This window comes from Capricornis sumatraensis, chromosome 22 (genome assembly GCF_032405125.1).
Source record: "Capricornis sumatraensis isolate serow.1 chromosome 22, serow.2, whole genome shotgun sequence".
NCBI classification, from domain to species: domain Eukaryota; kingdom Metazoa; phylum Chordata; class Mammalia; order Artiodactyla; family Bovidae; genus Capricornis; species Capricornis sumatraensis.
Window position 1 is genome coordinate 53786173 of NC_091090.1, and position 69852 is coordinate 53856024.

The 69852-nt window shown below is 50.3% G+C and overlaps 3 protein-coding genes across 11 annotated transcripts; 1 reads left to right on the forward strand and 2 right to left on the reverse strand.

Moving 5' to 3' along the window:
* Positions 1-1660: 1660 nt before the first annotated feature.
* TUBB2A (tubulin beta 2A class IIa) lies at positions 1661-5623 on the forward strand. 6 transcript variants are annotated; one of them, XM_068960911.1, is made up of 5 exons: positions 1661-1767; positions 3210-3318; positions 3635-3745; positions 4428-5036; positions 5382-5623. In XM_068960911.1, exons 1-5 carry the CDS (start codon positions 1711-1713, stop codon positions 5486-5488), a joined length of 993 nt encoding a protein of 330 aa, XP_068817012.1. In that variant the 5' UTR covers positions 1661-1710; the 3' UTR covers positions 5489-5623. The 6 variants fall into 6 exon arrangements, with proteins under 6 accessions (XP_068817012.1, XP_068817013.1, XP_068817014.1 ...); XM_068960912.1 differs by having other exon boundaries at positions 4428-4550; positions 5277-5623; XM_068960913.1 differs by having other exon boundaries at positions 4428-4507; positions 5366-5623.
* Positions 5624-5781: 158 nt separating this feature from the next.
* BPHL (biphenyl hydrolase like) lies at positions 5782-26164 on the reverse strand. The gene is made up of 7 exons (XM_068994316.1): positions 26056-26164; positions 20656-20759; positions 17789-17955; positions 16297-16450; positions 12416-12547; positions 10287-10410; positions 5782-6669 (listed from the first exon to the last, which is right to left on the reverse strand). Exons 1-7 carry the CDS (start codon positions 26160-26162, stop codon positions 6582-6584), a joined length of 876 nt encoding a protein of 291 aa, XP_068850417.1. The 5' UTR covers positions 26163-26164; the 3' UTR covers positions 5782-6581.
* A 2077-nt stretch (positions 26165-28241) lies between these two features.
* Positions 28242-56306, reverse strand: RIPK1 (receptor interacting serine/threonine kinase 1). Of its 4 annotated transcripts, XM_068994268.1 has the most exons (11): positions 56236-56306; positions 48421-48619; positions 47585-47741; positions 46834-46971; positions 45354-45582; positions 43257-43406; positions 40082-40158; positions 35612-35702; positions 33400-33969; positions 31920-32072; positions 28243-29773 (listed from the first exon to the last, which is right to left on the reverse strand). In XM_068994268.1, the coding sequence occupies exons 2-11, from the start codon at positions 48570-48572 to the stop codon at positions 29487-29489; spliced, it is 2004 nt and encodes a 667-aa protein (XP_068850369.1). In that variant the 5' UTR covers positions 48573-48619; positions 56236-56306; the 3' UTR covers positions 28243-29486. The 4 variants fall into 4 exon arrangements, with proteins under 4 accessions (XP_068850370.1, XP_068850369.1, XP_068850368.1 ...); XM_068994267.1 differs by lacking the exon at positions 56236-56306 and having other exon boundaries at positions 48421-48733; XM_068994270.1 differs by lacking the exon at positions 56236-56306 and having other exon boundaries at positions 28244-29773; positions 48495-48545.
* Between the last annotated feature and the right edge of the window lie 13546 nt (positions 56307-69852).

Sequence of the window (69852 nt, forward strand, 5' to 3'; positions counted from 1 at the left end):
CTTTCTGAAGCTGTTAACTTGGGATGGTAATCATGTTTACTACTCCAGAACTGTAGAATTATGCTGTGAGCCACGTAGGTAATTTAAAATTTTCCAGTAGTAACTATGAGCGTAGCAGTCATTAAAAAAAAAACAGAAACAAGTGAAATTAATTTCAAAAATGTATCCAAGATATTATATTGATCAGTAATCAATATACAAAATTAGTGATGGAATCTTTTCCATTCTTTTAACTTCCTGAGTCCATGGAACCGGATGAGCACATCAAAGCACATCTCAACGCAGACTCCCCTGGCTCAGCGGTCACATGTGGCTGCTGACCTGGAGCAGGACGCCCACCTCCATAAGGGTGGCACGGGGACGAGGGGACGTAACGCGCAGGAGGCACACGCGCCTCCCCCCACACACAGACACACACACACAGAGACACAGACAGACAGACAGACAGACACACACACACACAGACACACACACACAGACACACACACACAGACACACACACACAGAGACACAGACAGACACACACACAGACAAAGACACACAGACACAGACACACACACACAGACACAGACACAGACACACACACACACACAGACACACATACAGAGACACACACACAGAGACAGACACACAGACACAGACACACACACAGACACACAGACACAGACACACAGACACAGACACACACACACACAGACACAGACAGACAGACACACACACAGACACAGACAGACACACACACAGACACAGACAGACACACACACACAGACACACACAGACACACACACAGACACACACACACACAGACAGACACACAGACACACACAGACACACACACACAGAGACACAGATAGACACACACACAGACACAGACACAGACAGACACACAGACACACACAGACACACACACACAGAGACACAGATAGACACACACACAGACACAGACACAGACAGACACACACACAGACACACAGACACAGACACACACACACAGACACAGACAGACAGACAGACAGACACACAGACACAGACACACACACCCAGAGACACAGATAGACAGACACACACACACAGACACACACACAGACACACAGACAGACAGACACACACAGAGACAGACAGACACAGACAGACACACAGACAGACAGACACACAGACAGATACACACACACGTCAAGCTCCGTAAGGAGGCCGTGGGGACACACACATGGAATTTTCCACATTAAGCGGCCTTGACAGGACAGCCAGCGCCCGGCGACTTTCCCTAGCTCCTCCCCAACTGAGCACCTTCCCAACGTGGGCGGGGGCGAAAGGGCCCCCCCAGCAGCCCCGCGCCGAGACGGCCATCCTCAGCCCCGGCCGGGGACCCCGACTCCCCCCGCCCTGCACCCCCTCCCGGCGTTTACAGCCGCCGTGATCCCCACCGCGGGAAGGAAGAGCCGGAGGCCGACGGCCGGGACAGGCCCCGGGGACGGGAACGCGCCCCACCGGGACCCCGCGCGCGCGGCGGCCGGCCGCCCGCACCTCGCGCCGCGCCCCGGCTCCCCCTCGCGGTGCCGCAGTCCCCGCGCCGCCCCCGCCGTGACGTCACAGGGGCGGGGCCCCCGCCTTAAAAGGCGCGGCCCGGGCGGCGGCGGCGGGGTCTGCGCCGAGTCCGCCGGTCCGCTCTCCGTCCAGGCCCGCGCCTCCACCCGCTCCGCAGCCGGCACCATGCGCGAGATCGTGCACATCCAGGCGGGCCAGTGCGGCAACCAGATCGGCGCCAAGGTGGGCGCGGGGCCGAGGGGCGGCGGGGCCCGAGGGCGGGGGCCCTGGAGCGACAGAGAGGGGGCGGCGGGTCCCCAGGCTGTGCTTGGGGCCAGAGAGGGGCCGGGGAGGGAGCTGACCCCCGGGGAGGGGGCGGCGGGTCCCTAGAGAGAAGACCAAGGAGGGGGCGGGGAGGGGACCGCGGGTCCCCAGGGTGTGGGACCAAGGGGGGACGGGGAGGGGACAGCGGGGCCCGAAGTCGGGGGTCCCGGGGGGCCGGGGAGGGGGCCGCGGGTGGGAACCCCGGAGGGACAGAGAGGGGGCGGCGGGTCCCCAGGGTGTGGGACCAGGGGGGGGCGGGGAGGGTCGGCAGGGCCCGAGGGCGGGGACCCTGGAGGAACAGAGAGGGGGCGGCGGGTCCCCAGGGTGCGCGCCGGGGCCGCAGCGGGACCGGGTAGGGAGCTGACCCCCGGGGGGAGCGCGGGCGCAGGGCGGGGCGGGGCCGGGCGCCTCACAGCCCGCACTGATGCTCAGGGCTACGCAGCTGTGGGTCTTTAATTACGGCCCCGGCCCAAGCCCTTGTGAGGGACGCGGTTGGTACCTCCCCGGTAGATTAGCCTCTGAGATTTGGGTGGGGGCTTTGGTCGTGAAAATCCCGTGGCCTCCTGCGGAATTTATTTTGCGGATATTGTCTGCGGTGCGAATGGAAAAACTGCAGTGTCATTGGGTGACAGATGCTCTGGAGGGTTCTCGTGGGTCCGACAGACGCGGTGCACCATCCAGACGGGGTGGCGGGTGACGCCAGAGTCTGATTGCCGTGGGCGCGGCGGCAGGTGGCCGCCCCGGGCCGAGCCGCCGCAGTGGGCGAGGCCCCGCGGGCCGGGTGCCCGGGTGTGGGCGGGCGCCCGCCCAAGGACGTGGTCTCTTTCACAACCGCCATATTGCCCACCCGCCCCCCGCCTTTCCTACTGCAGACGCACGCTGCACCCTGCCCCTCACCAGCCCCCCCATCCCGCCTCTGCAGTCAGTGACCCAGGAGGCCGGCGGATGCCCGCGCCGAACGCGGCGCTGCTTGGAGGGCCGGTCAGGTTTGCACCAGGACACGGCGATCTCTGCAGGCAGCCGCAGGGCGGGGTCCACCTGTCCTGGGTCCTGCCAGGACCCGTCCATCCGCTGGGATGCTGACGCCCAGCCCTGCCTGGGCGCCCAGCCTCCGGAGCATCCGCAGCCGTGCCCCCCTCCTCCTCCAGGGCCCCTCCCTGCTTCCCAGGCTATCTCCCTGACATAACTGATGCTCTGCGCACCCCCGAGCCCCTCCGCAGAAGCTGCTGGAGGAGCAGGGCGGCAGCTGCTGGCCTGTCTGACCACAGTGCCACTGTTCCAAGGACGGGAGAGGAAGGGAAGGGCCATCGTGCTGACACCTAGGATGCCAGACCATCACGTGCTTCTTTCTCCATCTCCAGTTTTGGGAAGTCATCAGCGATGAGCATGGCATCGACCCCACTGGCAGTTACCATGGAGACAGTGACTTGCAGCTGGAGAGAATCAACGTGTACTACAACGAGGCTGCTGGTGAGGACTGCCGCGGGCTCGGGCCCTCTCCTGTTCTGCTCTCTGGCAGCCCCAGTGTAGCAGGCACACACACAACCAAGAAAGGCTTCCTGCGTGCATTTAAATGTCAGCTGCTCAGAATACCCTCAGAGCCCCCGAAGTCCCCTGTATTCGGGTCATGACCGGGCAGGCCCTCACCTCCCTTGTAGAGCAGAAACCTCCTCTAATCTCTTGCTGGAATTTTCTGGGATGAGCTCTGCCTGGAGAGGCACAGAGAGCAGGGCGTTGCCTGATTGCTCTGCGAGCGCCAGGCCTGAGTCCTGCTCTGTCCCCGCAGGTAACAAGTATGTGCCTCGGGCCATCCTGGTGGACCTGGAGCCGGGCACCATGGACTCCGTCAGGTCTGGACCCTTCGGCCAGATCTTCAGGCCCGACAACTTCGTGTTTGGTATGTAGGGGTGATGTGTGGGCCCTGGCTCAGTGGGCCCCTTTCCTCCTGATCCCATGGGGGTCACTGCTGGGTGCCTGGGGGAGCTGTGTGTCCACAGAGGCCCCGAGTCCCAGCCTCACTGTCCCTGGTCCATGGGCTGTCAGCTCTCTGGCCCCTGTCCACACAGCTCAAAGGCCAGGGTCAGCCTGCAGAGGCTGCCGCAGCCCTCCCACTGCAGAACAGAACAAAGAGTGAAGGGAAGCTTCCAGCAGCAGTTCACAGGCCACTGGTCATTTCAGAGGACCCGTGACAACAGGCAACCTCTTCAAGAAGCCGAAGCCAAAGGCACAGGTTGTGAGCAGAAGCTGAGCCGGCCCTCTGACCCCGGGTGCTTCCGCCCTGCCAGCTCACAGCAGTTGATTTATCAATAAGAATTTACAGAAGGTTCTAGTTTTAAACCAGTTGGGTTTTGTTAAACTATCTTCTTAATTAATAACGTCTTATGAACTAAATCTTCTGTTGTATTAGATCTTCAGTGTTTCTGAGGATCACTGATATATAGAAAACTTTTCTGTAGGTAGACAGTCTTTCTGAAAAAGAAGGATCTTTCATCTCTAAAGTTAGTCCAGAGCCAGGAAGACAGAGTTTGGAATTCCTTACTGAAGTGTTGGCGTCTGATACTGTCCTTTCCCTCTGGCAGGCCAGAGCGGTGCCGGGAACAACTGGGCCAAGGGCCACTACACAGAGGGCGCCGAGCTGGTGGACTCGGTCCTGGACGTGGTCAGGAAGGAGTCCGAGAGCTGTGACTGTCTGCAGGGATTCCAGCTGACCCACTCGCTGGGGGGTGGCACGGGGTCTGGGATGGGGACCCTTCTCATTAGTAAGATCCGCGAGGAGTACCCCGACCGCATCATGAACACGTTCAGCGTCATGCCCTCGCCCAAGGTGTCGGACACGGTGGTCGAGCCCTACAACGCCACCCTGTCCGTGCACCAGCTGGTGGAGAACACGGACGAGACCTACTCGATTGACAACGAGGCGCTGTACGACATCTGCTTCCGCACCCTGAAACTGACCACCCCCACCTACGGGGACCTGAACCACCTGGTGTCGGCCACCATGAGCGGGGTCACCACGTGCCTGCGCTTCCCGGGCCAGCTCAACGCCGACCTGCGCAAGCTGGCCGTGAACATGGTGCCCTTCCCGCGCCTGCACTTCTTCATGCCCGGCTTCGCGCCGCTCACCAGCCGGGGCAGCCAGCAGTACCGGGCGCTGACGGTGCCCGAGCTCACCCAGCAGATGTTCGACTCCAAGAACATGATGGCCGCCTGCGACCCGCGCCACGGCCGCTACCTGACCGTGGCCGCCATCTTCCGGGGCCGCATGTCCATGAAGGAGGTGGACGAGCAGATGCTCAACGTGCAGAACAAGAACAGCAGCTACTTCGTGGAGTGGATCCCCAACAACGTGAAGACGGCCGTGTGTGACATCCCGCCCCGCGGCCTGAAGATGTCGGCCACCTTCATCGGCAACAGCACGGCCATCCAGGAGCTGTTCAAGCGCATCTCGGAGCAGTTCACGGCCATGTTCCGGCGCAAGGCCTTCCTGCACTGGTACACGGGCGAGGGCATGGACGAGATGGAGTTCACCGAGGCCGAGAGCAACATGAACGACCTGGTGTCCGAGTACCAGCAGTACCAGGACGCCACGGCCGACGAGCAGGGCGAGTTCGAGGAGGAGGAGGGCGAGGACGAGGCCTGAGAACTTGTCAGATAAATCGTGCATCCTTAGCGACTTCTGTCGCCCTCAGTCAAGCATGGTCTTTCTGTTCGTATACTATGGTGCTCAGTTTTGCCTCTGTCAGAAATTCACTGTTGATGTCATAGTGTGGAACTCCTCTGGAAATTGCAGTATTGTCTAAGATATCTAAAGTAATAAAAAAGCATGTGTCCAAAACCTGCGGTCTCTCTTTATTGCAAATAATTTTTATTCTTTCACTGAATGGTTCCTTTCCAAGTATGTTTCTGGGTTTAGTAACTTTTAATGGGATTTTTATTTTCATATTTTTAATGAATAGCCTTTCTGCTCTTTTAGTAGAGAGAGGCAAGTACTCAAAGTGTTAAGTCACTCGGTCATGTCTGACTCTCTGCGACCCCATGGACTGTAGCCCACCAGGCTCCTCTGTTCTCGGGATTTCCCAGGCAAGAATACTGGAGTAGTGGGTTCCCATTCCCTTCTCCAGGGGATCTTCCCAAACCAGAGATTTAACCTGGGTCTCTCCTGCATTGAAGGTGAATTCTTTACCATCTGAGACACCAGGGAGAGAGGCAAGCAGGCAAATTTATCTCCACTGGCCCAAAGCATCCAGGGACTAGCAGCCAGGAGTGTGTAGGGAGAGAGCAGGGCACCATGCTGGCCTTCCTCCCCAGTTTGCTCTGATCCCAGCAGCCCCGTGAACACACGGAATCCAGGGCCCTGGGCGGGGGCCGCTTTCAGCTGCCCCACCTCTCTGGACAATGTGATGACCGCAGAGGCCAGTGCACGCCTGCAGCCCTCCGACAGAAGGCAGCACGTGCATTCGGGCGTCTTAAGAGCAGCAGTCACGAACACGACACATGCTTACCCTTACCTGAAAGTAAAAGTAAATCACGACGGGATTTATTTAAGGCAATGGAAGAAAACCCCAGTATGAAAAGGTCAGATTCAAGCTCTGCAGCTATGAAAGAGGACGCTACGTCCTCAGCGGCACTGCATGAGGAGCAGTCGGGGGAAGCACAGGGAGCCTGGCAGGCAGCTGAGCGGAGGGCGGGCCCGCGCGCCCAGACCTCACCAGACCACGCGCCCTGGGGCACGGTCACTGGAGGAAGTCTTCCGCCAGCTTGTTGAATTCGTCTGCGAAGCGTAGGTGCAGGTTGTGCTTGCCTTCCGGCATCAGATGTAACCTGGAGGAAACGCTGGTGGTTAGTGGCGATCGTCAGAAAAGCCGGCCCCCTCCCTGACGTCTCAGGGAAACCTCACTGAGCAACTGCCCTGTCTTCTCTCCCCTGCGACCTCCATCAGGAGAAAGGGTGAGTCCATCTTAAGGGGAGGCCCCAGAACGAGACTCGGGAGCGAGAGCCCGAGGCTGCCCCAACAGCCAAGGAGTGCACGCGCTGTACTTGCGGCTGAGTCAGGTAAGGGGCGGTTTGACTGGAAACCTGACCGAGAGGAGGACGTGCAATCTGGTGGTTACCTAGGGGAAAAAGCATTTTAGTAAGACTGGTTTTAAGAGAGGATTAGAAAGATGGTCCAGAATCCACCGGACTGGAGCTTCCTGGAATATCTGCGTAGTGGGAAAACCCGTCAGAAGGCACCGCCTGAGCAGGCCTGCTGCTGAAGCCCCCAGGCTGCCCTGGGTGCTGGAGAACTGGGTAAGTCTGCACACGGCCAGCCCCACTCAGGGCAGTGCCTCCCTGAGGCTAGGGGTGCCGGCCCCCCCGCCTGGATCTGCGGCCCTCAGGATACCCCGGCCCCTTCAAGAGGCGCTTCCTTTCAACGGGGCTCCTCAGATGTGGATGGTCTGCAATTTCTTTAATAAAGGCAGGCTTCTCTGAGTTCTAAACTGCGTTACTTACTGCCTAAAACAGTGCAGACATAAAGAGTTTTAAACAAAGGTTCCAGGATATACACGCAGGTCTGACTCGCTCTGTCCACTGTCACCGGATGTTAAAAGGACCATATTCAGGCAGAATGCCAGTTACATCGCCTGCTTCTCTGCTTTCCACAGCAGGGGGCTGGGAGCTCCAGGACCTCGGTGAATGGGCAGGGGGGAAGCTCGGAACAGAGCTGTCCCTAGGCGATGCTGGGTCTCTGGCAACTGACCACGTGGGGCGGGGGGGGTGAGGGGGTATCCAGGCTGTCAAGATCACCAGCTTGACAGAGGAGGATCTGTGGTTGGTATCTTTCTGAGCCCCTGGGGAAGGTTAGTAATGCCATCAGCAGTAGCCTAGGCCTTCCCCAGTCAAGGTCAGTGCTGCTCAGAAGAGAAGGGCGAGCGGCCCTCTAGAGGGACAGGGCTCGCAGGACACTCACAGCCTCTATCCTCAAGGGACAGAAAGAGCCAGCCGCCGAGGATGCTGGCAGGCAAGGGGGCACTGGGCTGCGCCACGCCTCCCAGCGTGGACTGAGCCAGACCTTGACGTGGAGCCCCACTTTGAGGGGGCCAGCCCTCTTCCGTGCTTTGTGGAGATCCCCAAGCAGAAAGCAGCGACACCAGCTACGAATCCGTCCACTCAGCTGCGGTGTGGTCTGTGCTCCTCCGGTAGCGAGCTCGGTCTCAGCAAAGAGCACCAGGAAGCCCGAGGGCGCCGCTGACCGACCACCGTGCTCCCCTCGGCTGCCTCGGGCCCTGACCCCCTGCGCCTACACCAGCATCCCGTCCGCAGAAGCAGCTACTCTGTGCTGAGTCTCTGTTCATCTCAGATGTGCACATACGTCCCCCTTCATTCCGCAAGAAGACAGCAGGGAGGGATGGCAGCCACCACCGAGCCCACTGGGAAACGGATACAGAAATACACACGACTGTTTCTGGGTGCAGTTCCAGGAGACAAAGGCATTCGTTTTGTACCTGATATCTATTTGCAGGTAAAATCTTTGAGGGGACAGACTGTGTCTTTAATTGTTTCTGGCAAGGAAATGAAGCCCCAAGTTCATGGGAAGCACCCTGCACTTAAGTGGCTCGCTAGTGGTCAGAAGGCCTGTGAGCACAGTTGGAGGAGGACCTTGGAGCTCAAGGAATCAACCTTCCTTCTGTGGGTCCAAAATTAACCACCGTGTTTTAGCTTCTTGCCCAACCTACAGGGCGCTCCTGGCAGCAGAAGGGTGCAAGCCTAACATGCCAGCCAGTTTCAGACGATCATCGCAGCAACCCTTTCCTCTCGACTCAATTGTTCCACAGAATCCTGCTCTGAGAAAACGGCCTTCCATAAACGAAGGTACTGGAACCGTTAACATCTGAGCGGTGAGGGAATATTTTCCTCCCATATTGATGTATTCAGTTGCTAGGAGATGGGTCTGGAACAGAATTCCTAAATTAAACTTTCTTGCAGACTTTCATTGAACCTGACTCTCTAAGAGAACACACGTCGTTTATTATGAGCGTCAGTGTGCAAAAACTTGTCATTTCGGAAGACAGAAGACACTTAACCAGGTCAGAAAGTACGTGATTCAGGCCTCTCACCATCATATTAAAATAAGAGTGTGAGAGGCAGCTGTGTTGGGGGAGGGGAAAAAAAAGATCCAGGACTTGTCATTTACTAGCTATGCAACCTTGGAAGATGACCTAACATGTCTCAGCCTTGATTTTACCCCATCTGTAAAATGGGGACAATATTTTTTTCCATGATTTTGCTGTAAAGTATAATTAGACATCATAGTAAAATAAGATGCCTTCTGAAATATGAAATGCTGTTTGGAAACAGAAATTATACAAGCTTATACTAGTGATATTTTATTGCAGGAGAAGCAGCATATTTCCCACATTTATAAACTGTCCAAGAAATCTGCCTGTTAAAATCTCTTGTGGATAAACAGCACAATTAGGAAGTGGAGGGACTGTGAGTCTACTCGCAGGCTCAGGGGCGCTCCCGGCGGGCTGGCCTGCGGTGGGCACTGGAAGTGGCTCACGTTGGGCGGGGAGGAGCATGTTCTTAGGTCACTGAGAATGAGGCCAATTTCAAAAGAATTCTATACAATTCCAAAGACATCCCGGGCAATGACAGCATCTCTGGAGTGAATGCGCAGGCTCTCAACGGGTCAAGGCTCCCTGGGTGTTTACTGTGGACCCGACCTCCTGGCCAGACACTACTTTCTCCTTCACGGTGTGTGTCGCTGCGTTAGCAGGGAGACGCCAGGTTTATTCGATGTGGAATTTTCATCCTGAAGTAAGTGCCAGCAGAAGCTGGCTCTCCCGTCAGCCCGAGTATTTAAACGATAAACTTCTGCTCCAAACAGAAACGGGTGAGACTGGAGGCCAGACTCCGCTGACACATCTCGTTAGGCCCTGCAGCGTGCCTGGGGCCGGCGGGCAGGCCCTGCTCTCCTGTGGTTCTGAGGAACAGGTTCTTCTCTGAGGTGTACATGTTTAAGGCTTAACGTGAAAAGTGTACACCATCATTTTAGGCAGGAAAAAAGCAGGACTCAAAGTTGCAGACAGAATAGGACTGCGTCCATGTTGAAAAACACCAGGACAGGAGGGGCACACAACAGGGCCCAGAGCGGAAGCGTTTACGTGGACGGCAAGGGGCAGGCGACCTGCTCCCTTGTCTTGATTCTACAGACTTGCTGGGCTGGCGGCGCTTCTACAGTGGGAGCTCCCGAGGGACGGACGGCTGTTCGGCTTGATGCCACCAGGGCGGGAGCCCCTGATCCCGCTGCCAAAACCCAGGGCCCCTGGGCCCCTCTGTTCCCAAATGGGGCAGGGTGCACCCTGAAAGCCCAGCCCTCAGCCCTCGCCTCCTGCAGCGCCTCCCGCTTGCGTCCCAAGGCACTGGGGCAGAGCTCTGGCTGCAGCTGGACTCACCGTGACCCTCTCACATGTCTGTGTAAGAAGTCGGCATGGAAACGTGGGACCAGGGGATCCTTCTCGCCGTGTACGATTAAGGTGGGGCACTGGACCAGGGGGAGCAGGTCCCGACAGATGCTCCCTGCAAGACATGAGACAGCTCTCCTGAGGCCCTCCTGGGGCGGGGGGCGGACCCCCGGCCCCGCCAGCGCCTGGCCTGGGTCAGACGGCTTGAGTGCTTCCAGCTCCGGCAATCTCCAGGTTTCCTTTTCTTTGTCTCTCCTGGCCTTTTTCCTTTAAGCTCTACTAGTGAACACGGAGTCCTGGCTGATTAAGATTCATAATTCATATAAAACAGCAGTTGAACAAAAAACCTGCAAGTCTTCATATTACTTGGGGCATCTGAAAAGCTTCCCCCTTGAAATACAGGGGCCCCCGCTGGCCTTCCAATTCTGTGTTCCTCACAGCGAAGCCACAGCTTCAGCAGGACGGAAGCTGCCTTCCCACCCGCCCTGCCCCGAGGGACGAAAGCATTCCTGGGCTGCAAGGCACAGGCCGGGCTCCTCCGGGTCCCGACCTGCCGTTTCCCTGAATCCGCTCAGATGGCAGCCACGTGGCAAAGCCAGAGCACACACCGGTCCTGTCTGACACCAAACCTGCGACACGTCCCCACGCTACGCTGAGCTGAGCGGCTACAACCCTGAGGACGGGACAAGGGGCCCGATGCATGGAGCCGGCCCTGTGTGGGGAGAGGCCGTCTACTGACAGCCTTGCTGGAAGATGACTCACGCGATGCTGGACTCCCCGGGACACTTTCTCTCTCCCTTTCTCTTTGGCAGTAGACCTCATTTTTTAGAGTTTCAGGTTTACGGCAGAATTGCAAGGCAGGCACGGGCACACAGCCTGTCTCCTCGCCTCCCCCGTCACCAACACCCCCATCAGACGTCTGCTACAGCAGACACGTCACCACCCCGCGTCCGCGGTTCTCACGCTGTGGGTCTGGACAAACTCGGGATGACACGGACACGGCACCATGATATCACACAGAGTGCTTTCACTGCCCTACAATTCCTCTGAGCAGCTGTTCTAAGAGGTGCGCAGCGGGATCTCACTGTTTGGTCTGCATTTTAATTAGGCTGTTTTCTTACTGTTCACTTTTAAGACTGTTTTGCAGGGACTTCCCTGACAGTCCAGAGGTTAGGACTCCGCGCCTCCACTGCAGGGGAGTTCCATCCCAGGTCAGGGAACGAAGACCCCACAAGCCCCGGGCCCCCGTCCTTCGGGAAACAGTCACTCCTGCCTGTGGCTTGTCTTTCCAGCCTCCTGAAACATATTTCAAGGGCCTGTTTCTATGGGTGGATACTGCGTTTGAACAGGATATACTTGTTTTGAACTTACAACAAAAAAGAAACATTTGCAAACGTCCTTCTCATTATGAAAGTTCTGACAGATGACTCATTCTGGAAGTGGCTACTGAGGAGATGAAACTGGGCCCTGAATCATAACTGTTTGGTAACTGATGTGTTTCAAGGTCAGAGCCCACCTACTTTCTATTCTTTTGCCAATTAGAAAAATGAGAGATTACAAATGAAAACAGCTCTAAGAACAGACTTTAATTCAGAGCTTCTCTCAGGGGTGCCAGTTTTTGTTACTGGAACACACCTGTCACGGCCAAAGTGACACAACGTTGCTCTGAAGATGGGAAAGGGCTGAATACCCTTTTCCTTGTCCTGACTCCACTGGGGCCGAAGGTCATGACAGAGAGCCCCCTCCTCTCCTGTCGGTAACAGAGGTGGCAGTGGGCTGATGCCTTTAGATGTGAAAAGGGGGATGTCTATGTGGCCACTGTTTGTTTTTGAGTGACCATCCTGGAGTTAGAAGAGAATGTGAGACTTCTGGAGACAAAGGGGAAAAGACCAGCGTGCTACGAGACTCAACAACGTGAACTCTGTACACGTCTGTCTCTGATGCCAGGAGGGTGTGCAGCCCAAGAGCTTGCCTTTGTACACCATCACCCTCTGCTCACGCGTCAGTGTGGAAGGATGGTGGGCGAGCGTGTCAATCCCTGAGGAACTCTCAAGCATCAGGGGAACTCACTTGGCCTCTCTAACCAGCAAAAGGACCGTTAAGTGGCTTGTGTGACCTACCGTCTGGAAGATGCTTAAATTGCTCTATGCCATCCACCCACTTTTCACAGGTCCTGGCAAAGTAGTCGAACCCATAGAGGGCTTCCAGAGGCTTTCTCGTCCTCTCACTCCACTTAGAAACATCCCGGATGCCTGGAAGACAGACAGACGTGTGGGCAAGGATGGGTTTAGTTTCAGACCAGAACTCGTCTGTGAAAACCCCAAGCGCAGCGCGCCTGGAGCCGTGGCGCTGGCTGCTCTGTTGGTGGGCAAGCTGCCCCTTCTCCATGTGGCTCGCCAGGCCCCACCCCGGCCGGCCAGGCCTTCCCCAGCTCCCCGTGCCGCTGCCCAGCACGGTCACGGCTTCTGCATCCAGGGTGAATGCTGAGCGCTGTGGCAGGGTTCCGCCGCGTTCTGTCCCCCACAGCGGCCCTTGGGCACCAGCAAATTCTGACCGAGGGAACGAAATCAGATCTAAAGTAATGGCTTCCATTAAAGGTATAAGACAGAAGCGGGTATTCCCCTAACTGGGGTCAGCAGAGTAAAAATGAGATTACTTATAAGGGTTTTTTCTGAATTGCATTTACATACACTGAGAAATGCATGAAATCATTTGCTCCAAGTTCTAACGCTGGAGAAATTCTAACTACTAACTGTCTCACAGAGGACTCTGATCAGAAAGGAAATGGCTTCAGAATGGATAAGCGAATTCAATCCCTTAGCCCAGTTTTTCCATTTGTCTTTAAAACACGGCGACTCTGTGGAGAGTCTGATGCTCCTGAGCACAGTGAACAGTGCTCACGGCGCCCCTCAGGTAGAGCTGCGTCTGCATGACCCGGGACCGCAGGGCTCGCGTGGCGCGCCGCCCCTGTGGCGGCTGGGACAGGGCCAGGCACCTGGAAGCCCAGCACGCGCGGCGTGAGTGGGCTGCTCGAACTGCTGCCCGGGGCAGGCGGCCCGGCAGAGAGTGCCTGCCGTTCTCCTCCTGCTCCCCTACCCTGCAGATGGGTGCTGGGGTTGACTCCAGAGGCTGAGGACGCTGAACTGCTCTGGGCGGAACTGAGGAGACTTCGGATGGGAGGGGGGATGCAGAGAAGCAGCCTGAAAAGTAGAGGGGGAAGGAGCGAGCGGTGCAGGAGGGAGAGCCAGAGAAAGACCGGGAGGGGAAGAGGGGGGAGGGGAGGAGGGGGGAGGGGAGCGCGGGAGGGTGGGGGGGACTGGGAGGGGAGCGCGGGGGAGGGGGGTGCGGGGGAGGGGAGCGCGGGGGGGGGAAGTGCGGGGGACTGGAGCACGGAGGAGGAGGGAGAGGGGAGCGCTGAGGGGGAGGGGGAGCAGAGGGGGGAGAGGGAAGCGGAGAGGGGGACTGGGGACTGGGAGGGGAGCGCGGAGGGCGGGGGAGGGGAGCGCGGAGGGCGGGGGAGGGGAGCGCGGGGGGCGGGACTGGGAGGGGAGAACAGGCGGCACGGGAGGACGGAGAGGGGAGAGCGGGCATGCGGACAGCTGGCGCGGGACCCGTGGCTCTGCCCTTGGCCATGGAGCGGACCACACCCGCCGCACGCCCTCCTGCCATGAACAAGGCGCTCTTTCATAACATATAATTTCCGCTGCATCGCTGAAGTCTGCAGTGGTTGATGAAAAGGAGTATGAGTGCGTGTGTGTGTGCGCATAAAAGGCAGGAACCCTGAAAACACAGCAGACTGGTATGACCGCTAGAATGCAGGGCTGCCTTGAGGAAGAGTGGCTGCTGGGGGAGGGCGGACACGGCTGAACTGGGGATGAAACTGGGCCTCCCCTGGCACCATCAGTGGTTCCCAGGGGCAGCAAGTGGACAGCTCTTTAGGAAAGCATTCTCAGTTTATGCTCACCATTTATTTTGTTTGTTTTCAGTTTTCAGTTCAGTTCAGTCACTCAGTCGTCAACTCTTTGCGACTCCATGAATCGCAGCTCGCCAAGCCTCCCTGTCCATCACCAACTCCCGGAGTTCACTCAAACTCACGTCCATTGAGTCGGTGATGCCATCCAGCCATCTCATCCTCTGTCGTCCCCTTCTCCTCCTGCCCCCAATCCCTCCCAGAATCAGTCTTTTCCAATGAGTCAACTCTTTGCATGAGGTGGAGTTTCAGCTTTAGCATCATTCCTTCCAAAGAATATCCAGGGCTGATCTCCTTTAGAATGGACTGGTTGGATCTCGTTGCAATCCAACGGACTCTCAAGAGTCTTCTCCAACACCACAGTTCAAAAGCATCTATTTTTCGGCACTCAGCTTTCTTCACCGTCCAACTCTCACATCCATACACGACCACTGGAAAAACTATAGCCTTGACTAGACAGACCTTAGTCGGCGAAGTAATGTCTCTGCTTTTGAATATGCTATCTAGGTTGGTCATAACTTTTCTTCCAAGGAGTAAGCGTCTTTTAATTTCATGGCTGCAATCAACATCTGCAGTGATTTTGGAGCCCAAAATTTTTTCAGATTAAGGGTAAGCAATTATTTGCTGCTAATCAAAAATCCATCTAGTCAAAGCTATGGTTTTTCCAGTGGTCATGTATGGATGTGAGAGTTGGACTACAAAAGCTGAGCGCAGAAGAATTGATGCTTTTGAACTGTGGTGTTGGAGAAGACTCTTGAGAGTCCCTTGGATTGCAAGGAGATCCAACCAGTCCATCCTAAAGGAGATCGGTCCTGGGTGTTCATTGGTAGGACTGATGCTAAAGCTGAAACTTCAACACTTTGGCCACTTGATGCGATGAGCTGACTCACTGGAAAAGACCCTGATGCTGGGAAAGATTGAGGGCAGGAGGAGAAGGGGACAACAGAGGATGAGATGGTTGGATGGCATCACCGACTGAATGGGCATGGGTTTGGGTAGACTCCAGGAGTTGGTGAGGGACAGGGAGGCCTGGCCGGCTGCGGTTCATGGGGCCGCAGAGAGTCACACAGGACTGAGCAACTGAACTGGACTTACCCGAATCAAAAAACCACACAGCGATCAGAATCTTTATAAAGCTAGTGAAACAACTAGAAAATTGGAAGAAAAAGGTTAAGAAATTATGCAGAACCCTACACACAGCAACGCTGAGATGGAGATGAATAAAAACAGGGAAGTGGAGACTCAGTCTACAAAGTTCAATCAGTCCCTGAAAGGGTAGGGAGGGGAGAGGAGGGGGAGGGGAGGGGAGGAGGGGAGGAGGAGAAGCAGAAGTAAGTGGGTGGGTGGACACCCACTCAGTGAGGAGAACCCCCCAAGGAGGGCTTTTTGTGTTTTGTTAAACTGACAAACTGGGGAAATGGTTCGGGAGAGGAGGGACAGCCACGGGGCGGGGCTGGGGTCACCGGGGCAGGTGCGGCTGCTGAGGGCCGAGCAGCTCCTGAGCTGGCAGCTGGATGCCCTGACTGGGGGCCTGGTGGGCAAGCCAGCCGCCTGCACGGGGCCTGGGCAGGGACCCCAGCCAGTGCCCAGCACCCACAGTGCCGGCTGCGTGCACTGGAGCCTCAGCGGGACGCAGGCCGTGGCCGGGCCCGCGGGCTGCATCTGCCAGCCCCTGCTCTGTGTCTCTAAGAGTCCTCACAGTAAGCCTGAAGGACAACCTTAGAAAGTGTGAGCAGCACGAGAGTTTTTCATCAAAACTAAGGTTTCCCACCGGAGCACACTGTTCCCTTCCACACTCAGGGTACCTGAATGAGGCTGCAGCTTACACTTCATGTCAACCCCCCTCCTTCCCAGACGGTCACCAGCACAGCAGGAAATGTAAATACTGACTTCTCAGCCTTTTCCTGAGCGTCACCTCTGGAAACAGGAAACTTTAAAATGCAGCCTGAAGTGGACGACTTTGCTGAGAACGCTTCATATTTCCATCACCTGTGAACACACATCCAAGCAGGGCCGGGCAGAGGGACCTACCCTGGTAAATCTCTGCGTCCTGCTCAGTCACGTAGGCGTTGGCCCCCCAGATCACCATCTTGCTGACATACGAGGGGTACCGTGCGGCCGCGATGAGGGCTGTTATCCCCCCGTCGCTCCACCCCAGCAAAGAGACCTTCTTAAACTTCAGCGTCTGGACAAACACAGCAAAACGCACAGCACAGTTAGGGCTCCTAGCTGCGGAGAGAACCCGAGATCAATGATGCCTGAATCGACACAGCTGTGGCGTGTCCTTGGGTCATCAGAGACACACCCTGGAGCCCACGATCTGTGACATAAACGTCTCCGCTCGGTCTGCTGCGGTGAGAAGGCCGCTGCCACAGACGCCTAGGCGTGCGTACAGCATCCAGTACTGTTCTGAATCGGGAGGGAGCTGCACCTTCAGGGTGCACATCTCCCGGAGAAGGACACAGCGGAAATCAGCTCTACTTGGTCTTGACAACGTGTGTGCGTCCACACAGGCCTGAGTGAAGACGCTAAGGACAGGTCTGCAGATCAGAGAGGGCCTCCTGAGAGCTGCTGGAGGGCTGGAGCCACTGCCTCTGGCCAAGTCACTGACTGCAGCTTTGGGAAGAACCGGCGCCAGGAGGAAGCCTGGGACAGAGGAGACACCGCGGTGAGGGTGGGGGGTGCTACTGAACCTCTGGGTGAGTCGGCCAGGCTCCAAGAATGTGCTTGACGGGTAAACGGACAGAGGTTACACCTGAGAGACGCTCCCGAGCAGTTACAAACTGGATGGCTGGGAAAGTAAGTTAACTGTGTGTCCGAGACAACTGTCGACGGGACTGTAAACTGGTGCGCCTCCTGCGGGGCGTGCGCTGGCCCCATCCTGCACCCCCCATCACGCAGCAAGTCATCTCCTAATGTGCACGGACTCAAACACACGCACCAGGGCAGCCCCACAAGTCTACACCAGCACTATTTACAGCGGTAGATAAGGGCCACAGTGTCCACGCACACGTGTTCACTGCACTTCCCGTATAATCACACACACACACACAGCAGCAGCAGCAGCAGCTTAGAAATAATGTATCTACCATCAGAAGACAGGGGAGTTAAGACACAGTGTGTCCACACAATGGAATGAATACTGCCTATTAGAAACTGAAGTATCTCTGTATTTATTAACATGGAAGTATCTCTGTGATAAACTGTCCAATGAAACAGTAAGCTGGAAAACCTTTAGGTATAGAAGGATGCCACCAGTACAAACTGTGTATTTATATATGTAACAAGGCCACCCAGAAAAGAAGGGCCTCAAAGCCTGGAAACTGAGTATTTATATATGCAATAAGACCGCCCAGAAAAGAAGGGCCTCAAAGCCTGGTAGCAGTGTCTCTAAGCACTTTCCGCTTTGCATCTCTCTGAACCCTTTGAATGTCCACAGGAGGCACCCTTGAAGAAACAGGAGGCAGAAGCAAAATGAGGACAGCAGCCTCCTTCCTCCCCTGAGCTCCTCCCTGAGGCCCACCTTCATCAGATCAACAGCATCTTTTGCATCCCGCTCAAAGAAGTCCACTGGGAAGTCCCGATCGGGGGGGCGGGAGTGTCCGTATCCTCGGGGGTCCCAGGCAACCACCGTGAAGAGCTTCTTATTCAGCTTCTCAATCTGAGGTCCAAAATCCGTCTCTCCACTGCCTATCAATAAAAGTGGCCATCTGGTTACACTCCAAGAAACGCTGTCATTGCTTCAAACACACTACAGCAAAAAGAAACAGGGGACAATGTAACTGGTTTCTAGTCAAATTAGCAGCAAATCTGTAACCAGCAAAGCAGCCTGGCAGAGAGGGAACCCGGAGCTTCCTCTCCCGCGGGAGCTCAGACCTGCCCCCGCCTCTCCCTAGTGGCTGCTCAGAGGAGGACGCAGTTCTTCCCTTGGTCCTGTGTCATTAATATTCCAGCACGCTTGATATCTTTTCAGTTTAACCATCCTATTTAAAAAAAAAAAAAAAGGACTCATGAAACTGCCTAGAAACAAACCTACTGATACAACGTACTTCTGGGTTACTCTTTCTTTTTTTAAAATGACTGTTACAGATTAGAGATATCTTAATAGTATCTGTAGACACATTAATGAGATTTGATCCAAATTATTCAAAGCCAAATTCTAAAATCCCAGACGTCTTTTACAAAGCTAATGAGAATAGCCCTGGAGATTTTATTTTCTGGTCATAACTAGAAACCAGAAAATTAAACTAAAACTCGGAAATGATGGAGGGCAGGATACGGAGGGAATAAATCGGTGTGTTTCACGACAACAGTGTGTGAATATTAGCAAGTAGAACTGTTCTCAAGCCAGTGGTGGACTCGACTGGCAGGCAGAGGTGCCCAGTGAGGTCCACACAGTGTAGGAGGCCAGACTCCCAAGAAGCCCAGTTCGGGGGCAAGTCAGCATCGCATTTCTAAGCTCTGCTGGGTTTCTAAGGACTCACAGCTCTGGCCACACCTTGCTTCACAAACTGGTGATTATTAGAAAACTTCTTTCAAGATTCTGTAGGATCATTTAACATCATCAAGGGCCGTCACTCTCCCCGACAAAAGGTACCTTCTCAACACCAGGTAAACCATCCAGAAAACCCAAGCCAAGAACAATCTGGATTTCAGTGCACGCCTACTGCTCTGACATCTGAGGCTGCTCTCATGACCCCTGAACTGGAAGGACTTCCAGGGAACCGCCCTGCAGGAGGCGCAGAAGGTGGGAAAAGGCAGCAGTGGAGCTCAACACCACTTTCGGAAACAAGGCACACGCTTTCTGGCACACATCTGAAGACCAGTGCAAAGAACACGAAAGCCTTAAAAAATCACTTTACAGAGCAGTTACCGATATATGATACCCGAGAAGGAAACACATCAACACCGGCTGCCCGTGGGGAGGGGAACTGAGTGCTGGGGGACAGCAGTTCAGGGGAGAAACTTGCTGTTTGATTTTTGAATCAGGTTACTTTTTACACAAGCAAAAATTAAAATTGCCAAAAGCTTTTTTACCAGGATAATGACAGCAATATTGAACCAATGGCCATCTACGCTGGCAAACTTCACCGCTTTAGCGCGGATCAACCACTGGAGTAAAGGTCCTCTTCCATTACACTAGCTCGAGGGAAAGATACTAAACAGTCTGGACACAGACGCCTCCATAGCGGCAACAATCAGCTGAGGCTACATCAGCTGGAACCATCACGTGGCTGAAAAATGTTAGCACTTTACTTTTAGGATAAAGCAGCGAACCATAAGGAAATAAGTGTATGATGGGATCACTTAACTAAATAAAAAATAAAAGTCACAAAAACCTTAAAATCAAATTTGAGATGCTCTGCGATCACTGGAAACTCCCCTCCTGAACTTTCTACACCGAAACTTCTTACCTGCAGGAGGCGATGGTGATCCATCTGGCTTTACCACGCTCCGATTCAAGCCAAAACTAATTCTGACCTTCAGAAAGGCTGTGAAAGCCCAGCTTTGCTCTTTGCTCTTACCTTAGCTGAATACACAGTCACACACAGCAGGGAGATCAGTCCAACTTTTAGCAGCAGAAGTCTCACATCCTGGAACCCCTCAATTCCGGGCAAACTGGGCCAGCTGGTCACCTACTCATTGCCTGCCTTCCCCGACCCCTTCCTTGACTTGTCATCCCCAGGCTGTAGGAAGGGGTTTCCCTGGTGGCTCAGCCGGTAAAAAATCCACCTGCAATGCGGGAGGCCTGGGTTTGATCCCTGGGTTGGGAAGGTCCCCTGGAGAAGGGAAAGGCTACTCACTCCAGTACTCTGGCCTGGAGAATTCCATGGACTGTATAGTGCATGGGGTCGCAGAGTCAGACACGACTGAGCGACGTTCACTTTCAGGCTGCAGGAAACTACACTGGACTTCCGTGGAGAAAAGTGAGTATTTAAAGGGATGAAAATCGCGTAAAGCAGAAAGGTATCTTCGGGGCTTCCCTGCTGGCTCAGTGGTAAGGGGCCTACCTGCTAACGCAGAAGACACGGGTTCGGTCCCTGAGCCGGGAAGATCCCACATGCTGACCGGCAGCTAAGCCTGTGAACCCTGACTCCAGCCTGTGCTCGGCAAGAGAAGCCGCCACAAGGGGGAGCCCAAGCACAACTAGAGAGCAGCCGTCGCTCACTGCATTCGAGAAGAGCCCCACGGCAGTGAAGACCCAGAGCAGCCAGAAACAGGTAAGATTTTAAAGAAAGGCAGCTTTCTGGGTCACCTAAAGTTGACTGCACAAAGGTTACAGAAAGCACCTCAGCAAAGCACGAAGGCTGCCTATCAAGACCGGGCATCTGGGACTGGGGGCCGAGCACAGAGGGCAGCGCGCCGGGCACGCCACGGAAGCCCACGCACCCAGCATCCCCGGGAGCAGCAGGACGGCATGCTCTCCGTCTCCGGTCCGCAGGTAGTGCAGGTGGACGCCGTTCACCTCGGTCTTGGCGGAGGTCACGGAGGAGCTGCAAGAGAGAAGCCCCGACCCCAGAGGGCGACTGAGCTTGCGCGCCAGCCAGCCCCAGCACCCTCCCCGGCCCCCGGTCATCTGGCTCTGCGCTTCAGTTTCCCGAACCCAGCAAGGGCGGGTCACTGCAGCACCGGCTCCGGGCCCACCCACGGGAGCGCTGGCAGGCCTGCTGACGTCAACAGGCCCACAGCCCCGCAGCTGGAGGCAGGGCCCCCTCGGGGGGAGGCGAGGTGGGCGGGGCGCCGGCACAGAGCCTGGAGCGCCTCTTCGAAGCCCTGGCAGGTCCGGAGGAGCCACCCGGACCCTCAGCTGCACAGGCAGTGATCCCAAGGGTGACGCCAGTCTTGGGATCCACAGGCTGACCTTCTGGCCCCTGGCCTCTCTGTTCTCTAGGCAGCCGCCCTGGTCAAGAATGCCTGTCTGCTCGGATGTGACCAGACCGGTTTGTAAGACGCGGAGATGTCTCTGCACTGACTGTTAAGTAGCCGGTCTGTGTCTAGAGTACGGCACCCCGCCCTCTCCTTGGCCCAAGACTGCCCAGGCTGCAGCACCTAACCATGTGTTGTCCTGGGGGCTCTGCGCTGGACAACCCCTCAGTGACTGTCCCAGAAGCTCCAGGACCACTGCACCGGGACACCCAGGAACAGCGCACACACGGCCTGGCCTCAGGCTCTAAGAGCCTCCCAGCAGCTCCCCAGACGGCCGGTGACAAGCGGGAGGGCCATGAAGGCACACCAGGACAGATGCTGGCAGGCGCAGTGAGTCAGAGAACACACAGGCCTGGGTGGTAGTGAGACTGACCTAACTGCAGGCTCACGATTCAGAGAGATGCCGCAGGACCCCTGGGCCGGGTTGAGCCTCACGGACCCTGCAGTCACTTGTTATCAACATCCTGCTCCTTGGACAGCTCCAGGACCAGATAAAACCGCATAAGACTCTACTCCTAGAGTCATCTCGGGAAACAATGGTTTATTGGTGTTTCCTTTGCCCCTGGCCATCTGCAGAGCTCTGTCTGCACACCCTCAGGGAGGGGAGGGTCTTGAAGGAAGAGAAGCAGTCACTCTGTCCAGCACAGGAACGAGGTGGCTCCCCAGACAAGACACTCGGCGCTTGCGCAGCTCAGGGACTGCTTCTGCTACTGCTCGAGCCCGCAAGGTTCTCCAGGGCCCCTGCCTTGCAGCATGAAGGACGTCTCCTAAAGGCGTTCTGCGTAGGGAAGGTGTCACATGACGCGCCCCCCGGCCGTCTCTCGCCATCTCCAAGCCCCGGGGCTTTCACGACCTGGAGTTGCAGGCTCTCAGGCCTGGGAGCCGCCTGGGGCCCAGCTCACACCGACTTCCCTTTTGTGGTCTGTCCGACATCTCTGCTGCCAAAAGCCTCTCACTTCCCTGTGCTTTGCCCTATCCATGTAGATTCCCCAATGCCTAAGCACACGGAGATACAACCAGGCCATCCAGACCAGGGTGGATGGGTGCTCAGCAAAAGGGGAGGGTTGCTAAGGCAGAGGAATTTGAAGGTGGCTTCAGAGATGAGAGGCCCCGTAGGGGCTGGAGAGAGGCACCTGGAGAAGGGTGGAGAAGTGGCTTCTGAGATGAACTTCCAAGATGGGCAAAATGCTGGAGAGAAAATGGGGTGGGGAGGGTGCTTCTAGGAGAACGGGTACGCTCGGGGCCCAGGAGTCAGGGATACACGTGGAGTGAGGCAGGGCCAGCAGGAGTGTGAGCACGGAGGAGCAACGGTCAGGCTAGAGGGTGACGGGTGTGCCCCCGGGGCAGCGGAGGCTCCGGGAACCTTGCCTCCATCTCCAGGCTGGAGACACAGAGGACAGAAAACTGGACAAAAGCTGATCAACTTAAATGTAAGAAAAAGGTTTCCTTTTAAAAAACATTGATTGAATGACTTTCCACATCGATACACTTGCAATGAGTGTTGCATTCTCCCTCCAGCAAATCAAAAGGCTCTTGGATGGCGGTCAGGCCCCAGAAAAAGTTAGAAAACTTAAAAGAACAAAACTGAACCTCTTTCTCTGGGGCTTTACTCCCCCACCACTTTCTCCCCCCTATTACTCGCTTCTCTAACCTAGGTGCTCTTCAGCAGCGGTGTTCATTAGAGCCACCTGAGGAGTTAAAAGCTACAGCTGCCCAGGACGATCCCGGGAGGCCCGCTGCCCGCTGGTGTCTGTGGGGCAGGGCCTGGCACGCGCTTTCTGAAACGCTGCTGCCTCACTCACCCATCCATGTACATCCAAGAGCCCCTACTTTATGCTGGGCACCCATGCTGCCTAGGGGTTGGCAGAGAAGACCAGTCTGCCAACTACTGATATTCTGATAGAAGCTGCGGAGACAGGAGGCCTGGGGCACACACAGCAGACACAGGTTCGTGCTTTCCACACCGTAACACGCCTGCCCACGCAGCCCCCTCGTACCTGAGACCACTTCCTGCCCCCACGATACCCGGCGCGGGGGTCGCAAGCTTAATTTTAACCTTCTGGCAAACCTTTAAATCTCCAGATGCCCAGGCTGCACTAAATGAAAACCTCTGGGATGGGATCAAGGCATCTGCATTTTTTAAATTCCCCAAGAGAATCCAATAGACAACCAAGGATAAGAAAGTTTATACTGAATTCATTTCGGAGGAGAGAAAAATTCAGCCTCCTTTTTAAACACAGTCTGGAAAGCCATCCGTCTCACGTCTGTCCTGCCCCTCCTCCTGGGAGGCTGGACAGACAAGTCTGTGTGTGAGCGAGGGTTGGGGGCGGGGCAACAGAGCAGCAAACCCCCCCAATGAGGGAGAGGTGACCCCAGGGCCGGCAAGGAGAGCCGTTTGCGGCAGGCAACTCCAGCAGAACTAGCTGGTCAGTTTAGTTATTAAACTAGATAATGTCCTCTGATGATGCACGTTACCAGCGAGGAAGCTGAGTGTTAGGAGTTTAGGTAACGGGCCCCAGTCACCCTGCTTGCTGAGTGTTCAGAGTTTAGGTCACGGGCCCCAGTCACCCTGCTTGCTGAGTGTTAGGAGTTTAGGTCATGGGCCCCAGTCACCCTGCTTGCAATTTGCAAAGTCGAAGCAAGCACCGGCATGTCACACTCAGCTCAGAAATAAAAACGGGAGCCGCCTCGTCAGATATGTCCTCATTTTGAAAGTCCAACATATCCTCTCTACCTTGTATGTTCAGCTATTTCCTTTGTATATTTTTTCTATTTATTTTTAAAAATGAATTTATTTTAATTGCAAGCTAATTACAAAATCGTAGTGGTTTCTGCCATACACTGAAATGAATCAGCCATGGGTTGTAAATTTTTTTCTAAAGGGACTGTTAGCCACAGTGAAGTATTAGCAACATCAAAGTATTAGCTTGCATAAACATGAATTTTGATGACTTATTTTTACATCTTTCATACATTGTATTATCTAGATAGTCATATTTGTATTATTAATTGTAACTGCTAATTACTTAGTATGGGGGCTTCCCAGGTGGCACAGAGGTAAAGAATCTGCCTGCCAATGGAGGAGACGAAAGAGACGCAGGTTCGATCCCTGGGCTGGGAAGATTCCCTGGAGCAGGAAATGTCAACCCACTCCAGGATTCTTGCCTGGGGAATTCCAAGGACAGAGGAGCCTGGCGGGCTACAGTCCATGGGTCGCAAAGAGTTGGAAATGACAGGCCTGTAAAATTCACTGTCTCAAATCCTGAGGACAATTTTGCAGGGCATGAGGCTCAGAAAGGTCACATAACTTGATTGTGTACATGCTTTTTCTTTAACCGCACTGCCAAATGGAGTCCCCTACAGGGCTGGACACTAGGCCAGCACTCACCCTGACTGCTGGACAGAGGCAGGGGCAGGTGCGTCTCTTCCCCTCAGGCAGAGTATCCCCAGGTTGAACCGGAAGACATCTGTCTTCAGGTGGGCTGTTAGGCTTCCTTATTAATACCGTAACTGCACATAACATACAACTTCAGGTAGAAAAGGCTTGGTGTGGAAGAGGGCAGATGTACACAGAAGCTTCTGGAACACAACTCAATTGTGGGTTGGGGCACCCACTGTTCTGAAGCCACGGTCTTACAGGAGTGCTCTCACCTACTTACACAAGCGGCACTCTTGTTTCAGGATTAATCAACACAAATCAACACACTGCTTGTTTGGCCCATCACAGTGAAAGTGAAAGTGAAGTCGCTCAGTCCTGTCTGACTCTTTGCAACCCCACGGACCAGGCTTCTGGGTCCACGGGATTCTCCAGGCAAGAATACTGGAGTGGGTTGCCATTTCCTTGGTCAGATCAATTTCAACTGCATTAACAAAACGGCAGTTCAAAATCCAGAGAAACCTGTTTCCCAGGGATATTTTAGGGCAAATGATCTGCACTGCTAAGTGGATGAGGCCTTCTTGCAACCATTAACCAACAGTAACAGATACTGGTGCAATCACAGTAACCTCATTTCAATCCCTTTCTGTAAACAGGAAACCGGATAGATAGGCATTTTCCAGCGGACTTACAGACTGCAGACACTGACATTATTTTCCCATCTGTAGGAAAACAGTTCTGAAAATCTAGTAGATCGAAAATGGTAACAACATCAAATCCTAAATTCAAGACCCAATAAATCACAGTGTGAAAGCGTAAAGCTGGTCAGACCTCCTCTTATGCCTTCGGAATGGACGCTTCCCCATCAAGCACAGTGAAGTTCTGAAGGCCAGGTACCCGCCAAGCTTGTGCGCAGACACCTTCCTCGTCAAGAGCGGAACCGACCCGCCGGCAGTGAGCAGCGACCACCCCGCGCGCGCCCCCATGACAGGCCACTATCACTTGGACCAGGGGCGCCCACTCTGGGACTGGGGCTCAGAGGTTCACCCAGGGGCTGTCTTTCCTCAGGTGTGTGGCGGTGGTAAGAGGAGAGAAAGGCAGACTCTCGGGCGTCTCCACGGCCTGCACCCCTCGGGGAGCCGGGCCCAGGAGCCCGCATCTCCCGGTCCCCCGGGGGGGTCTCCCGCACGTCCCAGCTCGAGGTCCAGCCCGCGGCTCCGAGGGCGGACGCGGCGCGGACACCGCAGGCTGGCCCCGGAGCCAGGGTCCGGGGTTCAAGCGCGCCTCCTCCCTGGCCTCCGTCCGCACGGACGCCCCATCGAGGCCGAGCGCAGCGCCCCCGCGGCCGCGCCCGGGTCACGGCTTGACGGGCAAGGCGCACTCGCGGCCCCGGCCCGGTCGCTGGCCCCTGGCCCCTGCCCCCTTCCCGCCGCCCCGAGCGCGCGGACGAGGCTATGGGGGCCCCTGGAGGGGAGCGGCGCCGTTACCCGAACGCGGCCGCGGGTCCGGCCCGGGGGACTTGGATCCCGGGCTTCAACGCTGAGAGCAGGAGCCTCAGCCGCCGCGCGGCCCGACCGCCCAGCGTTGCCGCCATGGTGGGTGCAAATGACGGCCGGGGAGGGCGCATGCGCCGCGTCTCCCGGAGCCCGTGAGCGCGCACCGCCGCGAGCACGCATGCGCCCGGCCATCGGCCGCCCCGAGTTCGCCCCGTTCCGCCCCGAGCACGCATGCGCGGGGCGGTCTGGGCGCTGAGCTGGGGACGCCGGGTTTCTAGGCGATCCCTCGCCGCACCTGGGTGCGCGGTTCCCGGGGACACCGGCACAGAGCGTCTCCCCTGAGTGTCAGCCCTAGCCTAACGGGGACCGGCGTCTCGCCCTCGCGGAGGGGTGGGCTCGGGGCCGCCAGCCTGACAGCTGGAGGGGACTGGGGTTTGCTGTGTGCGTTCTTACACCGGCCCAGACCGGTGAGGGCCCCTGCTCTCGGGGATCCCGGAGATCAGGGCGGGCCAGCGGCGGCTGGAGAGCGGTGCGGGCGGGGGCCCGGGTCTCGAGAGCTAAGCCGCAGGGAGCCTCCGATGAATCCCGCAGACAGGCCGGGGCTCCCGCTTCTCGGCCCTGTGGCGGGAGCAGAGGGGGGCGCCGGGTGCGGAGGATGGGGGCTGTGTCCGCGTGGGGTCCCTGGCCGCCCCCGGGGCGCGGGAGCGGCGAGGACCGCAGGCTCGGTCGTAAATGGAGCCGCGTGTGAGTCCAGATCAGTGAGGCCCGTACGGCCCAGGTGGGAAGCAGGTAGGTGTCGGGCTGGGCCGGAGGCAGGGTTAGTGTCTAATGGGGGCAGAGCCTCAGTTTTGCAGGAACGTGGCAGAAACCATGTGAATGTGTTTAGGGCTGTACACTTAAAGACGGTTAAGATGGCAAATTTTATGTGTATTTCACCACTGTTGAGTGTGTGTGCTTCTTACGACCAGTTCAGTCTTTGAAGATTATAAACAGTATTTGCAGCTGAAGGTTCCACAGGGAAAATGAAAAACAATACCCTTTGATTGTGGCTGCTCTCTCCCTTAACAGAAAACAACCGCACATCGGTGGCTGCTGTTTAGCCTTGTCTTGATTTGGAGATTCCAGCAGCTTCCTTGCATTTTATATTACTTCTCCTGGAGACCCTTTCATTGTAACAATCCTCTATGCACAGTGCTTGCTGGTGTTACAGCCATGGGAAGCTGTATTACCAGCAGTGTCCTCCCTGACCCATGGGAGTTTCTTGGCAGTAAAGAGAGGTTTGATTTAAATACCGACTATGATAAAATGTCTTTTCAACATAAAGCTGTCACATCAGTTTCCTACACAGAAGGAAAGAGAAATATGTAATGTTCCAGCTACTGTTTTTTGACTATCAGAATCTTAGGTGGGGTCAACATTTCCTTATTTTTTTTATGAAATGTTGATTGGGATTTCTTGTCAGAGATGATGAGGGTTAAAAATAATTGTACAATTTTAATACCAGTTATCCTACTGGTCAGCAAAAATGGTAGTGCTGAGGTCTTAGGCTACTGGTGTCAACTAATAAAAACCTACTGTATAACACAGGGAACTCAACAGTCTATAATGACCTAAAGAATCTATAAAGGAATATAAAAAAGAGTGGATATATGTTTAACATCCACTTTGCTGTACACCTGAAACTAACGAAGCATTATAAAGCAACTAGACTCCAATAAAAGCTAATTTTAAAAATACTATTTTTAGGGACTTCCCTGGTAGTCCAGTGGTTAAGACTTTGGCTTCCAACGCAAAGGGGTTCAACCCGTGATTGCAGACATAGGATCCCACATGCGTCTACACCGAAACATAATAACAGAAGCAATATTGTAACAAATTCAATAAAGACTTTAAACATGGTCTACATCAAAAAACATCTTAAATAACTTTTTTGCGCCAGGCACCTAAAATGAGATGCATCATCTTCTTTTAATCCTCACACCTACCTTATGTCCTAGCACCCTATTTATAGATGAGGAAACTGAGGCCGGGAAAGGTCAGGAAGCAGGCCCCAGGTGCACGGCCAGAGTGGAACTTGTGCCTGCTTGATTTCAGAGGCCTGAGTCTGGATTATACCATAGAACTGGTCCTTCAGTGATGTCTTTGTAATCAGATGCTTCTAACACCTTGACCGTATACAGACCTATTCTATTTACATGATTACTGTAACTAGAAAAGCTTCTTAAACTATTTAAAACGTGTTGTGAGAAATAACTCCTTTTCGTGTTGCTGAAGGTCTAACTTCATTGTCTGGACCCACAGCAAAGGTTATCGCGACAGCGACAAGCAGGGACTCTGCTAGAGCAGGGTCTGCGGTCTGGGAGTGGGTCTCACTTAGGAGTATCAACCTTAGGGTCTGGATACCTTTCTCAGAGCCAAGAACAGGTTGCCTTCTTTCTCGTATTGTAGTCTGTGTCGTCCCAATTCGTTGATTCCTGCCCAGGACGAGTGTTTTTGTGGCGTTTGGGCCTAATATCAAAACTCCTCAGATGTAAACTTGGCCCTCTTCGTCCAGTAGTTAGACGGTGGGGGCTGAAGGAAAGGCCCCTGAGCTGGGTGTGCGAGACAGCAGTGCTTACTCTCAGGCCCGTGGGTTTCATCTCGAAAGTCAAAATGCAACGTCAGGAAAGCTCTTTTCTCCCTAGCTCCCCGAACTCTCCTGCCAGTAGCCGGGGGTCACCATGGAGAATCTCACACTGTTTCGTTTATACAAACATAATTTCAGTGGTTTCCATTTGAGGTACAAAATTTTATTTTAATTAGTCCATTAAAATATTGTCTGCTTTTTGTCTCTGACACTGATTAGTTAACCTGTTTGGAATTTAGAGAACAGTGGTCACGAGGGATGCATCTGGGAAAGGAATCACCCCGCCCCCTCCTGCAGCTGGGGACCATCTCCCCCTCCAGTTTTCCGATATCCGACTGGATGAGAACTTTTATTTTTCACTTTGGATATAACAGGCGCTTATGTGGAGAAGACAGTGTAAAATTAGAAAGCTGATTTAGATTATAGTCTCCAAATTTTTCTTTTTTTTCCTTGCTCAATCAAAACTCCCAGAAACCAGAATGAGTAGCATGAAGATTATGGGATAATATGAAAGAAAAAAATGATCTTTCTCAACTCTCTCTTCTCTCCTTTTCGAAGCCCGATTAGGCTTCTTGTTGGGTTGGGCCTTGGCCACAAATAGGGGGTCCTGCGTCCGGCGCCGTGGGTGGTTTGCTGGAGATTCCCTTTCCCATCCTCCAGCTGTGAAAGGCAGGAAGTGACTTTGACGCAGACACAGCACCCCCTGTATCCGGGAGAAGAGAAGTCCGAGTCTCCGCAGGCAGCAGGCTTTCGCCAGGGGAGGAGGTGGCCCCCTGCCGCAGGAGCGCCTGTGGGCTTAGTTCTGGCTGATGCGGATCAAGCAGTTGACCAGGTCTATCCGCGAGCACAAGTAGAGCGCAAAGGCCAGCTTCCCCACGGTGGCCCCCTTGCTGCCTTCCCGCATCAGCCACTTTTGGAGCATCTGGTAAACCTTTTCTTTCAGTCCATCTCGCTCGTAGTCGTGGTCAATTTCATCGATCTGAGATTCAGAGAAGCCCAGCTTACGGGCGCAGTTTTTCCAGTGTCTCCCCAGATTCTCCCTGACCGGGTCCAGGTGTTTGTCAGTCAGACTAGTAGTAGTATCTGCCGAACAGAAAAGAGGAGAAGGCATTGAGCTGTGGCCACGTGAACACTCTGGCTTCAAACACCTGCATCAAGTACCCAGTACCAGGAGTCAGTAAAAGAGGTTAACTCCCCCATGCTCTGGCTGTCGGCTGCCTGGACGCTCCTCACCTGTCTACCAGCCCACGCAAGGACCTGCTGCCTCCTGGGAGCTGCCCCCTTGGCTGCTAGGCTGCTCCGCACCAGCTGAGCCACAGCCCGTCACACTGCACCTTCCTGGCGTCAAGGGGGAAGGCGCCATTCTGTTCCTTCTGGGCCTTGTTCTGCTTCCATCTGGCCAGAGTTAAGGTCACTCAGCTCAGGAAACCTTCAGCCAGCAGTGCGCGTTCCTCTCACTTGGTCCGGGACACGGAGGCCACCGGTGGGAACTCCTTGATTGCACTGTCTTTTCACCGGTGCAGCATTTCTGGGCTCATCCCTCCCCTGCCCCACTCAGTCCTCCTTCCTCCTAGAGCCGTAACCTCTCTCTCCCTACTGGTTCCTTCCTCTCAGGCCTTCGTAAAAATAATAAAATGAAGCAAACAGAAGTATAAAATCACCACAAACAAGCCATATTCCGTGATGTTCAGTAAGCGGAATAATAGAGACACCTCATCCCCCCCGGCAGAACGCCCATCTTTCCTCGGCTCCCACAGTGCAGCTCTGACCATCACCACCAGATGTCAGCCTCCCGGCCAGAGTCTGCCAATGCTTCACCAGGAGAGGGGCCCTGGGCTCCAGCAGGTTCTCAAAGGCACCCTGTCAGCCCAGACCTTAGGAACCTCTGCTCTAGTGCATTAAAGACTGGCTTTGAGAGGGTTAGATGGGGCAACCCACTCCAGTATTCTTGCCTGGGAAATCCCATGGACGGAGGAGCCTGGTAGGCTGCAGTCCATGGGGTCGCAGAGTCTCACACGACTGAGCGACTTCACTTTCACTTTGACCACCTATGGCCTGTGAGCCACACGTGGCCCGCTGCTTGTTTTGTAAAGTGAAAGAAAGTGAAAGTGAAGTCGCTCAGTCGTGTCCGACTCTTTGCGACCCGGTGGACTGTAGCCTGGCTCCGTCTAGACTCCTCCATCCATGAGATTCTCCAGGCAAGAATATTGGAGTGGGTTGCCATTTCCTTCTCCAGGGGATCTTCCCGACCCAGGGATCAGACCCAGGTCTCCCGCATTGCAGGCAGACGCTTTAACCTCTCAGCCACCACAAAGTTCTATTAGAACGTGGCCACACCCATCCGTGCACCTACTGCCTGGGGCTGCTGGCGTGCTGGGGGTCAGCTGCGCCACGTGCTCTGCTCAGTCGAGTCCGACTCTGCGGCCCCAGGACTGCAGCCCACCAGGCTCCCCTGTCCATGGGGATTCTCCAGGGAAGAAGACTGGAGTGGGCTGCCATGCCTCCTCCAGGGGATCTCCCCACCCCAGGGCTCCAGCCCAGGTCTCCCACTGTGGGCGGATTCTGTACCATCTGAGCGACCAGGGAAGCCCATATGGAGGCGGTGTCAGCTGAGCGGCTGCAACAGAGACAGCAGGGCCAGCGGAGCCGGAAACGCTCACGCTCTCACCCTTTATTAAAGAGGCAGGGCCAGCGGAGCTGGAAATGCTTGCTCTCTGGCCCTTGATGAAAAAAAGAGAATGCCAGTCCTGGGGTGGATTAGAAAGCTGGGTTCTTAAATCGCACTGTTTTCCCCAGGTTGTGTTTTGGGATTAATGTTATGAGGCTGTATAGGGGAATCCCATAAGAGAAAGCCCTCTAATTTTTATTATGCAAGTGCAGCTGAGGGCATAGTCTTCTGTCTTTTACGGAATCCTTCTGACGAGGACCTGATGGGCTCCTGGGTCTGGGTGGCCATACTGATGATGATGGTGTGTTTAACACTTTTCTATCTTACGATGCGCCAGACAGTGTATAAGCCCTTTGTTTGTATTGACTCATTTCACTTTCATAGCAAACCCATGAATTAGATATTCTAATTATGGCCTCAGCACACATAAAGAAGTTACAAAGCACGTCCACGGAAATTACATGAGGAGCAATAGGGCATCTTCAGGGAGGGCCATCAGAGAAATAATCAGGTGAGAAAGTTCAAGGTTGCTGTAGGATGAGTCCTTCAAGGGCAGCTTACCAAAGATGGCTTGGTACTTAGAAGCCGGCTCTTCTTTCAAGCTCATGTACATGCTATCGAGTACTGATGAACTCATTCCACCAATCTCCATGTAATTGCTGTCGCCAATCTGAATGCCAGAACTGTTTTGTATGGTATATTTCGCAGACTCATCTAATTAGAAAGAAACACAGAGATAAGTAGTATATCTAGACTGCAAGGAAGAGAAAAAAGGACAGCCTGGTAAAGGGGCAGGACTGCTGAAGTTAAATAATTCATCCTACGCCACCACTTGAAATTTTCTTCTTTAAAAGTTGGCTGAATCATCTCACATCCATTAGGTTGGAAACTATCAAAAATACAGAAAACAACCAGTGTCAGCAAGGATGTGGAGAAACGAACCTCTGTGCGCTGCTAGTGGGAATATAAAAAGATGCAGCCACTGTGGTAACCAGTGGTGGTTCCTCAAAAAGTTAAAAAAAAAAAACCTGCCATACGATGCAGGAACTCTACTTGTATATGCCCCAAAGAACTGAAAGCAGGGTCTTAATCCGATATCTATACACGCATGTTTGTAGCATTATTCCTAACAGCCAAAAAGTGGAACCTACCCAAGGGTCTGTCAGCAGATGAACAGATAAACAAAATGTGGTCCATTCTGGATGGGCCACATAATGGTAATGCATTCTCTTTAGCCTTACAATAAGGGAGTTCTGGCCCATGACCTAGCATGCATGACCCTTGAGGACACTGTCTCCAGTGAAGTAAAGGGAAGTTGGCCAGTCGTGTCCGACTCTGTGCGACCACATGGACTGTAGCCAACCAGGCTCTTCCATCCATGGGATTTCCAGGCAAGAGTACTGGAGTGGGCTGCCATTTCCTTCTCCAGTGAAGTAAGCCCATCACAACAGGACAAATGCCGTATAACTCTACTTATATGAGGTCCCTAGAGTCACAAATTCGTAGAGACAGAAAGCAGAAGGCTGACTGCCGGGGGCTGGGAAGGAGGGAGAAAGGGGAGTTAGTGTCTGACGGGGACAGGTTTGGGTTGGGAAGAAGAAAGAGTTCTGGAGGGGATGGGTGCCCAACAATGTGGTTTACATCACAAATGGTAGTCTCTGGCCTAGACAAGATAAAGGATGAACGTGTCTGAGACTGACTTCTTACCTTCAGAAAACAGCAAGGGCAAATGAAAGAATACATACTTCCCCTTACATCAGAGCCTGGACACAGTGGGCTACTGAGATTCGGCTTAGAGCCAAGGGTGCCTCCTGGAGGCCAGGCTCTGTCACCCCGCGTGTGGGCAGCTGCCTGAAGCCCACCTGAACGGACAGCCTAGGCTGAGGGGTCTGATGACACTATCCCGGGGGGCAAGGTGCGTCTGGTGGCCGAAGACTCCAAATGGCTTGACCTTTGTTACCTTCTAGTTTGTGACAGAGCAGTGGCTGGCTTTATTTTCAGGAAAATTTAAAAGAACAGTGTGACTCCAAGGCCCGTTTACCTCTTGATGGCACAGAGGTGAATGGAATGGTGGGTGTGTTTCCCAGGAGGTTGGTCTCAGGCACCGGAGTTTTATATAGGCTTGGCATGTGGCCTGGGTTTGGTGCATACCAAACTCGTGAACTCGTGGTCCCCAGGTCCAGCGGTCTCACTCCAAGCCCAGGTAGAGGAAATGATGGATCTCTCCAGTATGGTGACTGGGGTTGGCTGCTTAGCCCTGCTGGCTGCTGGGCTGCACTGGTGTGACTCATCACACCAGGGTAAGCGAAGCCTTTTATCCCTGGGCTCTGAGCATTCTCATAAGGTCTCTGCTGTGCAAAAGGGTCGTGGGAGACCCTGCGCCTCCTTTCTTCCTCACTGCTGTGAGTCATGTTCGGTCTGGGCTGCTCTTTTGTACGCCTGTCCATGCGGCTGCCGTACAGGTGGTAGTTGGCCTCCTCCTGGAGTTTACTGTTTAGCAGGAAGTCATTCTCCTCCGGCTGGTGATCTGGGGCGGGAGCAAACCAGGACTCCTCCACGGGACCCATCCCGAAGCCCTGTGAGCTGTGCAGTGAACTGGGCTGTTCTGTGGCTGGAAAGAAATGACCAGCATCGGAAAGAGCATCACGGAACACTCGGAAGTAACACAGACCCCGAGCACCATCGGGACTCTGCACCCCGGATAACAGACTGAAAACTCTGAGAGCAGATCGAAAGCAGTTACTAGTTGGTGTAAAACAGACCCCGAGCACCATCGGGACTCTGCACCCCGGATAACAGACTGAAAACTCTGAGAGCAGATCGAAAGCAGTTACTAGTTGGTGTAAAACAGACCCCGAGCACCATCGGGACTCTGCACCCCGGATAACAGACTGAAAACTCTGAGAGCAGATGAAAAGCAGTTACTAGTTGGTCTCCCTCCTGTGAGCTGTACAGGCAGTGAGTAGCTGTCCCTGCTGGGGGTGAGAGAGCACAAGGAAGTTATGAGCAAGCAGCAGAAAAGCGGGTGTTGTGGGAGTGACTAAGGAAGAAAGGGACTCGTGCTGGAGCAGAGAAAGTGTCTCCTTGGTGTGATGAGGGCTGGAAAATGAGAACGGCAGCGGCTCTGGGCTAAGCATTTCCGTGGGTTCTTTTATTCTTTAAAAGCCCTGTAAGACTAGGAGTGGGCTTCCCGGGTGGTGCTGGTGGTAAAGAACCCGCCTGCCAGTGCAGGAGATGCAGGATACAGGGGTTTGATCCCTGGGTCAGGAAGAGTCCCTGGAGGAGGAAATGGCAACCTACTCCAGGACACTTGCCTGGAGAATCCCATGGACAGAGGAGCCTGGCAGGCTACAGTCCACAGGGTTGCAAAGAGTCAGGCACGACTGAAGTGACTTAGCACAACAGACCAGGAGCAGTTATTACCGTAACGGTGGATGAGGCTCACAACAAGTTGAGTGATTTGCCCCAGAACAGACAACTGACGAGCGGCTTTGATTTCTGAGACTCTGCCCTCCCTTCTGTCATAACGAGAGAAGTACCCCTGCTTGACTCCGAGGCCAGCCTCTCTGCACGTGCCCTGGGTAGGCTCGTCCCTGACCTTCTCGAGGACTTTGCTCCTACCCGTTCCTCTCTTTTTCATGAACTGTCACCTCCTCCCTATCAGATATATTATGTGTCCTTATCGGATTATGTGTTCAGGGTACTTGATGATTTTGGTGAACCTGTTGTTACCTAGTATTTCAAATATATGTATCTTGAAAGTGAATGTTGCTCAGTCGTGTCCAACTCTTTGCGACCCCACAGACTATACAGTCCGTGGAATTCTCCAGGCCAGAATACTGCAGTGGGTAGCCCTTCCTTTCTCCAGGGGATCTTCCCAACCCAGGGATCGAACCCAAGTCTCCTGCATTGCAGGCAGATTCTCTACCAGCTGAGCCACAAGGGAAGCCCAAGAATCCTGGAGTGGGTAGCCTATCCCTTCTCCAGGGGATCTTCCTGACCCAGGAATCGAACCAGGGTCTCCTGCACTGCAGGCGGATTCTTTACCAGCTGAGTTATCAGGGAAGTCCATATGTATCTTATGTACATAAGGTTTGTATATTAACTACAAATATGCTATAAATTCCTTTAAGACAGGCGTTAAATTTTACAGCTGCTTTTTCTCATACAATTGTAAATAACATTTTACGCAGTTGTGTGAGTGAACGAGCGAACACATAAATAAATAGATTTTCAATCACAATGTAAGTTACCTGAATTTGACCTGCTTGGAGCTATTGCCACACAGTCAATTTGGAGAGACTTCATTCTCTTTACAATTTCATTTTGGCCTGGAAACTCTTTCTAAAATTAAGAGGATAACAACATACTTTAGGTAAACAGTAGAAAATAGTTCCAAAAAATTGTTACAAGAATGAATTTTTCAGAAGGTAGAAATATCACATAGTTCTTACAAGCAGTGAATATTAAAAAAAATGAATGAACTTTTTTTCCTAAATAGCCAAAACAATCTTAAAAAAGATTCCTGATTTCAAAACTTACTACATGGCTACAGTAATCAAAACTGTGGTATTGGACTAAGGAAAGACACACAGAACAATGAATATAATGAAACCAAAATAAACCCTTGCATATAAAGCCAACTGATTTAAAATTTTTTTTATTATCATTTATCATGACTGAGCAACCGAGCACTCACATGCAGAGTCATGCTCTGTGGTTTTGGGATTTATTTTTTCACTTACAATAAGTCTTGAAGATCTTTCCATGTCATTTGTTAGTTTCCACCACTCCTAAATGATTATATAGTTACTAACCATAACTTCATGCAAATATGGGCTCAATAAAGGACAGAAATAGCATGGACCTAACAGAAGCAGAAGATATTAAGAAGAGGTGGCAAGAATACACAGAAGAACTGTACAAAAAAGATCTTCACGACCCAGATAATCACGAAGGTGTGATCACTCACATTCACCTAAGCTGGACATCCTGGAATGTGAAGTCGTGGGCCTTAAGAAGCATCATTAAGAACAAAGCTAGTGAAGGTGATGGAATTCCGGGTGAGCTGTTTCAAATTCTAAAAGATGATGCTATGAAAGTGCTGCACTCAATATGTCACCAAATTTGGAAAATTCAGCAGTGGCCACAGGACTGGAAAAGATCAGTTTTCATTCCAATCCCAAAGAAAGGTAAGGCCAAAGAATGCTCAAACTACTACACAACTGCACTCATCTCACATGCTAGCAAAGTAATGCTCAAAATTCTCCAAGCCAGGCTTCAGCAATATGTGAACCGTGAACTTCCAGATGTTCAAGACGGTTTTAGAAAAGGCAGCGGAACCAGAGATTAAATTGCCAACATCCGCTGGATCATCCTAAAAGCAGGAGAGTTCCAGAAAAACATATATTTCTGCTTTATTGACTATGCCAAAGCCTTTGACTGTGTGGATCACAATAAACTGTGGAAAATTCTGAAAGAGATGGGAATACCAGACCACCTGACCTGCCTCTTGAGAAACTTATATGCAGGTCAGGAAGCAACAGTTAGAACTGGACATGGAACCACAGACTGGCTCCAAATAGGAAAAGGAGTACGTCAAGGCTGTATATTGTCACCCTGCTTATTTAACTTCTATGCAGAGTACATCACGAGAAATACTGCGCTGGAGGAAGCACAAGCTGGAATCAAGATTGCCGGGAGAAATATCAATCACCTCAGATATGCAGATGACACCACCCTTATGGCAGAAAGAAGAACTAAAGAGCCTCTTGATGAAAGTGAAAGAGGAGAGTGCAAAAGTTGGCTTAAAGCTCAACATTCAGAAAACGAAGATCATGGCATCCAGTCCCATCACTTCATGGCAGATAGATAGGGAAACAGTGGAAATAGTGGCTGACTATTTTTCTGGGCTCCAAAATCACTGCAGATGGTGACTGTAGTCATGAAATTAAATGACACTTGCTCTTTGTAAGGAAAGTTATGACCAACCTAGACAGCATATTCCAAAGCAGAGACATTACTTTGCCAACAAAGGTCCGTCTAGTCAAGGCTATGGTTTTTCCAGTAGTCATGTATGGATGTAAGAAAGCTGAGTGCAGAATTGATGCTTTTGAACTGTGATGTTGGAGAAGACTCTTGAGAGTCCCTTGGACTGCAAGGAGATCCAACCAGTCCATCCTAAAGGAGATTAGTCCTGGGTGTTCACTGGAGGGGCTGATGTTGAAGCTGAAACTCCAATACTTTGGCCACCTAACGCGGAGAGCTGACTCCTTTGAAAAGACCGTGATGCTGGGAAAGATTGAGGGCAGGAGGAGAAGGGGACGACAGAGGATGACATAGTTGGATGGCATCACCGACATCGGTTTGGGTGGACTCTGGGAGTTGGTGATGGACAGGGAGGCCTGGCGTGCTGTGGTTCATGGGGTCGCAAAGAGTCAGACATGACTGAGTGACTGAACTGAACCATAACTTAGTACATCTACTTAGAAACATTTGGGTGATTTCCAAATTTATATATTTCCAAATTGTAAGTCTCACAAAGGTGCAAACATCTGAAGCTAAATCTTTGAGCTACACGTGAACAGGATAGATTACTATGTAGAGCTGCAGGAAAAGTTCATGCTTAAAAGTCTGATAGATGCTTCACATTTCAATAAACTTCACCAACTTACACTGTTACTAACACTGCATGAAAGTGTCTGTTACTTTGCATTTTCACCAACACTTGATATATCAGTCTTTCAAAACTGTTGTTGTTCTAATGGATGAAAAATTATAATGAATTCACTTTGCTTTTGTGTTAGTGAAACCACATATCTTTTCAATCTTTATCATCCACTGGTGGATTCAACTGTCTGTATTTTATTCAGGATTTTCAAAACCATATTGGTAAGTGAAATCATTGCATAGTTTTCCTTTCTTGTATCTGCCGTTCAGGTCTGGGAATCAAGGTTATGCTCATCTCATAAAATGAGCTCAGGAGAGTTCCCTCTTCTCTTATCCAGACAAGTTGTACGACATCAGGGTGACTTCTTCACTGAATATCTGATAGAAATTGCTGATTAAGTTATGTGGTTGTGGAATTTGCTTGTAAGACTGCTTAACTCTTTTAATAGTTACAGGAATATTCAGGTTTTCTGTCTCTAGTTGAGCTGGTTTCTCTAAATTACACAGCTGATCCCTGAAGAACAGAGGAGTCGGGGCAGTCATCTCTCTCACAGCCGAAAACTCAAATACATCTTTACAGCCGGGCCTCCGTATTTGTGGCTCCATATCACACATTCGACCAAGTGACAATCATGTAGTACGTATTTACTGAGAAAAATCTGAGTATAAGTGGACCTGTGCAGTTCAAATCTGTGTTGTTCAAAGGCTGACAGACTTCAGGCTATTATCTTTCTGGTGAAATGAAGCTTTTATCATTGTGAGATTTCCCTGAGCACTGCACTCATGCTTTTCTGCTTTAGCGACTGTCTTCCTCGATGTCCTTGTGATTCCTTCCTTGGTTTGCACTGGGCACCTCTCTGTTACAGTGTAGGTGTCCCTCCAAAGTCTGGCAGTTCTTGACTGACTGTGTGTGTGTGTGTCTGTATGTATTTTAAAACCTCTGTTTCCTGCCTGTTTTATTTACCGCAGTCTCTCTCTCTCATGATTAGAGCAATATGTTAAAACTTAGGAGAAGGCAATGGCACCCCACTCCAGTACTCTTGCCTGGAAAATCCCATGGACAGAGGAGCCTGGTGGGCTGCAGTCCCTGGGGTCACGAAGAGTCGGACACGACTGAGCGACTTCACTTTCACTTTTCACTTTTATGCATTGGAGAAGGAAATGGCAGCCCACTCCAGTGTTCTTGCCTGGAGAATCCCAGGGACGGGGGAGCCTGGGGGGCTGCCATCTCTGGGGTTGCACAGAGTTGGACACGACTGAAGCGACTTAGCAGCAGCAGGACTGTAGCTTGCTTCCCGAGCGTGTGAGTGGGAAGGTCTCTGCTCCTCTTGGCTGGTTAGCTGGCTCCGGCCTCTGACAAACCTCTGTGGTCCCGGGCAGGGTCTGCTCCCATCTGCTGCGCAGCACGGAGGAGTCGGGGGGAAGAGCCAACTTCTAAAACAAACGCAAGCATGGCTCCCGGGTGACAATGCCCGCCAACGTGCCAGGTGACATCTGTTCTTCTACACGCTGACCCAAGACTTCCTCCTCTAGCGCTTCTTGAGTATTATGTTTGGGTTGGCCTTTTAAAACTTTTTTTCCTGTTATATGTCTCAAAAGATAATCCTGTTGACTTTTTAATCTTTCAAGAATTGTTCAACATGACTGCTCCACCGATGGTTTCCTTCCATCCTACTCCAGTAACGCTGTGCTTACCTTTTTCCATATTGCTAGATAGGTTTTCCTCTCACTTCATTTGTTTTGACAGAGGAATGGGTCCAGTAATGCTACCTTGATGACCTCTGCATAAAACTGCTAATTTTGGTTTTTTTGTGTGGTTACCAAGCTGTGCTGCGTGTTTTTCTTAGTCACTCAGTCGTGTGCGACTCTGGAACCACCAGGCACCTCTGTCCCTGAGGATTCTCCAGGCAGGAGCACTGAAGCGGGTTGCCATGCCCTCCTCCAAGGGATCTCCCCAGTTCCCCAGCTGCTTAGCTTGAATCTCAGTTGAATCTTAGCTTTGGTTTTCATGACTGATACTGTATTTGCTTTAATGCACCTGGTATGTCACCCACCTTTAAACTCTTCACATCCTCTTCTACATAATTTTCCAATTGATTTGAATAAAAAGGCCTAAATTTTTCTTCAATGCCTATACGAAAAAAAGGAAAACACTTTAAAATTTCTTAAATATTTTCTAAAAATTTAAATATTAACAGTCTATTATCTCTGAATTATGTGCCTTAATCTGTGGGCAAAGCAACAGAATAAAACTTTAAATCACTTTCATAAATAGACAGACAAGACTAATTTCTATGTAGACAGAAGGAAGGCAGGGATACCACTGGAAAGAAACCAAGGGCTCCTGCCTAACAGAAGGCAGCTTTAGGCAGTTGCTCTGCTGCAGCACAAGGCCCTGCCTAAGAGGGCTAATACCCAGATGGAAAAGGAAGGGTGGGCTCCTTGTTTCTGTCCCTCTGGTACCAGAGGTGATCCAGGATGGAACACGTGGGGTAGGGATCTGGTATAAAGAGTCAGAGAGACAAAGTAACGGGGAGAGACAGCCGCTCAGCAAATGGAGGTGGAGCAGGGCAAGAAGGAAAAAACAAAATGCAGCCTAAATCTCACACAAAAATACAAAAATTAACTCGGCGTGGAACATGGTATTTTCCCAATAAGACATAAACAAAATAAATGGCAAAGAAAGACAAGCAAATATTTAGTTCTGTGCTATCATTCTTTTGCTGGCAATAATGAATTTTCCTTGACAAACATTAAAAAAAAAAAAGAACTTAACACAGACTTAAGTGTAAAACTCTAAGATTTTCAGAAAAAAAAGGGAAGGAAGTATTTTGGATCAAATCCTGACAGTGTCCTCAGACTTGACACCAAAATTATCATCCACAACAGGAGAGATTAATGAATAAGACTTCATCAAAATAAAAACTTTCAGTCTGTGAAAGATCCTGAGAAGAGAATGGAAAAAAAAAACCAAAACCCAAGCTCCAGAGTGGAAGAAGCTAAGTGAAAATCACATGCCCGAGAAAGGAACACTATATGGCATATACAGAGAGTACTCTACCTTCAACAGTGAAAAGACAAAATCCAATTAGAAAGTGGGTAAAAGACACAGAGCAACACTGCACCGTGGAAGAGACACAGATGGCAAAGACACCTGCAAGTAGGTGCCCACCATCATCAGCCACTGGGGAGATGAAGCCAGCGCCACACTGACCCATCACTACATGCCTATCAGAGTGGCTAAACTAAAAAGCAGCAACACCACCAGGTGCTGGTAAGGGTGCAGAGAAACGGGATCACTTGTGCGTAGCTGGTGAGAAGATAAAATGGTACAGCCACTCTGGAAAACAGTTCGGCAGGGTTTTTTTTTTTCTTTGGCCACGCTGCACAGCTTTTGGGATCTTACTTAGTTCCCCAGCCAGGGATTGAACCTAGGTCTCCTCTGGCAGTGACGGCAGACAGCCCTAACCACTGGACAGCCGGGGAATACCCAGACTGGTAGTTTCTTTAAAAAAAAAACTGAACTAAACATGAAACCACCTATGACTCACTTATTTAACTCCTGGGCACTTACTCTAGAGAAATGTTTACATTCACACAAAAACCTGAAACGTGAGTGTCCACAGCAGCTTCACTCCTGTGAATGGCAGCAGGAGGGCCCTTGTGGAGATGGTGTGTGTGGAATCTGACTGTGTCAGGGTCAGTGTTCCATGTGGTGTGCACTGAGTCTGGCCAGGTGTGGTCCTTGGAGGAAGCTAGGTAAAGGGTACACGGGATGTCTGCATTATTTCTTACAACTGCGTACAGGTCTACAATGATCTCAGAAGTAGAATCTTAGTTTAAAAAGGTGGAAAAGGCATGAGAAGAAACCAAGCCAGAACAAGATTCAGGCTGACTGAGCAAGAAGGCAGGCAACTGAATCAGTCACCCCTATAGCCTCTCATGGGAGCGGCTGGTGGGGTTTCAGTTCTGCTTCCTCAAAGCAGAAATACGAGCGCAGAGCCCCCTGCAGCCTCCTAAGTCCCCTCCTGCTCCTTATTTCCTCCTGGCCCGGTTTCCTCTTTCCCGCTGCCTCCAGGGCCTTGGCAAGGTCCTCGGTGACGCAGGGCATGAGAAGAGGCACACGGGTGTGGCGGACTCCAGTCCCTTCCCTCCTCCTCTGCTCTCAGCCCGATGCAGAAGGCAAATAACGCTTCCAGAGACGCCAGCTACACAGGGAGGAACCGAGACCAAAGAAGCTAAGAAGTCCGACGGCCGCGAAGCACCCCCGCCTCCGGCAGCGGGTGACTGGACAGACACGGTGCGGTCCTCACGCTGTGGAACACCGCTCAGCGGGAAATAGGGAGGAGATCCTGACGGGATGTGACCTGGAGGAACCCTGGACGCCGTGCTCAGTGAACCAGGCCAGTCATGACGGGACGACACTGTAGGATTCCACCTACACGGGGGACCCTGCGAAGCCAAGTTCACAGAGACACACAGGAGGGTGGCGGCTGCCAGGGGCTGGGAGGGGTGGGGAGCCAGTGCTGAACGAGCACGCTTTCAGGTGGGGACGGTGAAGATGCTGTGAATGCGCTAAATGCCGCTGGACTGGTGCTGGAGGAGACTCCTGAGAGCCCCTGGGACTGCAAGGAGATCCAACCAGTCCTAAAGGAAATCAGTCCTGAATATTCACTGGAAGGACGGATGCTGAAGCTGAAGCTCCAGTACTATGGCCACCTGACGCGAAGAACGAACTCACTGGAAAAGACCTTGATGCAGGGAAAGACTGAAGGCGGGAGGAGAAGGGGACGACTGAGGGTGAGATGGTTGGATGGCATCACCGACTCGATGGACGTGAGTTTGAGCAGGCTCCGGGAGCTGGTGATGGACAGTGAAGCCTGGCGAGCTGCAGTCTGTGGGGCTGCAGACAGTGGAACAGAACTGAACTGAACTGAACACCTAAACATGGTTACAGTGGTGAATTATGTGTCACGAATATTCTAATGCAATTTAAAAACTTTACCTATGGGGAAAAATACCACCAAGAAACAAAAGGACCTTGTATGCCTTCATGCTTGGGAGAGGGATGGCAACTTTTCTTCGAACAAAGCCTTTGGAATCTAGGAAATCAATTTGAAATCAGGAGTGGAACTCGGTTTCTTAAAAACCCCAAGTACCGCCCGTCAGCCTCTCACTAGGAAGACGGCCACGTGGGAGGGAGGCGGTGGCCGCACGGAGGGGACTCACCCGCGAACGTGGGCCGGTCGTCCGGGTTCACCTCCCAGCACTGCCTCATGAGGTCGATGACCTCCCGCGGGCAGAACTCAATGATGTCCTCCACGTCCGGCCTGTTCCCAGACTTGATGCACAGTATCAGCTGCTGCTCACAGATGGCGTCTACAGAGCAAACGGGAAGGAGAGCTGAGACGCTCAGGGCCCACTCCTCTCGGGCAGGGAGGTGAAAGAACCTGGACCAGGCCACTGATCTCTCCCGGTTGTACCAGGGAGGGGCAGAATGCCCTGGGACGATGAGCGGACCTGTTCCTCTGCAGAGACGATCAAACAGAGGAAAGACGGATTACTGGCAAAGCTGCCTCTTGGCAGATGACTGAATATGTAAACAAAGCCAGTGCCACACTCCAGATTTGAATACAGAGACAAATAGCAGACAGCGGTTGCGCTGAAGGAGCTCAGTTGAATAAGAGTGACTTAAAATTCAGAGTGATACTGGCTATTCAAGAAGTAAGCACAAAGGGTTCTGGTGACAGGACCACTACTGGAAAGTCAGAAAAGGCTTTGTTGAGTCCAAAAGAATAAACAGGAGTTATCTGGGTAAAGAACTGGGAAGGAAGATTCAGAGAGGAAGATTCTAGGCCAAGAAAGCAGGATCTGAATAGATTGGGAGTTGCAGAAATCAAGATGTGTCTGGAAATTATGACCAGCTCAGTGTAACTGGGCATGTTGGCTGAGGTGAGGGAGGGAAGGAACAGCTTAGCCAAATCAGAGAGGGCCCTGTGCTCCACACTGAGGGGTTTGAACTTGATCCTGAATGTCAATGGTGTCTTGGAAGGATTTTAAACAGATGACTGAGAGGCCTGATCGGCCTGTTTGACGGCAGTGTGAGCGGTGGCAGCATGAGGAACCCGCCACAGAGGGTGTGAACTGGACAGGGTCCTCTGGAGACAGAGAGACGCAGGCGCATCTTGGATCTGATATACCCAGAGGCCACAGTTTCCGGCCATCCTGCGCAGCCTGTAGGATCTTAGTTCCCTGACCAGGGACTGAACCCCAGCCCTCGGCAATGGAAGTGTGAGTTCCAACCAGTGGACTGCCAGGGATTCCCAAATTCACAGGTTTCGATGTCTGATTGGATGTGGGAGGGCAAGGCTGAGTCTGGAAACTGAGGTTCTTGGTTGGGCAGCTTGGTTGGTGGACGGTAACACCATTTTCTGGATGTAAGAGCAGAGCTGAGTGAGCCACTTGGGCAGCATAGAGAACATGGATTTGTTTTGGGGGATACTGCTTTGGGGGGTCCTCTGGTACATGGACTGGATCTAACAGATAGGAGGATGTCCAGGCCTCCACTGGAGGTTTGAGCAGCATCAGCAAAGAGGGGATTGAACCCTGGGAGCTGACAATCACCCAGGAAGAGCAGGCAGGAGAAGGGCCATTAGTTCAGGTTCTTAACACACTGACCCGGAGAATGAAATGGCAACCCACTCCAGTATCGCCTGGAAAACCCCATGGACGGAGGAGCCTGGCAGGCTACAGACCATGGGGTAGCAAAGAGTTGGACATGACTGAGAGGCTTCACTTTAACACACTGAAGAACAGCTACTCATGTACCTGTTCTCCTGCGCAAACCCTTTCTCATCTTTATAGACTCAGTTCCAAGTAAAGAGCCCACAGTAAGTACTGAAAAGAAACAATTCCTGAACGAAGGAGTGAGTGGATGGATGAAAGTATGGAGTGTATGCCCTGAAAGGCCTCATAAGGAGAACCAAGCAAGCCTTCCTGGCCGGGAGGAAGCCTGGATCGTCGAGCACCCTGCAAGCTGAGATGCACTATCCAAGCTCCGATCTGTCCTATGACCCCCGATTCCTAAATCGAGATTACTATCCATTCCACAAACACTTGCTGAGTACCCACTACGTTCTATGTGTAGATACCAGGGGAAGAGCAGTGAATGGATGAGATGTGGTCCCGGCCTCCGTGGAGCTCACAGTCCCGTGGGTGAGACAGACATTGAACAAATAGTGATAAACCTCCACGACCTCACTGCACAGTTACCCCACCGAACAACTCCCACTGACCCCCAGCCTCCCTCCTCTATCGACGCCTTACTCTCGTAAGGCTCCTTGTTGGCGAAGATCGCCCAGAGCACGATGGCAAAGCTGAACACGTCGGACTTCTCAGAGGGCCTGGAGTTGACGTCGTTCAGGTGCTCGGGGGCCATGTAGTGCAGCGTGCCGCCGCTCTTCCCGGCGCTGCCGCCCGCCTTCCTCTGCTGGTTGTGCTCCTCCTTCGTCAGCTTGCTCCATGTCTTGAAGGAAGCGACGCCGAGGTCAGCTATCTGCAGGAGAGCAAACCCACAGGACGCTTCTGTGACGGCAGCAAGCAAGTCAGAGCTGTCTTTAAATCGGGGGCTTATCCAGTAGGTGAAGGGACTCTAACATTTGCAGCGACAGCTGTACTGGACAGGTCTAAAACAGCTACCTCTGAACAAACTAGTAGAAAACACCTGTCCTCAGCCGTCTGGAAAATCTCCCCTAAGAAAAGTCTGTGTGAAATTCTGGCGTCTCGATTCTTACGCAGTGTCTGGGGGTGGGGGGGGAGGTTGATGGGGAGAAAAGCAGAAGGTCTTCCCGAGAAGAACAGCTAGCCACGTCTGCTCTAGCTCGTCGTTTACTCTGCGCGTTTTCTGTTGGCTCTGAGGCTGGGGACAGGCACTCTCTTTCCAGCAGGTCGCACAGCACATGGTACTGCACCTTCTGTTTTCCCAAAAGGTGCCCAGAAGCCCGTGGACGTGAGTCTCCAAGGATCCCAAAGACACACTGAGGATAAGGACTGCAGCGCCACTGGTGCTGAGTTGGGAGCCTGAACCTGAGAGAAGATGGGATGTGGAAGAGGGGAAAGACAGACAAAAGGGCAAAGAAAAAAACGCCAAATTCAGACACAGAACAGAAGGAGGAGGCAGGGCAGAGTGACAGAGCTATACAGTGGAGACACCAGAGGCGGCAGCTCCACGTTTGCTTCAGGGAACCCACGCTTTTGGGGATGTGATTGTCTAAAATCCTCAAATTCTAACCCAGATCATAAAAGGTAAGTTATTAACGTAAAGAACATTCTTTTAAAGACACAGGAAAAAAGAAAAACCCTGTCCAGGGCTGGAATAGAGCGCTAGAAGCAGAATCTTCTGGTAAAGGGACGCCTGGGTAAGCAGTTCCTGCGTCCTCCCCGCAATGTTGCTTCCCCTTTCAGACCCTTGTGCTCGGCTGGGATTCCTGCTGCCAAAGCCGACTTGACATGATGGTCCACCTAGAGGAGAAAAGAAAACCCTCCCTCTTTTTCCTTTGACTACAGTGCACAGAGTTTTCAAAAGGAAACAGATTTTTTAAAAGGAGATGTAAGTAAAGGAATAAATAAAGATAACTACCTCCACCAAGTCTCTCTCTTTTGATTCCTTGGTAGAGCTTCCTGGCACCACCGTCACCAGGGAGGAGTTGGGCTAGCTCTGCACTGGGCACACATCATGTCCGGAAAAAGGACTTACGCTGAGAATCAGAATCACGCTGATCCCCCAGAAGCCCTGACTGCGGTTTACCTTGATGTGGAAGTCACTGTCAACGAGGATGTTTTCTGGCTTGAGGTCCTTGTGTATCACCCCTTCTCCATGCAGGTAGCGCATTCCTTCGATGGTCTCCATAATGACCCTCCCTTTCACGGACAGGGGGATGCTGACCTGGAACAAGGGACAGTCAGTCCGGGAGACGGAAAGGGACTCAAAGGGGCCAGAGCACCAGCTTCCTTCAAGAGCAGCGGATCCGGACCTGAGGACAGAGATAGCAGCTTCCCTTCCGGCGGGCCCCGAAGATGCGTCCTGACCACCTCGCAGGGTGAGGGCCCTCAGCTGTGTTCCCACAGCTCGCTGAGGGCGTACCTGTCAACACACCCCCACACCAGACACTCACATCCCGACCTGCGCCCCGTTACCTGTCTCTGTCATACTTGCTACTGCTTCCTGAGCAAACAGCACAGGCCTTGCTCTTAACAGGTACATAGACTTGTTTTTTGACCGCCCCACAGGGCAAGCAGGGATCTTAGTTCCCCGAACGGGGATCAAGCCCGTGCTCCCGGAAGTGGAAGCAGGGAGTCTCAACCACTGGACCACCGGGAAAGTCCAGGTACCTACACTTTTAACAAATGCATGAAAATTATTTGGCTTTGGTAAACAGGATGAATCTTGCTGTTGGAAACCTTCCTCATTCCGTGTTGTTATCCTTGAGAAAATCCAAACCACCAGCCATTCGCACCGGAGTCTGAGGCACAGGGGCTGGCGGGCGGGCGAGGCGTACCTGGGCCTTGAGCACGCGCATGAGGTCGCCCTGCTCCATGTACTCCATCACCAGCGAGTAGCTGCCCTCCTCCATGATGACGCCCAGCAGCTTGACCACGCGGCAGTGCCGCAGCCGGTGCATCATCCGGCCCTCCTCCAGGAGGGCCTCGTTGTACCTGGGGGCGGGGGGCGGGGGTCAGACGGGCGGGGCAGCCCGCTCCCCTCCCGGCCCTGGGAACGCCCCCAAGCGTCCCCGGGGCTGCCCCTCCACCCTGGGGGCCTCCTCCCCGGGGACCACGGCCGGTGCGCAGGAAGCGCTAAACCGATGACCCATCAACGCAAAGCTGGTGAAGAGCAGCGAGGAAATGCGGCCGGGAAACAAGGACCGCGCTGGACAGCGGACTAAACCCGCGGCCTCTCGCACAGCCACTCCGGCGAGAAGGGAGGGAAATACAACAGCTTCCCGGCTGCCGCAGAGAGAGGGTCCTGGACGCTGTGACTCATGGACCAGGGCTTCGTCCCCGTGCTCGGGGCTGGTCCTCACCCGCCGTGGAGCAGGCCCTCGCCCCCTCCCGCCTGCTCCTCCCTTCCTCTTCCAGCGCCCCCGCATCGCCCTGGGCCGCCTCCTCTCTGCTTCCTCCTCTTCAGTTTTCTTCTGTTACCCAGCTCGGGGCTCTCCCCTAGCCGGCGTCTGAATCCTCCTGAGTCAGGGATGTCAATGACCGCCCTGCAGGGCCATCCGACATGAAGCCTCAGGGCTGACCCTTGCACCCATGTCTGTCTCATAAAGGCTGTGCCACCCGATTCCACCGCCCTGGCACAGCACGTGGCCTGCCCAACTCTGCCCTGACTCACTCGGTGCGCTTGGGGCCCGTGTACACCTTCTTCAGGATCACCAGCCCGTGGGATCTGTGTAAACACAGACACACCTTCCCGAAGCCCCCACTGTCCAGGTCAGCCTGCTCCAGGAAGTCCTTGGGGCTCATCTTAATGTCGTCCAAGGACATGGCCGCTTTCCTTCTGAAGCGTCAGAATGCCCCGGAAACACACAACCCTGTGAAGAAAAGAGGACAGGCCAGTACAGGCAAGTCGTCACTCAAACAGCGTATAAACGCTCTGCCACGCGCCTGGTGTGCCTTTATTTTTTGAAGATAGATTTATAGTCTCTAAGATGAATGTTTTTCCTATTTCCAGGAATCACAGGAGACCACAATCTTTCTTCCTTAGACTTTCATTTCTACAAACATGGAAGATTAGGAAAATCTAAAAACTCCTCTTATAAAGGGCCCGTATATATTGGGTAACGTAATGCAAACATCCAATCAAATGCACAGGTAGGCTCAGCAGAAAGGAAAAGGGCACTAAGGACTGAAGGCAAGCAGGCCGTGGGCAGGGCCATGTGACCACTGCTGTGGACTGGGTGTATGTGTCTCCCCAGATTCCTACACTGAAGCCCCAATTCCAGTGTGATGGTATTAGGAGGACGTGGGGCCGGGCAGTGATTAGGCTATGAAGGCGGCCTCGTGAATGAGATTTGAGTCCTTATAACAGACACGAGAGAGGCAGTCTCTGCCTCTCCACCCAGTGAGAGTACAAGAGGACAGCCAGCATCTGCAAACCAGCAAGTGAGCCGGCACCAGACACCGGACTTGCTGGACTTCCAGCTCCAGACGAGTGAGGAATCACTGTCTGCTGTTTAAGCCACCCTGTCTGTGGTAATTTCTTACAGGAGCCAAACTGACCGAGACAGTGGCCTGGTGGGGGCACCGCCAACCTCAGCATCCAAAGGTCAGGGTTTAAAACTCAGCCAGAGGCCGGAGCTGAGATCAGGACACGCAAGAGAAGAGGGCTGAAACAAAGACTCCCCCGTAACACTGCGCTTCTCAGTGTGCCCCCTACCCCAGTGAAAGGCTGGACAACAGAAAAAGCAACTCGCCAGCAAAAGAACTCGTCTTAGACTGGGATTGGGGAATGAAAAAACATTCTGTGTCAGTTCCTAACCTTGGGCCTGTCTTCTAATAGATTTGGGCTTTAAATTTATACTCCTCTTATCTCTCATGTCAAGATCCCCCAAGTTAAGAACTTTTATATAGAAAATGGTCACAGGCTGATGACATCTCTGGGTTATAAGGCTAAAGAAAACAAAACACCTCCAAGCCAGACAAGAGTCCCATAAATAAAGCCTAACTCAACATGAGCTCCCTTTACAAAATTATAAAACAACAAAAAAAGCAAACGAAAAAAGTTCACGAGTCAAGTCCCACAGATATTACGAAAAGCTGTATTAGGCACCAAAGATGTTCAGGTAATTAAACTACTGAATAGCTTTAGAAATAAACAGGCTTAAAAGTAATTATGAACAACAGAAATAAATTTGAAGGCTATGAAAAGAACAATGCATGATCTAAAAAGGACAGGGAGATGTGGGAAGGTGAGGAACTGGCCATGAAGTGTACGATATATACACAAACACAACTGTTTGCTTCCTCCTTCTCCCCTTCTTTGATTCATTTATTTCCCCCACACTGAAACGAAGAATGAAAACCCTTGGGGTCCACCATGTGACAGTCGTGCACACCCACCAGAGTGTCCAGAGTGAACAAGGTCACCACTGTGTGCCGGTGAGCAGGGATTTCACACATCTGTGGTGGGAACACAGAATGGTACCATTACTTGGAGAAAAGCCCCGGCAGTTTCTTATACTAATGTGTCTACACGATGACCAAGCCAGCCACCGTAAAGCTGGGGCCCTTCTTGGCTCCTTTGTAAGTTAACTGATCACGTATGTGGGGGTTTCTCTGGGCTCTGTTCTGTTCCCCTGATCTACACGTATGTGTTTATGCTGGAACCACACTGTCTGGATCACTATAGCTTTGTAAGATGGTTTGAAACTGGGAAGTGTGGTATCTCCAGCTTTTTTCTTTCTCAAGATTGCTTTGATGACTTGGGGTCTTTGTGGTTCCATACAAACTTTAGGATTTTATGTTCAATTTCTGTGAAAAATGTCATTGGAATTTTTACAGGAACTGCACTCAATCTGTAGCATGGAGTGTGTAACAATATTAATTCTCCCAACCCATGAGAATGGACTATTTTTGTCTCCAGTTTCTTTCCTAAATATGTGATAGTTTTCAATTACATGTCTTTTACCTCTCTGGTTAAATTTATTCTGAGGTATTTTATTCTTTTTGATGCAATTATAAATGGAATTGTCTTAATTTCTCTGATAGCTCATTTTATTAGTATATAGAAATGCAAAATACTTTTGTATACTGATTTCCCTGGTGGCTTATACGGTAAAAAACCTGTCTGCAACGTGGGAAACCCAGGTTCAATCGCTGGGTTGGAAAGATCCCCTGGAGAAGAGAATGGCTACCCACTCCAGTATTCTTGCCTGGAGAATCCCACGGGTAGAGGATCCTGGTGGGCTACAGCCGATGGGGTTGCAGAGACAGATGAGACTAAGGGACTGGCATTTACTTCCTTGGTGACTTTGCACCCTACAGCATTGCTGAAATCGTTCCTTAGTCCTAACAGTTTCCTGATGGAGTGCTTTAGCTTTCTATGTATCTCACATGATCTGCAAACAGTGACAGCTTTATTTCTTCCTTTCCCATTCACATGCCTTCTCTTGCCTAATGGATCTGGGCTTCTAATACCACGTTGAATAAAGAGGCAAGAGTGGGCACCCTGGCCCTGATTTGCTGTTTTGTTTGGCAGCACCACACATGTGGTTTGTGGGATCTTAGTTCCTAGACCAGGGATTCTACTCAGGGCCTCAACAGTGGGAGCACAGAGTCCTAACCACTGGGCCACCAAGGAATTCCCCTTATATTCCTGATCTTAAGAAGCTTTCAGTTTTTCATTGTTAGCATGATGTTAGCTGCAGGTGTAAAACCTAACTTTGCACTTTGAAATTTTTAATACAATGTTGGGATGGGAAGCTTTTTTTTTAAGTGGCTGAAGGGGTTTCTGGAAATGCCTAAGCTGAGAGCAGTCCTGTCAGTGGCCTGCCGTAGTCTGGCTCAGGTAACCAACCTTCTACATCCTGCACAAAGTCTTCGGTGGGCCCTGCTACTCCAACAAAGCTCACATATCAGCACGGCAGATGACACTGTGAGCTATTTTCCCGTAACATGAGACACTTCCAAGTAAGAGGAAGTGCCCTCTGGAAAGCAGCACATCTTTGGGGCAGAGACACGGGGTGTGGGGAGGCTGCCCAGTAAAGGGCATGACCATGGTGGGGGCAGGGGAGGCAGGGCCCGAAGGTGAGCTACTAGAGGCTGTCACGACGGTGAAGAGTGCACAGGCTTTTCTCCCATATGAACTCTAGCTTTAATTTATCAGTCCTTGGGTAACTTACATAAGCCCCAATTTCCTCATTTGCAAAAGGAAACAATAATGACTGCCTCATAGACTGGTGAGAAGTGTATGAGAACATGTGAACGCACACTGGTGCCTGCTTTGTGGTTCTGGCTATGTCTGGCCCACCCGTCTACCCCTACTCGTCACGTTCACGCTGTTCCCCAGGCTGTGAGAATGGGGGTGTGCCGCTGGGATCCACTCTTCTCAGCAGCTCTCTATGGACCAGTCCTTGTGAAGCGGGGTGGGGGTGTCCACTCTCCCCTACAAGCTTCTGAGGGCACATTCTTCTCCTGGCTAAAAGTTGCTCCTCCTTGAGGTCTCAGAGCTGTCGTTTCCTCAGGGAAGCCATCCTTATGTCTTCCCATTAGACATTTTCACAGCACCCAGTACTCTGAAACAGTTAGACAGCTGTAATTTGGGAGCTATTTCAATTACGCTCACAGAAGGCAGGGAGCTGTCTCATGCGCTATCTAGCACATGACCTGGCATGAGGCAGGTGGCCACTGAACGCATATTAAAAAAAAAAAAAGAGAGAACTATTTAATCATCCAAAAACAAAGTGAATTATAGCACATTCATGAAATGCAGAATTATATAGTCAATACATTAATAGGTAGACGGCCAGGGACACAAATAGCTATATGTGCAGGAAAAACAGACACAGTGAAAGACACCTAAATGTTAGCAAGGATATCTGGATGGTCAGGTGACTTTTATTTCTTCTTTACACATTTATTACATTTTGCAATTTTTACACGTTACCTTTATAATAAAATTTCTTTTTTAAAAGGGAGTTAAGTTCCTCACTCAGTAATTCTTTATCCTAAGGAATCAAATCAGAGACACTGATATAGATTACGCACAAGGATATTCCCAGTAACGTTAGAGAGAGCAGCAGAAGCACAGAACGCAGCTGACACATGCGTGGCACGGGAGAGCAAATGAAGGCTCAGTCACGTTACGAACGCCACCTACAGTTTTCAAAAGTGATGTTATATGGGAATGTTTAGTGGGCTTCCCCAGTAGCTCAGCTGGTAAAGAATCTGCCTGCAATGCGGAGACTCTGGTTCGATTCCTAGGTCAGGAAGTTCCCCTGGAGAAGGGACAGGCTACCCACTCCAGTATTCTTAGGCTTTCCTGGTGACTTAGCTGGTAAAAAATCTGCCTGCAATGTGGGAGACCTAGGTTCAAATCCTGGGTCAGGAAGATCCCCTGGAGGAGGGCATGGCAACCCACTCCAGTATTCTTGCCTGGACAATCCCATGGACAGGGGAGCCTGGTGGGCTACAGTCCATGGGGTCGCAAAGAGTTGGACACACCTGGGTGACTAAGCACAGCATGAATGTTTAGTAACATTAAAAACGGCTCCCAGACAGTACAGAACAGGAAGGAGTTATGACCATGCCCTCAACTATGACCGCAGGGTATTAAGATTCAGCCAGATGAGGACTTCTGCCTGCCTCTGTCCTTCCGCCAGGTCTCCTCTCTTCGGAGCTGCCAAGACCAACTAGGACCTGCCTTGCCTCCTGCAGGAGCGATGCAGCTCCAGGGAGAAGGGCCTCCAGGCGGGCCTGCAGCGCTCTGTGAGGCTGGCTCCTGGCCCCAGCTGGCTCTCCTGGTCTGTGGTTTGCTGGTTTAGCCTGGTCTCACTTCAGCTCACGCACCTTTGGCATGGTTTCCAATGACTTCTTTTGTTTTTATTGCTCCCCCCCTTCCCCCAGCCATTCCCCCATGAATGATTCAACTCTATAAGTACTGAATATCTTAGGAGGGACTGGTGAGCGGCCTAGATACCCAAGAGTCACAGAAACTCTGAAAGTAGGCAAGGAGAAAGTCACACTGTACAGTCATGTTACAGAGTAATTAATGAACACACACTAACCTGTCATATCATCTTATGACCAAGTACTTTCAACAGAGAATATAACGGTCTATTTTAATGGATTTTCAAAATTAATTGGAAAATTAAGTGAAATTAATTGGAAATTCCAAGAAACTTCACAAGTTATCTGTAAGTCTATATAAAAAATATTCATATCTACATTCAATTTTGTCAACTATACTTCAGTAAAACTGGGGAAGAATACAAATAACTAACAATATATAACATCAAAAAGCCAGGGAAAATTAATCTACAATATTAACAGTTAGGGTAGTAGTTACTAAGAGGTGGAAGCAGGAGGCAGGGAAGGAAAGGAAGTGTCGGGGAGTGATGGCAATACTTGTTTCTTCTTAATGTTCACTTCAGGACAATTAAGAGAGTCAAACAGTTATGATGTGTGTTCTTTTCTGTGTATCACAATAAATAATTTTTTTAAGTTAAAAAAATTTCATATTTACCTTTACGTGGTTGAAGGCGATTTTTTTCAATGTTTCAGTGAGAACCATACATGATGAGTCTGACAGAAAATGCTGGCTACCCAACTATCATGACCCCCTTTTCCTCTGCACATGGAACTCTGTTTTTACTCAGGCATCCAATGGGAATTTCTCAAGGTTCTTTGATTTTAACTGCTTGATGCTTTGCCTCAGATAAACAAGAGCTCTGAGCAAGAGAGAAAACTACAAGAGTTCAACCCAGTGTTATCTTGCACATGATGACCCTGTGAAGTACCAACTTATCAATACATTGGTTCCAAGTTACAAACTAAGAAACTGTAATTTGGAGTTTAATGATTCACCTGGAGTAACAGATCCCAGAATTGAGTCTTACTGTCTTCACCCAAATTCCCACTATCAGTTCACTAACACATGCTACTTCTCCAGAGAGCAAACAATAATTTGTCTTCGTTAAAATCAGATCCAAAGACCTAATCTTACAATTTTGCTTACCTATACTAAATAAGTATGCTACATTCAGAAACAGGGAAAGTACAGACTAAATTTTAAAAACATGAAAACATGCGGTTCAAAATCAATATTCTACAGGTTAACACGATCCCAACCATAGCATGGGAAGCTGTGCTTTTTCAAATTCCCAGCTCATACCGGTGGTATTACCATGTTGTTGATTAATAAGCATCCAAGAGAAATTTTCAATTTTGGAAACTGTTATTTAGGGATATTTTTCTTTATTCTCGTGAATATTCACAATCCTGAAAGTGCAATGTATCTGTGGTGCTCAATACAGCTCAGTGAAACATGCAAATTAGTTAATCATTATACTTGTTTTACCAGTAATAATAATTACAATGATGAGATACCTCAACTGTTTTAAACAAGCTTCCTCTTTACCTTTTGTGTTTAGAAGGGGGCAGTTTCCCATATTTATAATTGACTACAATTTCCTCCCCACTCTTGCACCTACGTACCTGATGGTTACAAAACGTAGATCAAGTAAGAAGTCACTTCTGCCTTAATTTCTTCATGTGTGAATGGAGGGAGAAGTAATAGCGGTTCTATTGCAAAGTCGCTTGAGTGTAACGGGCCTCGGGCTTTGTCCAGGACACGCAAGAGCTCCGAGCAAGGAAGAGCCGAAGGAACAGCGAGAGACAAAGTAATGAACAGTAACCCCGCCTCTGTGGGAGGCTGTCCAGCGTGAGCAAAGAAGGGTGGCGCTCACCCTCTTCAAAACTCTAAAGAGGCTACGAGAGCGTGTGCGCGCTCAGTCACTTAGTAAAAGCACGCGCCACCGGTGACGACGCCCTCCCCGCCGTGCCCGTCGACCCTTCTTTCCCAGCTCTCGTCGAAGACGGCGCGGGAAGGCGTCTGACGGCGTCGCGAGCAGCGGCGGCCCCGGCGCCCCCGTGACCCGGGGCGGCGAAAGCTCGTAACGACACCGCAGAGAAGACCCGCCACCTCCCCTGACACCACAGCGCAAACCACGTGGCGGGCCGTCTCCACCTCAGGCAGTTATCGCGCGGGAGCCAAATCTCCGCCCGGTCCCGCCAGACCCAAACTCCGGGCGAGACGAGACGCCGCAGGGACCGCCGACGGCTGGCAGTTGGGCGCTCGACTTCCGGGAGCTCGCGGGCCACGCCCACCCTCCTACTGGCTCACCATCTGACTTCCGGGAACTCGCGGGCCACGCCCACCATCCTACCGGCTCACCGTCTGACTTCCGGGAACTCGCGGGCCACGTCCACCACCCTAAAGGCCCACCATCTGCCTTCTGAGAACTCGCGGGCCACGCCCACCACGCTACTGGCCCACCGCCCGACCTCAGGAACGCCGCGGGCCACGCCCACCGCCCGAACTCCGGCAGCCGCGTCGCCCGCCCCCACCCACCGGAAGCAGAAGCCCCGCCCCCTGCCGGAAGCCTGCCCCAGAGACTGGTCTGGGCCCGGCGGTCCCGCGCTGACGCACCGAGAGATTCGCTTTCGCTTTCGCGGGAGACTTCCTGAGGCCCCAGGCCGGGTGAGGAAGGAGGCGGCGGGGCAGCCTAGAGTTGCTCCGACGCCCGGCAGTACCTGGCCGGCGCAGGCCGGGGTGGCACGCCGGGCCCGATTAGGGGTCTCCGGGGCGGAGCCGTCGGCTGGGAGGCGGGCGGGGACCGCCCCGCCCCGCCCTGCCCTCACCGCGCCCGGCTCCGCGGGCCAGCCGTCCGTCGCGTGCTGTCCAGTGGTCGGCGCGCTCGGGCTCCTCGCGGAGGGGGCCCGCTGGGGCCCCGCGCTCCGGGGTTGGCGCTCCGGGACACCGATCCGGTGTCCGCGCCGCCCGCGCTTCGACTGAGGGAGCCCGGCCGGCGGAGGGCGTGGACTGCTCGCTCCGCCTCCGCTCCTGCCCCTGAGGAGGGTGGGGAGAGCGCCCGCCCCGCGTCTGGAGAGGTCTCCGGCCCGTTCTGAAACCCCGGGACGCGCTCAGACTGAGGATCCTGCTCTCAGAGCGGTTTGGGAGGCCGAGAGGACAGAGGAAATGCCGAGTCACGGAAACCACTCACAGAAACCTGCCGGGCGCGGCAGGCAGGGCCGGAGACGATGGGCTGCTTCCCCGGGGGATTCTGAGCTCTGCAGGTCAGCAGCGCGGGAACCCTAGGCAGCAAGCTCCCAGGCATTTATCTCCTTCACCTGTGAAGTGGGGATAATCTCTTCTGTGGGGCTGCGGAGGAACCAGCATCATACGAGGATGGTTGGGAAGTCTGAAGCAAAATGGGAAATGGTTGCTATAGTGTTAGGATGAAAAGTTAATTATATATATAGCATGATTACATACTATAAAAAGATATCTGGAGGTAATGAGATGCCACAAACTGAGAAAATATTTGCAGAAAGCATAGCTGATAAAATACTGTTATCCAAAGTATACTAGAAATGCCAGAGAAGGAAAAATGCAATTGAGAAAAGACAAAAGATCTCAACAGACTCCTCACGATACAAATGACAAGTAAGTATATGAAAAGATGCTCAATATTATAGGATATTAGGAAACTGTGAAAAACCAATGAGATGCCACCACATATTGTCTGCCTAAAATAAATGGACTGCCAACTATTTCTCTAGCATAAACAAGTTTATTATGAAAAGAATTGCAATTTGAGGTCTGCCACCCTGGGAACTTGCATGCAAATGGAGAGGACACCTTTATGGGGGAAAAGGAAGTTGGAGAGATGTTTTAAAAGTCCACTGCTTTTCATGGGCTGAATCATTGCGGGGGGAAAAAAAAGATTTCTGCTAGAAAAGATTCTCCAGCCTTTCTGATCTCCTGACTCTCTGAGATTTGTTTTTTGTGTGTTTGTTTTTCACATTTCCCCCTTTTGATCAGAATCTCTCAGAAAGCAGTGTGAGATTTTTGTGTGTCAGTGACTTTGTATCTCAATGCCAGGGAGGCCCTTTCCTTTGTACAATTTCACATCTGAGGGAAAGTGTGGATTGCAAACCTATTGAGGTTACGTTTGAGTAACAAGGAGTAGCAGAACTGTGAACACTTTTTGCCTAAAGTTCACACATTTCCAGGATAACAGACAGTGGCGATCATCTGAAGTGTTGTCATCAAAGGTGTGGTGACCAACTCCAACAGGCCTGTTCTGAGTATTTGGGGAAAACTGTCTCATTAGAAGTCATCTGCTTCAATTCTGAACAGTCTTTACTCTCAGGTCACCAGATGACGTGCAGGTCCAGTAGGGGTAGCGCTCTCTTTAAGTGTGTCACGTGAGTCCAAGAGTCAATCCCTTAGAGTCTGCTGTCACGCGAGTCGGTTAGGAGCACTTGACAGGGGCCTTTCCAGAAAGGCTGAAGAGAGTTTTTCTGGAGGTATCTCTTCTAGTAGATAAAATCTCCAGGTTGCAAGGTGTGATGCTTTAGGTCTTCATTTTCTGAGAGACACCAAAAAAACACTGAAAAGACTGCTCTACCAAAACACAGTTCAGTTCAGTTCAGTCCAGTCGCTCAGTCGTGTCTGACTCTGCGAGCCCATGAATCGCAGCACGCCAGGCCTCCCTGTCCATCACCATCTCCTGGAGTTTACTCAAACTCATGTCCATCGAGTTGGTGTTGCCATCCAGCCATCTCATTCTCTGTCATCCCCTTCTCCTCCTGCCCCCAATCCCTCCCAGCATCAGGGTCTTTTCCAATGAATCAACTCTTCGCATGAGGTGGCCAAAGTATTGGAGTTTCAGCTTTAGCATTAGTCCTTCCAGTGAACACCCAGGACTGATCTCCTGCAGCACGCCAGGCTTCCCTGTCCATCACCAACTCCTGAAGCTTGCTCAAACTCAGGTGTAAAGCTCAGAGGGCCACACTCTGAAAAGGACACTCAGGGACAGCCTCTAGTAGACTGACAAATTTTATTATCCAACTTTTTGCAGATATATGGTCTCAGAAAACAACATAAAACAGACTTGCACGTAGCCTTTCTTGATAAAACATCAAAACATTCAAACATAAAATACAGTTCCCACCGCCCAAGCCATAGATAGCTTTGGCAAAACTCTAAAAAGAGTCGTATCATAGAACAACAGTCCTTGCTCCCAAAAACAGGTGGTCAGAAGGAAGCCTTCAAACGCCTCAAGGCCAGGCGTATAACCCTTCGTTATCCATTCCCAGCCTTGGGCACTCGGTGAACGCTCATATCCCTTTGTTATGCTTGTCCCACCTTCCAACCTTCGTCATGAGTAGAGCAAATACATTCTCAGTATCTGCTTAAAGCCTTCCAGCTCCTCCATGCTCAGGTCCATCGAAAAGCGCACTAAACAAAGACTAAAAGCCCTGTGCCTGCAAACTTAATCACCCAGACGGCATGGACCAATTTCTTGAAAGACAAACTATTGAAACACAAATTTAAATAATCTGAGTAGGCATATATTAATTCTCCATAATCTCCAGAAAATGTAAGCAAAGAGATTACTTCTTACCATTTTGTGATGTCCGCATTACCCTAACACCAAAATCAGCCGAAAACATGACAAGAAAAAGAAAACTATATCTTTTAAACATAAATACAAAATAGCTCAAAAAATATTTGCAAATCTCAATCCAACAATGTATAAAAAAAATTATACGTCATGATCAATTGGAATTTATTCCAGGCATGCATGGGTTATTCAAATTAGAAAATCAATTAATCTATCATATCCATAAGCTAAAGAAGAAAAACGATATATCAGTTGATGCAGGATAGCATTTGAGAAAATCCAGCACCCAATCATGATAAAGTCTCAGCAAACTATGAATTCAGAAGAACTTCCTTAACTTGACAGGGACAGAGGAGCCTGGTGGGCTGCAGTCCATAGGGTTGCAAAGAGTTGGACACAACTGAAGCAACTAAACACACACACACAACATCTTCAGATAACATCATATTTAATTGTAAGAAACTGGATGCTTTCCCCCCAAGAACAAAAGCAGGGCAAGTTTCCTCTCACCACTCCTAGTCAGCATTGTACTGCAAGTCTGAGCAAGTGCCGTAGGACAAGAAGAAGAATGAACAGCTGAAACTTAATATCATTTATATCAGCATCAAAGAATGAATTAGGCATAAATCTAAGAAAATACGGAAAAAGTTTGAACATGGAAAATGACAAAACTCTGATGAATGAAATCAAAGATATAAATAAATGGAAAGATATTCCAAATTCATGGATTGGAAGAATAAATATTCTTAAAATGTCAGTTCTTCTAACTTATCTACAGATTTAATGTAGTACCAACAAAAGCCTAGGAAGTTATTCTGTTGATATTGACATTCTATATGAAAACTATGTTATGAAAATGCAGAAAACCTCAGAATAGCCAACACAATACTGTAGAAGGAGAATAAAGTTGGAGGACAGACATCACCCGACCTCAAAACTCTACAGAGTTACAAAGGTTAGGACAGTATTGTGCTGAGGAAAGAAAACACACATAGATCACTGGAACAGACTAGAACACCCAGGAAAAGACCCACCCACATACAGTCAACTAATCTTTGACAATGAAGCAAAGGTAATTCCATAGAGAAATGATACTTTTCAACAAATGGGATTGGAATAATTAGAATGATATTCCCCCCAAAATGTAGACACAGACCTTATTCCTTTCACAAAAACTAACTAAACAATCACAGTCATACATTTGAAATGCAAAACTATAAAACTTCTAGAGAAAACAGGAAATCTAGGTGACCCTGGGTTTGGCAATGAATTTTTAGATATAATACCAAAAACATGACCTATGATAGAGAAATTGATAAATTAGGCTTTCTTAAAATGAAAAAACTTCTGCTCTGGAAAGAGACTATTAAGAAAATGAAGAGGTTTCACATATTGTGAGAAAATATTTGCAAAGCATGTATCTAATAGAGGATTTCTATTCAAATATTCTTTAGAAACTCTTAAAACTCAACAGTACAAAATGAAACTACCATATTAAAAATGTGCAAAGTATCTGGAAAGCCCACTGAGAAAATATGGACCTGGCAAAAAAAATATGAAAAGGTGCTTAGTATTATTTGTCATAAAGGAATTAAAACAGCAATGAGCTGTTTATTATAGCCATCGCTACATACCTTTTAGAATGGCTAAAATTAAAACCATAAAATGTAACAATACCAGTTACTGAAGAGAATATGGAAAATAAACTTTTTCATCACTGCTGGAAATGTAAAATGGTACAGCTACTGTGGAAAAAGTTTGGCAGTTTCTTAAAAAGCTAAACACAGTCTTAGTATCAATTATACTTCTTCTTGTTTACCCAAATGAATTGAAAAGTCAAGTCTACACAAAAACCTGAACACAGATGTTTATAGCAGCTTTATTCATAATTTCCCAAAACTGGAAGCAACCAAGATGTCCTTTAATAGGTGAAGGATAAACTGTGGTACATCCATGCAGTGGACTATTCAGCAATAGGAAGAAATGAGCTATCAAGCCACAGAGACACACGGATGAAGCTTAAATGACTATTTCTAAGTAAAAGGCCAGTCTGAAAAGGCCACGTACTGTTTGATTCCATTCTATGACATTTTGGAAAAGGGAAACTATACAGGCCATAAAAAGATCAGTGGTTAAAAAAAAATAAATCAGTGGTTGCCAGGAGTGTGGGCATGGAAGGGGAGGAATGAACAGGTGAAGCACGGAATTTCAGTCGAGTGAAACTGTTCTATATGACACTGTCATGGTGAGTACATGAGATCAGACGTGAAAACCCACAGAACTTGACTATACCAAGAATGAACTTTATGCTCCTAATAATGCTGGAGATTCAAAAAAAAAAAAAAAAAGTAGACTGTGACAAGAGAGCCTAACGTATCACAAAAGTACAAAACGACCACACCAAGGAGAGCTGGGGGTGGGGAAGTGCTGATCTTGGTCTCTGTGGAAAGGAGAGGAGGCCCTAAGGCCAAAGCAGAAGGAGCTGCACACAGGACGGCGCTTCAGGGGGAAAGTCGGTTCCCATGGTGCACCGGTTCACACAGGACAGCACTTCAGGGGAAAAGTCGGTTCCCACGGTGCACCAGTTCACACAGGACAGCGCTTCAGGGGGTAAAGTCAGTTCCAATGGTGCACCAGTTCACACAGGACAGTGCTTCAGGGGATAAAGTCAGTTCCAATGGTGCACCGGTTCACACAGGACAGCACTTCAGGGGAAAAGTCGGTTCCCACGGTGCACCAGTTCACACAGGACAGCGCTTCAGGGGGTAAAGTCAGTTCCAATGGTGCACCAGTTCACACAGGACAGCGCTTCAGGGGGTAAAGTCAGTTCCAATGGTGCACCAGTTCACACAGGACAGTGCTTCAGGGGATAAAGTCAGTTCCAATGGTGCACCAGTTCACACAGGACAGTGCTTCAGTGGATGAAGTCAGTTCCCATGGTGCACCAGTTAACACAGGTCAGCATTTCAGCTGATAAAGTCAGTTCCCACGGTGCACCGGTTTCACAGTTCTGACACCATTGTACATGTTTTTTGGGCCTGAACAATTGAGCAGGTGGATGGTGGGAGCCAGTTTTCTTGTCAGAGAATTTACAGATAAGAAAGAGGCGGCAGTTAGAATAATCCACATGGAAGGGACAGTAGACGACGGTAAGAACTTAATGTGGATACAGATGGCTGCACAGAGAAATTCTTACAGATACAGGCATACACATAGGTTGGCTGCACACATACATTTCTTTACTCTGCCAGCTGAGGGAGCCTGAAAGAGCAACCAGCAGGCCCGGTGACCAGAACTTGTTTCCAGAATGGTTCTCAGTGGCCAAAGCTGGAAGACATTGAGCAAGATACCTTAAAAATTGCATTGGGGCTTCCCTGGTAGCTCAGTTGTAAAGAATCCATCTGTCAATGCAGGGACATGAGTTCCACCCCCGGTTGGGGAAGATTCCACATAGCAAGGAGCAACCCAGCCTGTGCTCCACAACTAGTAAGTCTGTGCTTGGCAGCCTGGGAGCAGCAACTACTGAAGCCCACGCTCCCTACAGTCTGTGCTTCACAGCAAGAGGAGCCACCACGAGGAGAAGCCCAGGCACTGCAGCAGAGAGTGCCCCTGCCCTCCGCAGCCAGAGGAAAGCCCGCACAGCAACGGAAAGCCAGCAGCCAAAAATAGGGAAATAAGTAAAATAGTTTTTTTAAAGTAGCAGTGGATTATCACCTAAAGTAGAAAATAACATCTGTGAATGCATAATGATACAAATGAATTCAGTTCATTTCAGTTCAGTTGCTCAGTCGTGTCCGACTCTTTGAAACCCCATGAATTGCAGCACGCCAGGCCTCCCTGTCCATCACCAACTCCCGGAGTTCACTAAAACTCTTGTCCATCGAGTCCGTGATGCCATCCAGCCATCTCATCCTCTGTCGTCCCCTTCTCCTCCTGCCCCTCATCCCTCCCAGTATCAGAGTCTTTTCCAATGAGTCAACTCTTCGCATGAGGTGGCCAAAGTACTGGAGTTTCAGCTTTAGCATCATTCCTTCCAAAGAAATCCCAGGGCTGATCTCCTTCAGAATGGACTGGCTGGATCTCCTTGCAGTCCAAGGGACTCTCAGGAGTCTTCTCCAGCACCACAGTTCAAAAGCCTCAATTCTTCAGCCCTCAGCTTTCTTCACAGTCCAACTCTCACATCCACACCATGACCGCTGGAAAAACCATAGCCTCGACTAGATGGACCTTTGTTGGCAAAGTAATGTCTCTGCTTTTCAATATGCTATCTAGGTTGATCATAACTTTTCTTCCAAGGAGTAAGCGTCTTTTAATTTCATGACTAAATAAATAAATAGAGAAGAAATAAACCTTCTATGCAGAAGAATTCCAAATAAATTATAAATGTATTTATAATTACAAATTAAAAATTCCAATGAATTATTTACAAACTTTTTGTATTTGCATATATTAGCCCCCTAGGCTAGCCAAGGGGGAGCATGACTCCCACTCTTCAAGTGTAGCCTCCACAAAGTGACTTCTTTCCAAAGCACACACCATGGAAAGGTGGCATACAGAATACAATGGCTTCAGCCAGCTGATCAGATAAGGTTCAACACCAGTCATCATAAATCCTATTGTAAGTATGTACCCTTGACATGATGAGATTAAAATGGCACTACCTCTCTGATCTTCCCCAAATCATAACTCCAGCCTAGTGATGAGGAAAAAAAAAATCAGACACATTTGATTAGAAGGACATCCAATATAGCTGACCAACATTCTTCAAAACCCTTAAGGTCATTGAAAGTGAGAATCTCAGCATTCTCACAGATAAAAGAAGCTTAAGAAGACATGACAACTGAGTACAACTTGGTCTCAGGAAGGGAGCCCTTGAACAGAAGCAAAGACACTAGGTAAAAACCAGGATCATCTGAATAAACTATGGACTTCTAAAAATAATAAGGTATCACTATTAGTTCATTAACTGTAACAAACATGCCATATTAATGTAAGATAATAAAGGTGAGAATGCCAGGCTGCAATGGTGCAGGAGCCACCAAGAGGAGCTATCCCACGTCCAAGGTCAGGGGCAGTGGCTGAGAGGAGCTATCCCACGCCCAAGGTCAGGGGCGGCTGCTGAGAGGAGCAACCTCATGTCCAAGGAGCGGCGGCTGCGTGGGCGCAGGAGGGCTGAGAGGATCTATTCTACGTTCAAGGTCAGGAGGAGTGGTGGTGAGGAGATACCCCTCATCCAAGGTAAGAGAAACCCAAGTAAGACGGTAGGTGTTGTGAGAGGGCATCAGAGGGCAGACACACTGAAACCATAATCACAGAAAACTAGACAATCTGATCAAATGGACCACAGCTTTGCCTAACTCAATGAAACTAAGCCATGCCATGTGAGGCCACCCAAGACAGACGGATCATGGTGGAGAGGTCTGACAGGATGTGGTCCACTGGAGAAGGGAATGACAAACACTTCAGTATCCTTGTCTTGAGAACCCCATGAACAGTATGAAAAAGCAAAATGATAGGATACTGAAAGAGGAACTCCCCAGGTCATTAGGTCCCCAATATGCTACTGGAGATTAGTGGAGAAATAACTCCAGAAAGAATGAGGCGATGGAGCCAAAGCAAAAACAATACCCAGTTGTGGATGTGACTGGTGATAGAAGCAAGGTCTGATGCTGTAAATAGCAATACTGCATAGGAACCTAGAATGTTAGGTCCATGAATCAAGGCAAATCAGAAGTAGTCAAACAGGAGATGGCAAGAGTGAATGTCGACATTCTAGGAATCAGTGAACTAAAATGGACTAGAATGGGTGAATTTAACTCAGAGGACCATTATATCTATTACTGTGGGCAGGAATCCCTTAGAAGAAATGGAGTAGCCATCATGGTCAACAAAAGAGTCTGAAATGCAGTACTTGGATGCAATCTCAAAAATGACAGAATGATCTCTGCTCGTTTCCAAGGCAAACCATTCAATCTCATGGTAATCCAAGCCTATGCCCCAACCATTAATGCTGCAGAAGCTGAAGCTGAACGGTTCTATGAAGACCTACAAGACCTTTTAGAACTAACACACGAAAAAGATGTCCTTTTCATTATAGGGGACTGGAATGCAAAAGTAGGAAGTCAAGAAACACCTGGAGTAACGGGCAAATTTGGCCTTGGAATACAGAATGAAGCAGGGCAAAGGCTAACAGAGTTTTGCCAAGAGAATGCACTGGTCATAGCAAACACCCTCTTCCAACAACACAAGAGAAGACTCTACACATGGACATCACCAGATGGTCAACACCAAAATCAGATTGATTATATTCTTTGCAGCCAAAGATGGAGAAGCTCTATACAGTCAGCAAAAACAAGACCAGGAGCTGACTGTGGCTCGATCATGAACTCCTTATTGCCAAATTCAGACTTAAATTGAAGAAAGTAGGGAAAACCACTAGACCATTCAGGTATGACCTAAATGAAATCCCTTATGATTATGCAGTGGAAGTGAGAAATAGATGTAAGGGCCTAGATCTGATAGATAGAGTGCCTGATGAACTATGGACTGAGATTCATGACATTGTACAGGAGACAGGGATCAAGACCATCCCCATGGAAAAGAAATGCAAAAAAGCAAAATGGCTGCCTGAGGAGGCCTTACAAATAGCTGTGAAAAGAGAAGTGAAAAGCAAAGGAGAAAAAGAAAGCTATTCCCATTTGAATGCAGAGTTCCAAAGAATAGCAAGGAGAGATAAGAAAGCCTTCCTCAGTGATTAATGCAAAGAAATAAAGGAAAACAACAGAATGGGAAAGACTAGATATCTCTTCAAGAAAATTAGAGAGAACAAGGGAACGTTTCATGCTACGATGGGCTTGATAAAGGACAGAAATGGTATGGACCTAACAGAAGCAGAAGATATTAAGAAGAGGTGGCAAGAATACACAGAAGAACTGTACAAAAAAGAGCTTCACGACCCAGATAATCATGATGGTGTGATCACTCACCTAGAGCCAGACTTCCTGGAATGTGAAGTCAAGTAGGCCTCGGAAAGCATCACTACGAACAAAGCTAGTGAAGGTGATGGAATTCCAGTTGAGCTATTTCAAATCCTGAATGATGATGCTGTGAAAGTGCTGCATTCAATATGCCAGCAAATTTGGAAAACTGAGCAGTGGCCACAGGACTGGAAAAGGTCAGTTTTCATTCCAATCCCAAAGAAAGGCAATGCAAAAGAATGTTCAAACTACCGCACAATTGCACTCATCTCACACGCTAGTAAAGTAATCCTCAAAATTCTCCAAGCCAGGCTTCAGCAATACGTGAACCGTGAACTTCCAGATGTTTAAGCTGGATTTAGAAAAGGCAGAGGAACCAGAGATCAAATTGCCAACATCCGCTGGATCATCCTAAAAGCAGGAGAGTTCCAGAAAAACATCTATTTCTGCTTTATTGACTATGCCAAAGCCTTTGACTGTGTGGATCACAATAAACTGTGGAAAATTCTGAAAGAGATGGAAATACCAGACCACCTGACCTGCCTCTTGAGAAACCTATATGCAGGTCAGGAAGCAACAGAACTGGATATGGAACAACAGACTGGTTCCAAATAGGAAAAGGAGTACGTCAAGGCTGCATATTGTCACCCTGCTTATTTAACTTCTCTACAGAGTACATCAAGAGAAACGCTGGACTGGAAGAAACACAAGCTGGAATCCACATTGCCGGGAGAAATATCAGTCACCTCAGATATGCAGATGACACCACCCTTATGGCAGAAAGTGAAGAAGAACTAAAGAGCCTCTTGATGAAAGTGAAAGAGGAGAGTGAAAAAGTTGGCTTAAAGCTCAACATTCAGAAAACGAAGATCATGGTATCTGGTCCCATCACTTCATGGGAAATAGATGGGGAAACAGTGGAAACAGTGTCAGACTTTATTTTTGGGGGCTCCAAAATCACTGCAGATGGTGACTGCAGCCATGAAATTAAAAGACGCTTACTCCTCGAAAGTTAAGTTATGACCAACCTAGATAGCATATTAAAAAGCAGAGACATTACTTTGCCAACAAAGTCCGTCTAGTCAAGGCTATGTTTTTTCCAGTGGTCATGTCTGATGTGAGAGTTGGACTGTGAAGAAGGCTGAGCGCCGAAGAATTGAGGCTTTTGAACTGTGGTGTTGGAGAAGACTCTTGAGAGTCGGTTGGACTGCAAGGAGATCCAATCAGTTCATCCTAAAGGAGATCAGTCCTGGATCTTCATTGGAAGGAGTGATGCTAAAGCTGAAACTCCAGTACTTTGACCACCTCATATGAAGAGTTGTCTCATTGGAAAAGACCTTGATGCTGAGAGGGATTGGGGGCAGGAGGAGAAGGGGATGACAGAGGATGAGATGGCTGGATGGCATCACCAACTCGATGGACATGAGTTTGAGTAAACTCCGAGAGTTGGTGATGGACAGGAAGGTCTGGGATGATACAATTCATGGGGTCACAAAGAGTCAGACACAACTGAAGGACTGCACTGAACTGAACTGAATAAAGGGGAAACTATATCCACGGGCATGCAGAAATTCTGCCCTATCTTTCAATTAGTCTATAAATCTAAATTGTTCTTTTAAATGGTCTATTAATTTTGTTTCAGTTTTTCTTTTCTTTTCTTTTTTACTTTACAATACTGTATTCGTTTTGCCATACATCAACATGAATCCACCACGGGTGTACATAAGTTCCCACTCCTGAACCCCCCTCCCACCTCCCTCCCCATACCATCCCTCTGGGTTATCGCAGTGCTCCAGCCCCAAGCATCCTGTATCCTGCATCGAACCTAGACTGGCAATTCATTTCTTATATGATATTATACATGTTTCAATGCCATTCTCCTAAATCATCCCGTCCTCTCCCTTTCCCACAGAGTCAAAAAGTCTGTTCTGTACCTCTGTGTCTCTTTTGCTGTCTCACATACAGGGTTATCGTTACCATCTTTCTAAATTCCATATATATGCGTTAGTATTCTGTATTGGTGTTTTTCTTTCTGGCTTACTTCACTCTGTATAATAGGCTCCAGTTTCACCCCCCTCATTAGAACTGATTCAAATGTATTCTTTTTTATGGTTGAGTAATCCTCCATTGTGTATATGTACCACAGCTTTCTTATCCATTCATCTGCTGATGGACATCTAGGTTGCTTCCATGTCCTGGCTATTATAAACAGTGCTGTGATGAACACTGGGGTACATGTGTCTCTTTCAATTCTAGTTTCCTTGGTGTGTATGCCCAGCAGTGGAATTGCTGGGTCATAAGGCAGTTCTGTTTCCAGTTTTTTAAGGAATCTCCATGCTGTTCTCCATAGTGGCTGTACTAGCTTGCATTCCCACCAACAGTGTAAGAGGGTTCCCTTTTCTCCACACCCTCTCCAGCATTTATTGCTTGTAGACTTTTGGATCGAGGCATTCTGACTGGTGCGAAATGGTACCTCGTTGTGGTCTTGATTTGCATTTCTCTGATAATGAGTGATGTTGAGCATCTTTTCTTGTGTTTGTTAGCCATCTGTATGTCTTCTTTGGAAAAATGTCTGTTTAGTTCTTTGGACCATTTTTGATTGGGTCATTTATTTTTCTGGAATTGAGCTGCATGAGTTGCTTGTATATTTTTGAGATTAGTTGTTTGTCAGTTGCTTCATTTGCTATTATTTTCTCCCATTCTGAAGGCTGTCTTTTCACCTTGCTTATAGTTTCCTTTGTTGTGCCGAAGCTTTTAAGTTTAATTAGGTCCCATTTGTTTATTTTTGCTTTTATTTCCAATATTCTGGGCGGTGGGTCATAGAGGATCCTGCTGTGATTTATGTCGGAGAGTGTTGTGCCTATGTTCTCCTCTAGGAGTTTTAGTTTCTGGTCTTACGTTTAGATCTTTAATCCATTTTGAGTTTATTTTTGTGTATGGTGTTAGAAAGTGTTCTAGTTTCATTCTTTTACAAGTGGTTGACCAGTTTTCCCAGCACCACTTGTTAAAGAGACTGTCTTTAATCCATTGTATATTCGTGCCTCCTTTGTCGAAGATAAGGTGTCCATAGGTGTGTGGATTTATCTCTGGGCTTTCTATTTTGTTCCATTGATCTATATTTCTGTCTTTGTGCCAGTACCATACTATCTTGATGACTGTGGCTTTGTAGTAGAGCCTGAAGTCAGGCAGGTTGATTCCTCCAGTTCCATTCTTCTTTCTCAAGATTGCTTTGGCTATGCGAGGTTTTTTGTATTTCCATACAAATTGTGAAATTATTTGTTCTAGCTCTGTGAAAAATACCGCTGGTAGCTTGATAAGGAGTGCATTGAATCTGTAGATTGCTTTGGGTAGTATACTCATTTTCACTATATTGATTCTTCCAATCCATGAACGTGGTATATTTCTCCATCTATTAGTGTCCTCTTTGATTTCTTTCACCAGTGTTTTATAGTTTTCTATATATAGGTCTTTAGTTTCTTTAGGTAGATATATTCCTAAGTATTTTATTCTTTTCATTGCAATGGTGAATGGAATTGTTTCCTTAATTTCTTTTTCTGCTTTCTCATTATTAGTGTATAGAAATGCAAGGGATTTCTGTGTGTTGACTTTATATCCTGCAACTTTACTATATTCATTGATTAGCTCTAGTAATTTTCT

Coding starts and splice junctions, on each gene's coding strand:
- BPHL (XM_068994316.1), bottom strand. CDS start 26,162: ATGGCGGCAACGCTGGGCGGTCGGGCCGCGCGGCGGCTGAGGCTCCTG. Junction 12,548..16,296: donor GGACGCAGAGATTTACCAGG/GTAGGTCCCTCT, acceptor TCTGTCTTCCAG/GCATCCGGGATGTTTCTAAG. Junction 6,670..10,286: donor AGACATGTGAGAGGGTCACG/GTGAGTCCAGCT, acceptor CGTTTCCTCCAG/GTTACATCTGATGCCGGAAG.
- TUBB2A (XM_068960908.1), top strand. CDS start 1,711: ATGCGCGAGATCGTGCACATCCAGGCGGGCCAGTGCGGCAACCAGATC. Junction 3,319..3,634: donor GTACTACAACGAGGCTGCTG/GTGAGGACTGCC, acceptor CTGTCCCCGCAG/GTAACAAGTATGTGCCTCGG. Junction 3,746..4,427: donor GCCCGACAACTTCGTGTTTG/GTATGTAGGGGT, acceptor TCCCTCTGGCAG/GCCAGAGCGGTGCCGGGAAC.
- RIPK1 (XM_068994268.1), bottom strand. CDS start 48,572: ATGTCCTTGGACGACATTAAGATGAGCCCCAAGGACTTCCTGGAGCAG. Junction 45,583..46,833: donor ACAGTGACTTCCACATCAAG/GTAAACCGCAGT, acceptor GCTCTCCTGCAG/ATAGCTGACCTCGGCGTCGC. Junction 35,703..40,081: donor AGGATGTGAAGAGTTTAAAG/GTGGGTGACATA, acceptor TCTTAATTTTAG/AAAGAGTTTCCAGGCCAAAA.